General features: G+C 33.3%; 3 protein-coding genes and 1 pseudogene across 3 annotated transcripts; all 4 read right to left on the reverse strand.

Annotated features, from left to right (window-relative positions):
• Positions 1-16,652: 16,652 nt before the first annotated feature.
• On the reverse strand, positions 16,653-18,449 carry LOC132066295 (F-box protein PP2-B10-like; annotated as a pseudogene).
• Positions 18,450-20,027: 1,578 nt separating this feature from the next.
• On the reverse strand, positions 20,028-21,623 carry LOC132066880 (F-box protein PP2-B10-like). The gene is made up of 3 exons (XM_059460077.1): positions 21,485-21,623; positions 21,168-21,253; positions 20,028-20,656 (listed from the first exon to the last, which is right to left on the reverse strand). The coding sequence occupies exons 1-3, from the start codon at positions 21,485-21,487 to the stop codon at positions 20,251-20,253; spliced, it is 495 nt and encodes a 164-aa protein (XP_059316060.1). The 5' UTR covers positions 21,488-21,623; the 3' UTR covers positions 20,028-20,250.
• Positions 21,624-29,758: 8,135 nt separating this feature from the next.
• LOC132068257 (pleiotropic drug resistance protein 1-like) lies at positions 29,759-39,204 on the reverse strand. Its single transcript, XM_059461787.1, has 20 exons — positions 38,885-39,204; positions 38,112-38,232; positions 37,838-38,011; positions 35,270-35,429; positions 35,088-35,164; positions 34,933-34,986; positions 34,367-34,759; positions 33,754-34,035; positions 33,353-33,669; positions 33,108-33,268; positions 32,922-33,025; positions 32,685-32,841; positions 32,383-32,555; positions 31,957-32,289; positions 31,550-31,840; positions 31,374-31,457; positions 30,930-31,291; positions 30,664-30,835; positions 30,317-30,571; positions 29,759-30,200 (listed from the first exon to the last, which is right to left on the reverse strand). The coding sequence occupies exons 1-20, from the start codon at positions 39,187-39,189 to the stop codon at positions 29,943-29,945; spliced, it is 4,233 nt and encodes a 1,410-aa protein (XP_059317770.1). The 5' UTR covers positions 39,190-39,204; the 3' UTR covers positions 29,759-29,942.
• A 481-nt stretch (positions 39,205-39,685) lies between these two features.
• LOC132068256 (pleiotropic drug resistance protein 1-like) lies at positions 39,686-46,107 on the reverse strand. The gene is made up of 19 exons (XM_059461786.1): positions 45,725-46,107; positions 45,335-45,455; positions 45,070-45,243; positions 44,807-44,966; positions 44,626-44,702; positions 44,448-44,501; positions 43,614-44,288; positions 43,196-43,512; positions 42,956-43,116; positions 42,717-42,820; positions 42,472-42,628; positions 42,226-42,398; positions 41,802-42,134; positions 41,395-41,685; positions 41,206-41,289; positions 40,761-41,122; positions 40,496-40,667; positions 40,149-40,403; positions 39,686-40,048 (listed from the first exon to the last, which is right to left on the reverse strand). Exons 1-19 carry the CDS (start codon positions 46,090-46,092, stop codon positions 39,791-39,793), a joined length of 4,296 nt encoding a protein of 1,431 aa, XP_059317769.1. The 5' UTR covers positions 46,093-46,107; the 3' UTR covers positions 39,686-39,790.
• Between the last annotated feature and the right edge of the window lie 25,982 nt (positions 46,108-72,089).

A 72,089-nucleotide genomic window follows, 5' to 3' on the forward strand; every position in this document is an offset into this window, starting at 1 on the left:
CTTGGAATCTTGGGGTCATTCTGAGAAATCGGGAGGCTCTTGCAATCGATTTCCAGTTTTGGATTTCTTGAATCAGCTTGAATCACTCAATGTGATTTACCAAGGCGGGGTGCTTCAGCCTTGTGAGTTTAACTTCCCCTCAAACCTTAAGAAATTGACCTTATCAAAGTTTCGGCTTCCATGGGTTGAAATTTCAGCGATTGCAGCATTACAAAACCTTGAGGTTTTGAAACTGCTTTTGGAAGCTTTTGAAGGAGAAGAGTGGAATGTCAGTGATGAGGAGTTTCCAAAACTCAAGTTCTTGAAAGAAATAAATCTGAACATTACGCGTTGGAATATATCAGAGATGCTTTTCCATGCCTAGAGCAAGTAGTGTTGCAAAAATGCAAGCAGCTCATTGAGATTCCTTCTGGCTTTGGTGACAGTTGTTATTCCCTGCAAAAGATTGAGGTGTTTATGTGTGGGGCCGCTGTTTCTCAATCAGCAAGAGAAATTGAGGAAATTCGACATGAAGATTACGGAGACGCAAATTTCAAGGTCACCATTCAGAACCCAAACATGGACTAACAAACTGTCGTCTTTAATCGCCATTACTCACCTGTAAGTAGATTTGAGTTACTTTTTAAGCCTTTTGCATTTTTATTCTAGGCTAGTTTAAATGTTCTATGTTCAAGAATTCATGAGCTTTTAATACTCTTAAGTCTTGTACAGGCATTGAAACCTGAACGTTTAGTCCTCGGGGTATTTACTAACGGAATCTTCTATTCTAAGATATACAAATCGCATCAAAACTTCATAAAGGACCATTTGGATTTCTTTTTCAATCTTGTTTATTTGAAGAAATTGACTGCTGGGAGACAAATGATGGGGAAAGTAACTGACTAAAATCTTCTAAAGGGATAAGGAATTTGAAAATTTAAAGCTATTTTAAAAGAAGATTTTTCCGATTATGAAATACTACATGTTTTATAGCCGAAAATGGGGGTATCAACTATTTGGTGCCAGTTTCTTAAAATTAAGTTACTTTATGCTATTGATTTTCCAACTTGTCATGCAGTTCCAAATTCTCATGTTTCAGCCTATTTACTGACAGTTTAGGGTTTTTATCCTATTTCGTATATTTCTTTTGTGGGTAATATACTTCAAAATGTTTAGGTGGAGCCCCCTCCTACATGGCATGCCAACTAGGATATTAAATCACCTCATGCTTCAATTTATGTAACCTATTTTAAACATTGATCAGTAACGCCAAAAGATTTACTCTTCTATATTTGGAACAATTACTTTTTCACCGATGATTTATAACCACAAAATATATGTGACTCATTTTACACCACAAGTTTAAAAAGTTTTTACTTTTCTTAAACTCCGTAATAAATCAAATGGGTTCACATAAATTGAAACGGAGGGAGTATAAGTTTGGCCCCAGAAAAGATTTTTGGTTTGCTCCTCTTTTGTTGGCTGATTTTGTTGTCACCTCTCTAGTTTGTTCTACACCTTTAGAAGCAGAACTTCTTGCATGTTTTATGGATTTCAAATGACTAAAGACTGGGACCTATATTCCCATTTCCCTCCAATTTGAGACAGATTCTCAGGTATTCTGTACAATGTTACAAAAGGAACACACCTTTACTCACATTTTATTTTTGACTGCAGGCACTTGATGCGGAGCTGAAGCTTCAGCTGCTACACCATGTTTACCGTGAGGTCAATATGGTTGCAGATTCCTCGGCGAAGCATGGACTGTGCCTAGCTCCTCCTAATGACCAGCTTCCAAGGACTTTTACTTTTAATGTTCCCCCTTGTTTAGTTTACCTGCTTTCAATAAGGATTGCTCAACCGGACTGTGCCTAGCTCCTACTGATGACCGGCTTCCAAGGACTTTTACTTTTAATGTTTCCCCTTGTTTAGTTTACCTGCTTTCAATAAGGATTGCTCAACTGGACTGTGCCTAGCTCCTACTGATGACCACTTCCATGGACTTTTACTTTTAATGTCCCCCCTTGTTTAGTTTACCTGCTTTCAATAAGGATTGCTCAACTGCTGTGACAGCTCGAGCAACCCCTCCTTGTAATGACTCTGTAAACTTGTTTTAATCTATATATTGCATGTTTTAAGCGCATAAAAAAGGACTTTTTGCTTAGGTACTTAAATTAACCAACAAACTTTTTGGGCAATGAGCATGCCTGTAGGTAGCTAGGGTCGACCATATCCTTTCTAATGTAAGCTCCCCCATCATATATTTTCTTTTATATCCTATTTGTTTAGATGTTGATTGGAAAGGAGATATATCAAGGTTCTAATTGTGTCAAAATTTGGAATACTGGTTGGACTGCTCTATGGATTTACATCCTGCATGTTGACATTGTGTCCTCTTCAAGCCTCTCAAATGATAACGCATCGAATTGAAGATTGAGAAAGTGAATTATTCTATTAATGAAGTAGACCGGATTTTAGATTGAGGGGAAAGAAAAAACACGGAAAAAGGGTAAAAAATTGTCCTGAACTTTCAAATATTTTTTACTCGTATCCTTCTTCATGGGCAGAACCACCTTACGCGAAGTGTGGTCTAGTCCATACCCTTCGCCGGAAAATTACGCGGTTGCATACAAGGGCGGATTTAAAGGTAGGCCAGGGTGTTCAACCGAACACCCTCGGCAAAAAATTCTACTGTATATATAGGGTAAATTTTCGGAATTTATGTAGATATATATGTTTTGAACACCCTCAACAACATGGAAAAGACTAGCTCAGCGGTTTCTGAACACTCTGGATGAAAATCCTGGATCCGCCACTGGTTGCATAGGTTAAATGTTGGTTGTTATGAGCATATATCTAATGTTGCATACCCTTAGCACAAGTGAGAAAGAAAATTTGCGCACCCATCACTAAATTCTTGACTCAGCGCCACTGCCCTCCGTTATACTTTTTGTCCAATTGTGTCACTACTGTCATACTATGACTCTGATATGCCCCTAATTTAAATGACCATCCACGTGGCAACCTCAGAATGAAATAAGCCCTAATTTAATTTTACCCGATTTAGTAAACACACCCACCCCCCCACCCCCCACCCCAAAATCAAAAAGTCATTCAGTCCAATATGGAATTTAGGGGTCGTTTGGTTCAAAGACAAGTTATACATGAATTAATAACGCAGGGAGTAGTAATGTAGGGATTAGTAATGCATGGATTAGTAATACAAGGATTATTTTTGTTGGGTGTTTGGTTCATTGCACTAAAATTGGACACAAAAAATACCATTTGAATATTTATTTATTTTTAAAATTTAAGAAATAATTTGTTCCAATAATACCCTTGGATGCTTGGCTTTTATAGTTTCTTGGAACAAAACAAGGCTAATTTTGTCATTTTAATTCTTTATCTTTGGATAAGCTATCCATAGATAAGTTATCCCATGGTGGTGGTGGGATAAGATAATACACCCTTTGGTGTGTTAAATAATCCATGTATTAGTTGTACGTGCCCAAAAATATCAACCAAACATGGTATAAAATAATATCACATCTAATACCAACTAAGACCTCCTACCAAACGAGCTCTTAGTAAAACTCATTCTGATCGATACGAGATAACGGAACTGCCCATGCTAACGCGGCTGAAGAACAGAAAAATTAAATAAAAGTACATAGATTGTTTAGCGAATATCTGTATTGTAATTTATGTATTTGCTAATAAATTCTACTTATAAAGATTGCATGTACTGCCATGGCAATTTTCTATGTATGTGCCGACGTTGATTCTCCGTTTACCGCCGCCAGATTCGTCTCAATCATATATGATCCGACGGTTCATATGCGTCGTAAGTTCTTTTTTGTTTTCTTTTGATAATATTTTCTTCTTTGTTAATAATTATTCGATTTGGATATTTAGGACTTGAAAGAAAATATTTGTTGAAGTTTGAAGGCATTTTTACGCTATGTTACGTAGAATCAATCGATGAAGTGAAGTGGGAGAGAAGAGAGAGAGAGCGGGGGTGGGGTTGGATGTGTTGGGGTGGGGGGGGGAGATTTGGTTGGGTGAAATATTTGGGCGGGTCAATGAAGGGAACCGGGTCGGATTTGAGCATATTTAACTAAATCGGGTTGAATTAAATTGAGGATGAGTTATTTCGTTCTGAGGATAGTACTAGGGGTGTAAATAGATCGGGCTGGTTCAAATTTTTTAAATATCAAACCAAACCAATTGTATCGGATTTTTTAGTCTATAAACCCAACCAAGCCAATAAAAGTTGGGTTTCTCGGTTTTTTTTTTTCTGGAAAACTCTTCATACAAACCTATAGCTTTTACTTTAAATATTTCTTTAGTCCTAGTAAGATACAACTATATAATTAAGGTGAATCTTAAGAAAAATAACACAAAATGTGAGATGAATGATTACATTGTAATAAAATATTCAATAAAAACATAATGAAAATCACATATAATATAAATATTGCCAATTAATAAGGCACGGTGAAAATGATCCATAATCTAGAACTACAAAGTCATGCTAAAATAAGTACTCTAATAAATATTAATCACATGACACAGGGAAAAAAATTAAGTTATGTATTTTAATTGTCTAAACCAACGCAAAACTAAAGAATAGATATTGAACATTATTATCCTTCCTAGTGTTAGAATTGAATTTCTTTTGTTAACATTATATTGATTTGATTTTGGTTTGAACTTTATTTGAGTTAGTAACATCTATTGGCTATAAAAACTTATTGGACCGAGCTTGAAATAATATGTTAAGAGACAAAAATTAGGAAAAAACTTAAGAAATATTTGCAAATTACATTACAAATAAATATTTTTATGTATAACATATATTTAAAAATTGTATAAATGTAATGTCGGGTTGGGTTGATTCTCGCAGTTTGACTTTTTTTTTTTTTTTTTTTACCAAATCAAACCAATTATGATTGGGTTTTTTTCTCAATACCAAACCAAGTCAAACCAAACCACTAGTCGGGTTTTTTTCTTGGTTTGATTCGGATTGTCGATTTGCTGCGGTTTGTCGGTTTTCTTTGTATACTCCTATCTGACACATGGATGGCCGTTTAAATTAGGGGCAAATCAGAGCCATAGTATAACAGTAGTAGTATAATTGAACGAAAAGTATAAGTAGGGTACGAGTAAACAATATTTGAAAGTTCAGGAATATTTTGACCCTTTTCCGAAAAAAAAAATACTAATAAGAAAAGGTTGAGGGGTATTTTACTCAATTTATTCTTAAACTTAAAAAAAATAAATTATTTCCTCACAATTTCCTAAAGTGAGATCAAAATTTGTTAAATCGAGACAAATATATTGGGAGTGTGTATATATATATATATATATATATATATATATATATATATATATATATATATATATATATATATATATATATATATATATATATATATATATATATATATATATATATATATATATATATATATATATATATATATTATATATATATATATATATATATATATATATATATATATATATATATATATATATATATATATATATATATATATATATATATATATATATATATATATATATATATATATATATATATATATATATATATATATATATATATATATATATATAAGATATATATATATATATATATATATATATATATATATATATATATATATATATATATATATATATATATATATATATATATATATATATATATATATATATATATACCATATATATATATATATATATATATATATATATATATATATATATATATATATATATATATATATATATATATATATATATATATATATATAATATATATATATATATATATATATATATATATATATATATATATATATATATATATATATATATATATATATATATATATATATATATATATATATATATATATATATATATATATATATATATATATATATATATATATATATATATATATATATATATATATATATATATATATATATATATATATATATATATATATATATATATATATATATATATATATATATATATATATATATATATATATATATATATATATATATATATATATATATATATATATATATATATATATATATATATATATATATATATATAAGACATATATATATATATATATATATATATATATATATATATATATATATATATATATATATATATATATATATATATATATATATATATATATATATATATATATATATATATATATATATATATATATATATATATATATATATATATATATATATATATATATATATATATATATATATATATATATATATATATATATATATATATATATATATATATATATATATATATATATATATATATATATATATATATATATATATATATATATATATATATATATATATATATATATATATATATATATATATATATATATATATATATATATATATATATATATATATATATATATATATATATATATATATATATATATATATATATATATATATATATATATATATATATATATATATATATATATATATATATATATATATATATATATATATATATATATATATATATATATATATATATATATATATATATATATATATATATATATATATATATATATATATATATATATATATATATATATATATATATATATATATATATATATATATATATATATATATATATATATATATATATATATATATATATATATATATATATATATATATATATATATATATATATATATATATATATATATATATATATATATATACACATATCGTGCAGCCGCCCTTCAATTAATAAAATTTAATTTTCTTTTATTGAGCCAAAACAGAACACCATTTTTACTTTCTTTTTAGCTGGGACAGAGAATTAATTAGCCTATAAAAGATCTCTTAATTTGATTTTGGAATAGGTACAAAAAATTGACCATAAGACACGCACTTATACACTCACTCTTTACATGGTGAGAACCTTGAGAAATACAAATCAAAGAAGCAGAAAAATAGTACTCCCTCGGGATCAAAAAAAGAGTTTACTTAGCTATTTGCACACCGCTTAAGAAAATGCTAACTCTTAGACAAAAATAGGTAATTTGACTAAACTATCCCTAATTAAATTGGCATTGAGATTTGATCATATAACACTTAATAGGGCCAAATATGAAAAAACAAGATTAATTCTTTTTTTATTTGCTAAGTGGACTCTTTTTTTGATTCAAGAAAAAAAGGCTAAGCGAACTCTTTTTTTTTTATCCGGATGGAGTACTATATAAGCTATCTATCACACGACACACAAATTAATTTGGACGAATGTCAATGCCCTTAACAATGAGTCCAGTCTTAACAGTAAACACATCTTTGGTATTCATCAAGCTCATTTCAACTTCACCATCATTTCCTAAGTTGTTGTAATATTCACCAAGCTTTATTTCCATCCATTCTCGTTATTTGAACCCTTTGAGAGACAAAACAGGGTAACCTTCATGACCATTTATCTCGTGTCAATAATCTTACTGTTGCAGTGGCTTTTTCAAGTCCTTTTGAGTCTTCTGTTAACTTGAACACTAAATATGCTGTAAAACTTGTCTTTTCAGTAAGTTGCTTTCTGTCTATCGTTGCAGAAATGTCGAACCAAAAAGTTTCAACAAGCTCGGCCACTTCTATACTCCATGAACAAAAATAGTTAAAAATGAGGCTCGTTATATAGGTAAAATTTCATCTGTATGCATGTCATGTGTTTGTATTTTTATTTCTATCACTTAACCATGATTAATTAATATACATTCTTATAATTATATTTAACCACATAATCATGGTAAGTTAATATGATTTGCAATAAATATTGGTTGACGGTAAGTATCTACTTTCGTGGTTAAAACAAAAAATCTACCTCGTGGTAAAAGTTTATCTGCACCTAATATTTACATCGAACTAAATATATGCATCATATGTATTTGCACATAGACTTTTATATACTTAGGCTAACTAATACTCCCTAATTTTCAGTTCATGTATGTGACTCCTATTGCCATTCTTAGCCTATTTATGAAATTAAGCCTTTTCTAAATTTGGAAAAAATTAACTTAAATTTCGCACTTAACCCTAATTAATGATAAACTTGTATAGTCAAACAGATATTATGTTACATTCAAAATCACAAACATAAAATGTCTCTTTTTCTTTCTTAAAATCCGTACACATTTAAATAAGTTTACATAAATTAAAACCAAAAAAATATATATTTACCTGATTAAATTATTTAATAATATGATTTTGGGTAAACAATGGATACAAATAAATACTTAATTATATGTTGTTGTGTGTGCGCGAGAGGGAGAAAGAGGGAGATATATACCCGGAGTCATCAAGAGAATTCCATGACAAATGCAATAATAAGATCTCTTGCGCCTATCCACATACTCTGTTGAAAGACATTATAGATTAAGAAGCATATTAGCTTAGATAGTTCTCAAAAATAAATTATAAGACCTAAAAACAAAGTAATCACAAGATAGTAAAAGGAGAAAAATAATTAATTAACACTACTAACCATCTTAATCTTTAATTGATCTTATATATCTTTCTGGCTCAATATTAATCTATCAACTCCCTTTGCTTCATCATGATATATATACTTATAGGAGAAAGGTTGTTGGACTCCATGATCAATTCCTTGAAGTTTCATTTGATACATGAGGCGGCTATGCGTAATTTTTACCTTCTAATAAATTCTTTTTTCAAGGGTCCATGACGAGAAACCTTACGCGTTTCCATAATAGCTTATCAATTAATTACAAGATTCTTCTATAGCAAGTAGTAATATAATAACGAGGGTGAGTCAACTGGGTTGTAAATAATAGATGTGTACATATATATATATATATCCACACATGCAGTGACGGAGCTGTATGTAATTAATTATCTAGAAACCAATATTTGTACTAGAAAATTTATTATATATATATACAAATATTTAGTAGTTGAACTCGGTGACTAAGAGAAGTTATGAATTTAATTATAAGTTCAGAACCCATAAGCTTTAAATTCTGAATCCATCTCGACACGCATACATCCGTATATTGTGAAAATAGAAAAAGTCGAAGATGTGTGTTTGAGCGAGATGTACGTCACCAAATCCTTTTTTTAACCCAAAAATAAGCACATAAAGTAGTGAGTCTGAGACTTTGTCAATCCATTTGGTCGAAGACTATGTCATAATTAAGTCTTAACCTCAATTGTCTCTCAGTTGCACACTTGAAGGAAAGAAAACCAAAGAATGACGATAGAAGAAATTAAAGTCGAGCAAACAACAAGTGAAGGCTACCCTTTGCCTCCACAAGCCAGAAAATGACAATAATGGTCCCTTGTGTTCAGAGGTGGATGGAGAATAAAAGTGACGAATCAATAAAATTCAAAACTTTTGAAACATAGTATAACAATATGTGTAAAAATCACTAAAAAAAAATTCAAATATTGAAATTGTAAACCATGATATTGGAAGTATAATGAGTTTATTGATAAGAATCTAAATGTATTGAACTCATTAAAATATGCTAGATGCTAGCACGGGCCCAACAATTTATGTTACAGTGAATTCCTTCAATTTTATTTTATGTGATTGGATTTTTCTTTTATATTGCTTAAGATAGAAAATTTCGTAAATAATTTAATTAAAATTTTATTTTACCTTTAATGATAGGTTTTTATAGTTATACAAATGTTAAGACATGTTTAACACCACAAGTTTTAAAAGATTGATAGTCACACATGTTGTGACATATTTAGTATGAAAAATTTAAAATTTTTTGTGTCAGACTACATAGGTTCACATAAATGTAAATGAATGAAAAATAGCTCTTGATCGGCAAGCATGGATGACAACCTATTCTACTTCTCAAGTGGCTTCTATATAGCACGACTCCTACTTTTCTTTTTATTTCGTCTAAACAAAGAATGTCCCTCTTCAATTATGAAATAATTTTATTTAATTGTTTTTGTTCCATCCATGATGACAAGCTTTAACAGTCATACAAATATTGTGACCTCTTTAAGATCATAAAATTCATTTTTTTTTTCAGCCTTCAATGGAAAGCACCTTAAATTAAGTAATAATCATCACTTCAAAATATGAATACTGGCCTGAACTCTGTTGTATTCGCTCTCACAAATGATTATCCAAACCTTGTTGCATCTAGTAGAGCCAAAAGTTTTTAATTTCTCCACTTGTGGATTAGACTGAGTACGTTGTTGTTGTTGTTGCGAGTTTTTGAATTTCCATATTCTAATTTTATTCTTTACAAAACTCCTATCTAGAAATAACATAACATATTTGTCGCATCAATGTTATTGATTAAGTTTGATTAAGAAGTTGAGTTTATATTATATTTAGGAAACATGACTTTACCAATGTTTTATATTGTGTAATATTTATAAGATTGTGTTAAGTTATAAATAAACAAAAATCAAATTAAAATTTACAATTGTAAACACACGCTACCATTTAGATAAGTAAATTAAGTTTGCTAACGGGTGGGATAGCGTTTGAACTATATATAGAAATTTCATTGAGGTAATTTTCTGGAGGAAAAAAAAAAAAAAAACGAACTGAAAATATAACAAAAAGTCAGGAAAATGAAAATATAACAAAAAGTCAGGAAAATGAAAAGCCTGTGCAACTATGTTTAATCAAAATGAAAAGCCTAGCCAATAATATTTCTTTGTTTTAGTGCATTTACAGAAATATCCTCCTGGCCCACAGTGCAAAAGATAGGGCAGGCCTGGCTTTTCGTCCTCTGTGATCAACAATAAACCGTAATAAAGACAGGAGTACAAACAAATGTTGCTAATAAATTACATGAAATGACCAAATTACCCTCTGGACAGCAAGCAATCATGACGACCTCAAGCTGCTTTAGGCTGCTAGATATATAGAGGAGAGAATATTTTGGACATGTCGCTTATGTTTGGGGACTAGTGCCCGGGCAACATGAACAAAATTGCATTATTGTATTATACATTATAGATATAAATCTATCAAAAGTCAAGACAGCTCAAAAGTATTAATTGGGCTGAGATGTCTCATTCTATCTGCACAAAGTAGAAGATTTGGGGGAACATCACCAAGTAGTAGAATATCATGCCATAGGAGATATAGGCGAGCTGCAACATTCTTCAAGAACACTATCTGCAAGACTCCTTACCTGCAAGGCAATATGATCAACTGCGTCATATGAATAAACAGATTAAGACAACGTAATTGGTCTAAGAACTTCTGTTAAGTTATTTTGGCTGAAACCAATTTACAAAGCTACATTGACTTATTGATTGTCCACAGCCCCCTATAATCCTACTTGCAAAATGAGAAATGAGCACATGGAAGGACCTGTTAGAACTCTGAAATGCAAAACGAAATGATAAAAGTGAAGACCCCCGTCAATCAAAAATTGAGGAAGTAATACACATTTTCTCTCACTTGGTCATTCTTGGGGTATAGAAAGAGGTAGACTTAGAAAACTTGAACAAGTAAAAGTAACTCAAAAAAGGAAAAAGAGGAGATAGTTATTTTTAAAAAAAGCATCCTCAAGGAGAAGATCAATCAAAGCAGACCCCTATTCAAGGCCTAGCATAGAGTACACAAGTGAAAAGTACAGCCACATCTCATGTTCAGCTTTTTGTTCCAAAGCCTAATCCCATTTTTGTACATGATACAACATACTACTAAGAATTATACATTTCAATAACTGAGAACCTATTTTGTAAATAAACGAACTTCACATCATCGATCACCAGCAATTGTTTATCTTACCCAAGGATATTAGAATTTGAGAGTATCCTTAACTTTTGACTCTGTTGCCTTGGAGAGATTGAAGAAAACTATTATTAAGGCATAAAAGAGGTGAACTCATTAATTATAACATCGAATCCCAAAGAGTAATTTGTGTAAATTTCCAATCAACTTAAACAAGTCTTCATTGGCTTAAGAAGCATCGCTCCAATTGTACTCAGATCCTTACTAAATACGTAAAATTTATATGCATTTATTCACCTTAGCTTACAAGAAAAGCAGATTAGTTAAAATAACAATCACATGTGGCCTTCTGTAAACTATTAAATTAAGTGAACTCTTTAAGTGGACTTGGTTTGTAAAATATTAAGTCGCTAGACCACTGTCAATGAGTAGATGGATTTTATTGCAATATTTAACTTTCTTTCTTGCGGCACATCTAGTCCAACACTCAATAATGAGAAAATGGTTTTCCCAAGCACGTAGTTAATGCCCTTTATTTCAGTACCAGGTTGTAGAGAGGGTGGAAATAGTTTGTCACCTTTCTTGTTGTAGTAAGCATGAATATCAGTCAATGTAGTGCAGTACTGCAAGTGCAATTTTTTATCACTACTATGTATGTTTACAATTAATGTCTCTCCTACATCTGCCATCTCTATCTCTTCATCCTACATAAAAAAGATACATAATGTATTTTAATCCACATATCATCGAGACTGAAAGTGTAGATCCACTTAATTACCACAAAGATTGGCACAGCATAGTTAGTTGTGACCTTATAATCTTCTACACCTAATGATGCGCCGTTCTGATTCATTTTTATTAGATGTTGCTTGGACAGGTGGATTTGTTACCTGTTGAAGATAATAGTATAAACATCTCAAATGGAATGTAGCTGAAGACGAATCTTGTCGAAAAATTTACCTTGACTGTTGATTGCTGCTGCTTGTTAGCTGTTTGCACAGCATAGTTCATGAAGGAGGAAGAATGTTCCATACTAATATAAAAGAAGGCAGACCAGATGATATGTATTTGACAATAAGAATTATCTCAACCAAGAATTAGAGTCAGACCGTCTGACTGGTCAGTCGATGAATCGGAATGGGAGCATTGCTAGCCACTTCTGCATTCTTGCTAGAAATAATTGGAAAGATAAAAATTGTTAATGAATTTTAGAGAAACCGGATATCCTGTAACCAAAACAATTCAAGAGTTTGGTCAGCTCTTAGTCATTTCTGTTTTGTACTTTATAAGGGTAAGCTAAAACCGAATGTGTACATACATATCTTTTGACATTTGTCCCATTACCAATTCTTTTGAAATATCTTATCTTACTAACATAAACAAGCCTTACTCTATGAGAGGGAGCAAGAAACACAAAATTTAAATAACAAAAGCAGCAAGTTATGAAAGAGAATAGTGGTACCAATTTCAAGTCTCAGTAAAATAACATTATCTTTTTCTAATTTTCCACTATATAGTATTCTATTCCAGAAAGCATATATTCATGCCTTTACTGCACACCAAAAAATGGATTCCGCAAAAAAGGAAGCAGAACCTTGATAGTACCAATTCACATCACAGTAAAATCTCAATACCTGTATGTCACGCGATGCAGCCAAGCAAGATGTGTGCAGTAAAATGAGCCATTCAGAAGATCAATATATTGAGTGAATAGTATGTTCTGCTGCAGCCAATTTCAAAATGATAAGCATCGCATCCAGCTCGCAAGCGTATAAAAAAGAAGAAATTCGAAAACCTCCCAACAGCAAGGCTAAATAAAATTGGTGGACTTGCTTATTCCAAACAAAATGAGCCAGAATTATTATCGAACACCTTTGTTACCCAAGGTTCAGGTGGTATTTGCATTTTGTTATGTCTTCAGCTTTCCATGTAGAAAAACTAAATTTTCTCTTTTTCTGCTGAGGAAACAAATATTGATTGTTTTAATGTTATTCTTCTTCTTTTTTGTTGGAGGAAGCACTGGGAGAAACAAAAGCCAAAAAGAATTTTTAGAAGTCTGCACTTCTAAGAATTCTAACAGCGATGGCTTATTTCATTCTTTCTCCTTCTCTCTCTCTCTCTCTGTGTCTCATTCTGTCGAAGCAAATAAGCTCTCTCACAATAAGATTTATAGCGAATTAGGGTTGGGAATTAAATTTGATTCCTGCTTTTTCAATTTGCGCTATACATCAACCTCTAGTTCATGTTTCAGTCAACTCGGAAGATGCAAAGGGGTGCAAAATTTTATTCAACCAACTTCAGAAATCCCAAAGAAGCCCAAAATCGACTGAAGCAAACAGCAGCACCCAAACAACAGTGAATACAATGGGGAGCTTAACCAATTCGGTGTAACGCTCGCTCAGCGAGTACTTTTTCAAGCTTGTCGGTAGTAACATCGATTCACAACAGGGAAAAAACAAAAACATGGTCCCGGAAGGGAAGTGTAATGCAAATTACAGTATTTCCAAGTAGTTTCTTCCATCCCTATGTTGATTAAGCAATTTCATAGCGACTCGACAGAACAGAAACAGAAATTAAAAATCAGTCTAATAATATAGCCGTAGCGACATAAAGCTCAAGCCTAGTAAAAGCAAGAGAGAACGCCGAAGAAGAAGAAGAATGTAACCAAGAATTCCGATAAAGCAATAAGAACGATGATTCCCAAAGACCAACCCGAAAGCAACAATCGAATGACCGAACTACAATGTCCAGTTTGGGTTCAAGTAATCCGAAACTCACGTGGCCTCTTAGGTCTCAACCTGAACCATTCCAATAAGTCTCAAATGATAAAACAACTTGTACAAAGTCTCAAAACATAAATTGAGGCATAAATACTCAAAACGCAAAGCTATTTTTGGTCGGACAATCTGAATTTAAGAGCGTTGTAATAGAGCCCAAAAAGATTAGTAGTTTGTTCTTTCGGGCAATACCTCTAACTCAAGTTCGGATGCAGTTAACGAACACAAATCCATTCTTAATGCACTTTGAAAGACTTATAACACTTTTAAGTCAAGGATAAACCATGAAAACAGCGAAGTTGAACACGAAGAACAGAGGTGTAACAATTAATCACCAATTAGCTTAAAATTTTAGGCGAAAGTAAGTTAAATCTTCCATGCAAGATTCAAAACGCAGAAGAAAACATTCTTCAAATTAAAACTCAACGCAATTTTAAATCTAAATAGCAGTGATAATCAGAAAAGATGGAAGAAGAAAGGGGAAACAGAGAAAAAACCTTAACTAATTAGGTGTTTTGGTCTCCTTTACTAAACGTGATCACTTTTAGTTTTCATCAAATATTTAATCTCTTGTTGTTAGAATTAACATGAATTATGAACAAAAAAAGAATTCAACATGAACTCACTTTTGGAAGCGGAATGTTTACATTTTCTGTTATTTTGGTCTATTTTTGGAGTCTGGTATAGTTTTTAAGGTGTAATTTCTGCTCTCTTTTTTTATGTATATCTGGTGCGGTTTAATTGTGTTGCTGTTTTCAAAGATTTAACGAGAAATTTCCTAGTGATATGTTTAAATATATTTTTCATAGTTCTCATAAAATATAGCAGCCAGAATTTGTTAATTTTAACTGAGAGAAAGTGAGCTTACTATGTAGCAAATTTAGAGGACTAGCTAGGACTACTCGGGAGTATATTTGAGGAAACGTTTTGAACCTATCTCTAACATAAGAATTATTTTTTGTCATTTTCTCCCCACGGGAGGTAAATTTCATCAGCTTTACTTGATTCAAGGGTCTATCGAAAATAGCTTCTCTACCTACCAAGGTAGGGGTAAGGTCTGCGTACATTTTACCTCCCACAACTCACTTCGTGAGGTTACACCGGATGTGTTGTTGTTGTAGACGGTAAATTTCATATGTCATACCGAACTAATAGTTTTTGGCGTTGTTTGTCTGGATATATATATTTTATGCCTACTATAGCGAAATACCGTTTTAGAGAAAATATAATAAATGAAAAATCAGATTCGAAAATCTTGCCGATATTATAAAATGTAATTATAGAAGATGGTTATTATAGAGAGGTTAACTATAGCACAAAAGTGTTTAAACTGAATTTTGCAACTAAAATGTATTTAAACTATACAAATATATAACGAAAAATATAACTCACTGGAAATATGAATATTGACTATTGAATTTAAATTCCCAATAAAAAAATATATATACAAATTATTTACAAACTCAGTTCACACAAAATATATCAACCCTTTTTTATTACTACATAATTTTCAAAGAATAAGCCAGTTTGAGGGAAGTAAAAACATGTGGTATATGATGGAAAAGTTCCATGAAAAGTTACTATGAGAAAAACACTTTGTTAAAAGTGGGTGAGTGCTACACCAAAGCCAAGAGAAAGTATTATTGACAAGAATATTATTTTCTTGTTCCCTTACTTTGATTTTAGCACAATGTTCTTAATTAAGTTTGTTCGCGAGTTTCGTTGATCAAGGAGTTGATAGCAACGATTGACCTCGATATGGATAGGCATCCATAGAGTCTTTACACTATTAAAGAAATTTTGAATCACGACTCTTTTTACCTGGTTTATCTTGAAACCCATCTTTGAGATGTAAATAAATTTTAAACACAAATTAATTAGTTCAGAATTTTATATTCTTATCTTCCGATATGTGTTGTAAACACTGTACAAATCTTACATATATAGTAATATGTGTGGTTGCCAAAAGGAATACTTTGTAGGAGAAAATCGCTTACATAGATAATATTCTCATATGATGTATTTTAGAACTAATAGAAATCTTTCACCAAAAATAAATAGAACTAATAGAAATCATAGAATTAAGCTCTCATTTTGCCTTCGATCAACGTACAAAAGATCAACCATAAGACCTGCACCAATTACAAGCTGCTCAAACTCTTAGCGAGCATAGAGCACTTGATAAAACATGAAATCAATAGAAAAAACAAACACAAGAAACATGTGGAATAGAAATAAAGGCCCCACTGGCCATAGATATACATCCATAGGCTCAATTATATCAAATTGAGCACCACTTATATCAATTTGGACGAATATCAATGCCCTTAACAATAAGGCCAGATTTCCATTTATTGTCGTCGGTTTCCCACAACCCCATTTCCACTTCACCATCTTCACCTAAGTTGTTGGAAAACTCACCAAGTTTCATTTCCATCCAATCATCACTTCGAAGATGTGGGAATATCCCACATTCACCTTCTTCCTTTTACTTTGAGAGGAAACAGTATAACCCTCACTACCAGTTCCCTCTGGTTTTTCCTTCACAAATCTAACTGATGCAATTGCTCTTTCAAGTTCTTGTGGTTCATCTGTTAACTTGAACACTAGGTATGCCGCAAAACTAGTCTTTGGAGTAAGTCGTTTCACGTTTATCTTTCCACATATGTCAAGCCAACAAACGCTACAAAGCTCAGCAACTTCCACACTGCAGCACAACACAATATATATTTAAGTGAGTCAAGAGTCAGCTTGAGTGAAAACACCACCAAAGGACGTGGTGCAGCGGATGGGTTGTTACTCTCTTAACCAGAGGTCTCGGATTCGAGCCCTGGGTATCGAAAAATCCTTGATGGGGAGCGCTTCTCCCCGAATGGGGCCTTACGCTGCGCGAATTCGGGCTCCAATGCGGATACCCGACGTCGGGTGGGAAACCAAAAAAAAAAAAAAAATTAACCGGAAACAATCTCGCGATCTACCCCAGTTACGTATATTTTACCTTTCCCAAACCTCATTTGTGAAATTACACTGAAAGACATTGTTGCCGCTGTAGTCAAGAGTCATGCATATAGATGCACTTGCCATAGCAAAAAAAAAATTGAAAGGCCAAAAATACTCTTATAGGCTACTTGTGCCCTCCGGTAAATTTCAGTAGCAATTATACCCATCCGTTTAATTTTGAGACCACATCTATCCTTACTACTACCAGCCCTCCACACAAGTTGTCACACCTATTTTAATGTAATAGTAATTGATGACGTGGCTGTCCAACATAAAAAACAGTCTCAACTTCCTTAATTTTCTCCTCTAAATTACTAACTAGAAATCTATTCATTTCTACCCTTACTACTAAACAACCTTCCACACAAGCTATCACACCTATTGTAATATTATATAATTGATGATGTGGCTGTCCAACATGAAAAAAATGATACTCTCAACTTCATACTTTTCTCCTCTAAGTTATTACTAACTGAAAATCAATTATATTGATTTGGTTTTGTTTTAATAATAATAAAAATTGATTATATTGGTTTGATTTTGATTTTAACCAAAAATCAACATAAACTGAACAATGAATACCCCTATTTTTAAGCAGACCAAATACCTTTTAAGGAGTATAAAGAGAGAGAGAGAGAGAGAGAGACCCAGATTCATGAAGATAATTCCATGTCCAATACGAAGGATTGTCCACCCATGTAATTGAAAGCTCTATTACGCTAATCCACACACTCTGATTAATTAAGATGCATGTTAGGGTGTTTAATTTTTTAGTATACTTAATGAAGCTTTAATCAAAGAAATCTTCACTGACAAGATTGGCAAATCACTATGTCACCTTTCAGTGTAAACGTTAGGGAATTTATTCATGTTCCTTAATTAACACTTTAGTTGTTAAAGACAATTTTCAAAACTCAAATATAAGACAGAAAATGAAAGTTATAATCACAAGATAGTTGGAAGAATGACTATTATTAATGAGAAGAATAACTTACCATCTTTCTTTTAATTGTTGCTATGAAATGATGCTGAATCTATATATCAAACTCCCTTTGCTTCATCATGATATATATACTTATAGTAGAAAGGTTGTTGGAGTAGTCCATTAGTTCCTTGAAGTTTCATTTGATACATGAGGCGGCTATGCATAGTTTTGACCTTATAATAAAATATATTTTTAACATCAATTGGTGTAATTTTAATTGGACTGATTGATTTTAAAAAGTATTCTTTCAAGGTTCAATAAGGAGAAATCACAGGCTGCCACCGCGTTACCAGAATATATGAGTAATCAATTACAAGAGGGTGGGTTCAATTGGGTTGTAAAGGATACCCATATCCACACAGGCAAGCATATATTGCTAGTTGCTAGAATAGAGAAAGTAGGAGATGTGTGTGTTTGATAGAGATAGAAATGTAAATGTCCAAATACTTTATGACCCAAGAAGAAGCCCATCAAGGGTGTGTTTGGTAGGAAGGAACCGATTTTAATTCGTCCAATTAAAAGGTGAGTTAGTGTCACTACGAGAAACAAAGACTTTTCCTGCCAAGAATCAGTGGGAAATTAGTGATGAAAACATGATTTTCCACCTCATTTCCACCGAACACCAATTTTAAAACACATGTTGGAAAATGTTCCTATAAACGTAGCTGGTAAAACTTCTTAATTTTTTTCTAAAACACTACTATTTTTCCGTTTCTTACGGAAGTGGAAATAGGCATTGAACATTTTTCAGTGAAAAAATAGTAATTTTCTAGTAGTATGTGGGTTAAATATGTAGCTCAAATTGGCTCATATAAATCTTTAATTATAATATTTTTATATTGTATATCTATAATAAATAGTAACTCTTGTTATTAATCGTGTTTACCAATTAAACAGACTGTAAGAAAACAAAGAAAGAAACCACAATTTCATAAGAGTTCGGCGGGCCAGACTATAAATCATTGTTTAGCCATCTTGATCTAGTTTTTCTCAGTTCAAGTAACTTTTTGGGCGAATTACTGAGTTTTCTTTTGCGCAGATTGCCCTTCAATTTTTGTCCCTCAAATTGGTGGTCTTTAATTTTTCCTCTTCGCTTTGAAAATACCTTGAGATTTCGGGTTCGAAACTCCGCTTAGTCAAAAATTCATAAGGCAAAGTTTGGCTATAAATTTTCATGCAAACTCTGCCTTGCATTTTTTTTTTTTTTAAAAAAAATTCTGATAGCGCAGGAGTTCAAACCTGAAACGCAGGAGTTTTTAGCGAAGGGCAAAAATTAAAGACCAGCAATTTGAGGGACAAAATTAAAGACCACCGCCAAATAAGGGAATCATGCAAATGGCCCGTTCATTTACTAATTCAACCCATTTAACCTGTCCAAACCGCTCATTCAACACCCCTAATCCCAACTAGCATCAAAGTCAATGGCGCTTGACCTCAGCAAATACAGAACACCATCTAACAAGTAGAAGCCATGAAAACTCTTATTTTGAATTCGAAATTGGGTAGAAAACACACAAAGACATGCACTATTCAAGCTTCATCACTCTTACACGACATAGAGAGACTTGATGAAAAGAAGCCATAAACGACACAAATTAAAAGACCAACAAAACGGAAACAACGAGTAGAGAACCACATCGAAAATGGTAGTACCACTTAAACATAGAGATCAGGACAGGACTCTATTTAATTTGGACGAATATCGATGCCCTTAACAATAATGCCACATTTCCAATTAGGATTTTTGATCTCCATCAATCTCATTTCCACTTCACCATCTTCACCAAAGTTGTTGAAAAATTCACCAAGCTTTATTTCCATCCAACCATCACTTCGTAGGTGTGGGAATATGCCATTTTCTCCTTCTCCTTTTGCCTTAGAGAGGAAAACAGTGTAGCCCTCTTCATCAGTTCCCTCTGCTTTTTCCTTCACAAATCTTACTGATGCAATTGCTTTTTCAAGTTCGCGATGATTATCTGTTAACTTGAACACTAAATACGCCGAATAACTTGTCTTTTGAGTGAGCCGTCGTGTGTCTATCTTTCCTCGAATGTCGAGCCAACAAACATTGAGAAGCTCAGCCACCTCCGTACTGCATGAGAAAAAAGAATCAAGTCCGCATGTGAATAGTCTAAGAAGATTTAATATTGTAAACAGGACTAGGGTTTTGTATAATTATTGGGTCGGTAATATTTTTCTGTATTTGAATCGCAATAAATATTTTGGTGTGCACGAATGGATGCAACTTTTTTATAGGTTCAACTGAATTTAATATTCTTACACGAAACATACAAATCTACAAAAATTTAAGTGGATATTAGATTCTATGTCAAAAATTTAATATATTTTCGTAAGTGGGAGTTTAGGGAGGATGGGGGCGTATGCAGACCTTTCCCTGCCATTGTGTCGAGGCTGTTTCACATAGACCCTCAACTCAAGAAAATCATTTTTCAAAAATGGTTTAAAGAAATGCAAGAGTTAAATTTTAAAAATTGAAACCGTTAAAATTTAATTCTAGATCCGCCCCTAAAGCTATGATTCTTGTTTGAGAAAAACAAAAAGTCATTTTTTATTTTAACTGATTCAAGGATGGGAGCACATACCCAGAGTTGTGATTGTAGTTCCAAGTCCAATGCTCAGGATTGTCCGCCCATTCAATTGATAGCTCTCTTGCACCTAACCATGCACTCTGATCAAAGACAATGTTGTTAAAATACATTAATTTGAACAACAAAGGAAATAAATAAATCTTGATATCTATGAATAAACTTCTTTCCTGGTCATTCTAACTATCCATCTATTTGTTTCTCTAATATTTAATTGCAACAACAAATATAAAGCAGTTCTTCATGTTTCTTAACACTTGAGTTGTGAGAAAAAATTTTAAAAACCAAGTAGACTAAGAATGAGAAGTACGTACCATCTTTCTTTTATAGCTTTGAAACTCTTTTATCTATTTGGCTCAATGTATGAAAAATCCTTTGCTGCATACCGATTTATACGGGGAAAGAAGGTTGCTCAAAAGTTACATTTAGCTAGTAAGTTCTTACTTAGCAATTAAGCTATATACCAGCCAAGTCATGTGACACAAGCTCACGTTGAAAACACACAATACTCGAAATGTTAAATATACAGTTTTTTGGTCGCATTCCAAGATACTCCGAAAAAGACAAAAGAATTAAGTGTGAACATCGCATTAATATATTGGTCAAGACCTCGACATCTCGAAACCACTCCCTCGTTAAACGATAAAAGAATCTGCCAATCCACTTATTATGATCAGGAACTTTTTATGTTTTTTTTTTTTCTTGAGATGTCCCGTATTCATATTGGAACCCGATTATATTTGATTCCGCGATGGGTATAATCTATTTCTAGGGGAAGTGCTCTCTACTAAGGGGTTTTCCAAACTCATAGCTTGAACTCATAACCTCGGGTTAAAGGAAGAGTAGCCCCAAACTCTGCACCAGATCCTTTGGTGGTAGGAACTTTTTATGTTACCATTGATTGAGGGGAACGTTTTCGTGCTCCATTTTATTACTCCACCCGATTCATAATAAGTGTCCACTTAATTTTTTTATTTGGGTTTAAAATAAGTGTTCATTTATATAATCAAGAGGAAATTAATTAATTCTTTCAAATTTATCCCTATTTAGTTAAGTGAGATCAAGAAATTAAATGAATTAGGTAGTTTTTGATTAAGGATAGTTTAATCAAAATACCTTATGTTTTTCTAAGAGTTAGTATATATTTTCTTTAAGGACATGTTAAAGGTGAAGTGGACAATTATTTTGAACCGGAGGGAGATTATATATATACTCCTAGCCTTTTTAATTTTGTCTGGAATAGTTATTTTGAATTTGGTTTTTAGAAGATATCAGTTTTTTTTTTTTTTTTTTTTTTTTTTTTAAAAAAATTATCCTTGTCTAATAAATGATTGAACAAATTTCTAAAAGAATTTTACAATTTCCTATGCATAGATTAAAGATGAGAGATAAAGGGTCTTTCAGTCAAACACTCACTTCGTTCACTTTTGTTTGTTCACTATGATTAAAAAAAAATTGTCACCTATAGCATATTAAGAGAAAAATAATTTTATTTTCCTGTTTTACCCTTAACGTTAACTACAATTCCTCAAATCATTTTCCAAGTTCATTAAGATCATACACCAATTAATACAGATATTATGATTAGATGTGCACTTCATTTATTATTTATTAAGGGAGCACAAAGTATATTGGACAAGTAAAAGTAAACAGAGGGAGTAATATTCATAATTAATGTTTTTAAGTAAATTTTCTTAATGGGGCGTGCAAACTTTTAAAACTTACGCAATATGGTCTCTTTTACTTGTCATGTTTGCATTTTGATTGTCCCTTAAAAAAATATTAATTAAAAGAATGATTTAACTAAATCACACTTTTTTACTCTCTCCGTCTCAAAATATTTGTAGCATTTTTTATTTACACACCCATTAAGAAAGCATTTATGAGGATAACATTTTGACTATTTTACCCTCATAATATATTTCGTTATGTTCTCTCTTCTCAATAAATATTTACTCCATTAATGATGAAATCTCTTAAATTTTGATATGTGAACTCACAAAATCAGCCCATTGATGTAATTAATACATGGGTAAAATGAAGAAAAAAAAACTACTTAGTTTTATCTTGGATAAATAAAACGACAAATGTTTTTAGACGAATATTTTTTGTAAGGACGACAAATATTTTGAGACGGAGGGAGTATTATTTGATCTCAATTTAAAGCTGCACTCTTCCTTTCACCAAATTAGAGTAAATGTAAAGGCGGAAAGATAATAAAATTTGTCTTGATTTTTTAAAATGACAAGTGTTTTAGATCAATTACTTTTATTCCAATTGTTTGTTGTCCAACACATAAAGACCATCTTAACAAATCAAGAGTGAATCAATTAATTTCTTAAATGTTACTCTTATCATTAACTAACAATTTTTCAAACTTATTGAATACTAGCAGCCAAATTTAGTTTTTCAAAGAATGTTAATAAGGATAACTTAATAAATTTAACACATACTCCTTCCGCCTTAAATTATCTGTTGTGGTTACTAAAAATAGTTGTCTCAAATTATTTGTCATTTTATAAGTTCAAGACACAATTAATTATTTTTCCTCATTTTACCCGTAATAGATATTCTGTCATTAATGAAGATGATACATAAATAAAGTAAACATTTAATGGAGTGAGATCATAACTTAGACACAAATAAGAGTAAAGTTATTCTAATACTCCTCCTAATCAATATTTTTGAAGGAGCGTGGAAAATAAAAATAAAAAACAAGATACGACATATAGTTGACACGGAGGGAGTAAAAGATATTTTCTTAACGGGGAAGCAAATTACAAACAAACAAGTTAAAGGAAATAAAATAACTATTACGGAGTATTAAGTATGACAATTAAAAAGGACCGGAGAGATAACTTATATAGGACGGGAGGGAGTATTATATATTTGTTGAATTTTACGCGATTAAATAATGGAGTAGAAATTTAGAATATAGTTCGTCCAATCTTAGTACTCCTTGTTTACTGTAGGTAAGTGGACACACATGTACAACTATTTCTTTTTGTTGATTTATACTAGCATTATTTATTCCTAACAATCTCCCTCTTGAATCTTGATATTAGGTGCAGAATCTATTGCACACACAAGAAAAAGTATAATCCTAATATGGACAAGTTCATTTGGTCCCTTACAAACGGCTTTGCAAGTTAAATAGCACTCTACTTTTTCCGTCTTATTTTATGTGACGTAGCTTGATTGGACGAAAAATTTAAAAAAAAAAAAAAAAAAAAAAAAAAAAAAAAAAAACAGAAAAAAGAAATTTGGATATTGCAATCTTAAACATGCCGTGAGATTTCTATTAACAAAATGAGAAATAGCAAGTAAGGAAGGAAGAAATAAAAGAACATACACAGTAATCATAAGCATAATAATAAACAAAAAGATGTTACATCAAACGATCTTCAAGTGCTCAGTGCTGACCTAGATATAAATTTTGTAACTTCTTTCTTTCTCATAAGTATTTTTTGGAAGGTAGAGTCTCTTATCTTCTCTGGAAGTTGAAAATCATGCTTAAATCCAAAATAACGCCTTAAGAATTGTTCCACATTTTCTTCATCGGTAAGATTGCTATGAAGGACTTAGGTGATCTTCATTATTTTCTTAGTATTCAAGTTGTTCGCTCTTCTCATGGACTTCACTTATCTCAGCAAAAGTATATATCCGATATGCATAGCGGATCCAGGATTTTGAGGTTCCGGGTGCCACACTATTTTAGACTTCGAATTGATCTATTTTGAGCTTCGATTCGGGTTATTCGTTTTTTTTCGATTCTATTATTCATTTTTGGTGTATATAGACAAACTGATTACCAAACTATTTTGTTCTTTGATTTGATTTTTTTAGCTTCCGTTCCGGTTATTCGTATTTTTAATTTATATAGACAAGTCGGCTAAACGGAATAATTTAATAATTATGACAATTTTGAACAAAGCATAAAACTTCAATAGTATTACTATATCAAAAAAATAAAAATATTATTCATCTATAATTCTCCTCGACGAATTTTCATATTCTGGAGCTATCGTCTAACTCAATCAAGAATATATAATGAAAACTAGAGCTAAAATTCATTGTTAATGCATATTTAGATGCTCAAAACATAAACTTAGTGAACACTACGAATACTATAAAAACAGAAGCAAGAATTAATTAAATTTAAAAATTCAATAAATACTCAAAAAAAAAAAAAAAAAAAAAAAGAGAGTCCGTAGCAAATAAAGAAAAAGAAAGAGAGAAATGTGGAAACAAGGAAACGAAAGAAAAGAAGAAGCAAAATAGAAAGAGAAAAAGAAGAAAAAAGGAGAGCAAATATCGTGTAGTTTTTAAATGTAGATAACAGTAGTTTTTACCAAAAAATGTAGTACGCCTGGATTCGATTCCGTGCGTTTTGTGCGGAAAATCTGGGCCTTTACCAATGGCACCAGCCAACCATTTGTCAACACGAGTGCCAAGTGATATATCTCTACTATATCATATATAAACACACAAATATATATATACAAGGTTTCGATTGGGTGTGCGGGTGGCCTGACACTCTCCCTACCCGCCCCCCCCCCCGGCTTAGTAGTTCCGCCCCTGTCGATATCCTTCTTAAGTTTCATATGCATATATGCAAACCCGTTCGTACCCCTATTGCTTCTCGTACTTCTATATCACTTACGGATGGTGAATTACTTTTAGATCCTATTGAATATAGGAGTATTGTTGGTGCTCTTCAATACTTGATTATGACTCGTCCAAATATTGCCTATGCTGTTAATATTGTTTCTCAATTTATGCATGCTCCTCATACAACTCTTCTGCATTGTGTGAAGCCTATTTTCAGATATTTGCAAGGCACCATCACATATATATGGACTGTTCTTACGTGCCTCTTCTTTTACTTCTTGCCTATTCTGATGCTGATTGGGATGGTTGTCCTGATAGTGGTCGCTCTACCACCAGATTTGCTGTGTTCTTGGGCTCCAATCTTATATCTTGGCGTGCAAAGAAGCAACCAACCGTTTCTAAGTCTTCTACAGAGGCCGAATATAGAGTTATTGCTTATACTGTTGCTGAGACCGCTTGGATTCATCATATACTTTGTGAGCTTAGTCTTTTTTTTTTTTTGCGTGAACCAATTCGTGTATTGTGTGACAACGTCAGTTCCACATATATGTCACGTGAAAATGTCAGTTCCACATAGATGTCACGTAACCCAGTGTTTCATGATCGCTCAAAGCACATTGATGTTGATTTCCACTATGTTTGTGACAAAGTTGCTCAGGGTGATCTTGTTGTTCAATATGTCCCTACTTGCTCACAACTTGCTGATATTTTTATATATGAAAGGATTACCTTCATCTCAGTTCTGTCTTTTACGTGACAATTTGAACGTCATCTCTGCCGGTCCAGATTGAGGGGGTGTATTAGGACCCTTATTGTATTTAGACTTTTACTGTACTTATCCCATAGATAACATTCTTATCTCATGTACTTATCTATACATGTATATTATAAATAGAAGTTACTGTGGCTCTTAAATTACCGAGCCATTCACCAAAACTCTCTCAAACTTCACCATCTTCTCTAAAGTTGTTGAATAATTCACCAAGTTTTATTTCCATCCAACCATCACTTCCTGTATGTGGGAATATGCCATTTTCTCCTTCTCCCTTTGCCTTAAGAGAGGAAAACGGTGTAGCCTTCTTCGTCAGTTCCCTCTGCTTTTTCCTTCACAAATCTTACTGATGCAATTGCTTTTTCAAGTTCGCGATGATTATCTGTTAACTTGAACACTAAATATGCCGAGTAACTAGTCTTTCGAGCTATTCGACTTGTGTCTATCTTTCCTCGAATGCCAAGCCAACAAACGTTCAGAAGCTCAGCCACTTTTGTACTGTACGAGAAAAAAAAATCAGGTTCACACGTGAGAAGTCTAACAAGATTTAATATAATAATAAACAGATCTCTTCGTCTTTTGTGTGATTTTTGGGGAATAATATCTTGTGTGTTTGAAATTGCAAATTAAAATATATGCCTGAGTAGGCCGAAGTGATGCAGCCTTTTTCAATAAGTTCATTTAAATATGTGTTAAAGTCAAATTAAGCAAAGTACAGTGTGTTTTCTCTAACTGTTTAAGCTTTAGGTTAGACGATTGCGCATTTCCACATTATTTTGGGCTTGAGTCTAATGTTTTCCATTATCAAAAAGAATTTTTAAGCGTTTGGCATGAGTAAGAATCAGGCTCACAACACATGAGGAGGCTTGATGAGTCGGTCACACACTTTTATAAGCCTACTAAAATTTTGATCCAATAATGTCATGAAATGTTCAGGGTTTTTTAAAAAAAGACAGCCCGGTTTACTAAGCTCTCGTCATGGGCGGGTACGAGAGGAAGAGCCGCGGACCACATGTGTCTATTGTACGCAGCCTTACCCTATATTTCTACAGGAGATTGTTTCCAAGTCTCGAACCTGTGACCTCCTCACCGTCACATGGAGACAACTTCGAAATGTTCAGGTTAAGAATCTCGAAAGTGTACTCATTAAAATTAAAATTTCTGAATCTACCTCTAACGATACAATACTGATTTGTGAAGAAGTGACTTCAATATCTTTAGTTTAACTGATTCGAGGATGAGAGAGATACCTAGAGTTGAGAATGTTCCAATCCAGTGCTCAGGATTGTCCGCCCATTCAATTGAAAGCTCTCTTGCACCTAACCACGCACTCCAATAATTAACCACAATATACATAAACCATTAGTCGAGGACAGAATACAATGCAATACAAAACTCAGATACTACTACACTATAAAAATTAATCATAATACAATTAAAGTAAGGCTCATGAGAAAGAATAACTTAGTTACCATCTTTCTTTTATGATGCTCTCATCTTTTTGGCTCAATGTACGAAATTCCTTTGCTACATAATGATATATATAGGCAGAAGGTGGTTCAAAAGTTACAATTACCTAGTAAGTTCTTACTTAGCAATTAAGGTATACACCAGCCAAGTCATGTGAGGGGAGTTCACGTTGGAAACTCACAATACTCGAAATGTTTAATTTGCAGCTTTTTGGTCGCATTCAAGATATTGTGAAAAAGACAAAAATTTAAGTGTGAACGTCACATTAATATATGGTCATGAGTCTTCCATTAAACGATATTCTTCCCCTCATTTTTACTTGTCATGTATTGACTTGACACTCTTATTAAGGAGTCAAAAATAAAATGATAATTTTATTATATCACTCCTAATTATTGTTAAGTAATAATGATTGAAATCGATTACATTTACCAGAAAAATTGTGTAGCTAACTAATTGAATATTGGGTTCCGAAAACTTCACGTATTCCCCATAAAAAATAATTCTGAAGCCAAATTTTTCATATCTTTTCATCATATACAATTTTTAAAAATTTCAACCTTTTATCCACAATATTGGAGCCTTCAGCTCTAACATTTGCAGAATTTTTAAGTATTTTTTTGAATACTTGTGTATCAATGTCTTTTTTGTTTCTCTCTCCATTTCTTCAAAATGTTCTCAACATAACAGCTGCTAAATTAGAGAATTTGTGTTACTGAGGAAAAAGATATTGAGTTTAAGAATATATAGCAAAAAATGGAGTCATGTAGGGACGTTGATGGAGCAATTTAATTACTAGCCAAGTTGGACTATTATTATTTGAAAGTGTTGGAAAAAGGAATTGGAAAATCTGACTTATTAATAATAAGGGTAAAATAGGAACAAAATGGTAAATTATCTCTCAATTGTCTAATCTAAACTGGATAAGTAAAAATGGACAACTTATTTTAGTTTACATGACAAGTAAAAATGAACGGATGGAGTACGATCAGGAACTTTTTATGTTATTGGACAAAGGAAATATTACTCCATTTTGTTATTAAGTAAGGGTTACTTAACAGTCGGTTCGGTTTTGTATGTAATTGATTTGGTTTATTGAATCTTTAAACATACCAAATCAATAAAATATTCTTTATCGATTATTAGTTAATCAATTAGTGATTCTTAACGATTCGATTATCTATTTACCCGATAAGAAAATATCTTTTAGGGGCCGATGACCAACCTGCTCCTCTAATTATTTTCTTTCTCTTCTTGATCTATATTTGTTAATATGTACTTTCTTAATACCAGACAAGCAAATGCAAAACTGCAACATTTTAGCATCAACCTGAACTAAATTCCTTTCTTGGTTTCAGGTTCAATTTTGTTGAGTTTGTATCAGAAAATCTAGTGCAACTAAATGGATGGTACATAACAGGGTGAATTTCACTTGCCTTTTACAGGAAGGACAATAATCCAACCATTCATTTGGTAGAAAATTTTAAATAATTCTGTTATGAATCATAAATCAGGGATGAAAAGGTAGATATTGGGTTATTGATATAACCGTTTAAGTAAACTCAAAAAATTAATAATTGAACTGATAGGCCAATATGAAAAACACAAATAATTTGAAAATCATTAAACTTGTAACCTGATACCTTAACAATATTGTGCAAACTAGTAGTAGCACTTTTCAACATTGAGAACAGAATTTGTGGAGGGGAAGGTAAGAAGAGAATAAATCCAAACATGGAGTAAATTGCTTGTATATTTTCATTTATCATTTACAATTTTTTTTGTTTCTACAACAAAACTTGGGATTAAGGAAGAAACAAAAGAATATAAACAGCAGAAAAAGGTTACAAGAAGCAATCTTCAAGTAGTGAACTGTACGTAGTAGTTCTGTATTCTCTTCTTTCTCATAAGTTCTTCTCTTATCTTTTTTGGAAGTTGAATGCCTTGATGGCCAATGCAAACATGAAGGCGAAAACAACAGGCCATGCAACGATAATTGCTGCAACTACTCCAAGAAAATCATTCTCAAATCCAAAATAACGCCCCAAGAATTGTTCCACATTTTCATCATCGCTAAGCTTATTTTGGAGGTCTCCGAACTGTGATGCAACAAGACCATACAACGTCCATGCGACAGGGCAAGCCCAGTAGTACCATCTCCACCATATTGGAATACGCTGTTTTTAGCCACCAAAAAAAAAAAAAAGACAACGATAACATATCATTTTTTCGAGATTCAGATTAGCTAACATGGACAAAAGTTAATGGAATTGAAGGATTTTCAAGAACTTACAGGTCGTGGAACGATGAATCCTGAGAAGAGATTCCATACTGCATAGAAAAAAGCCGCAACAATAGAAGCAACGTTTTGATTTGGGGTAACAGCCACAGTCATCATGCCATAGAAGGTGAAGTACAAGAGAGTGAAATACATGATGAAGAAGTACCAAAAGAACTTGGCAGCGGTCCATTCAAATCCTATCATTGCATACACAATGATACCATAGAAAGCCGCTTGTACAAATACATAAGGTATTTCAATAACAACCTGCAGGAAAGTGAAATTCTCATGGATAAATATGAACCCGTTTTTAGGCAGAAATATGTATGCATTACTACAAAATAGAACTATTTGCCCACCTGTCCAAAGGCATAAGGTATAGCAGAATACATTCCAGCAGCTCTTTCTCTGTAAAATACAGTACGCTCAACGGCTACAACAGGCTGGACAGATGATGAATTTTGTACACCAAGGAAGAGAGTTGCAGCATACATAGATCCCATAGCATTAAAAAGATCCTGGCTCCGACTCCTGTGATCAATAAAGGTAGAAAAGTTTAGCTAAGTGTTATAAGAATTACCTATTTTTCAAGTTTATATTTAATTCTCATAGTAATTTTACTTACACTTTGGTACCAAGATCCCAGAACATTGTGCCAAAGACAAGTGCTAGGAATACTGTGAAAATAAATCTAACTGCCGTGTAAGCTGGATTACGCCAGTATGACAAATGTTGCTTCCAGAGACAAGCCATACATTGGGTCCAGAAAGGCTGTGAAAATTGAGTTTCAAAATGAAGATCCTTTGTACCGGGACGAGGCGTACTTAATTCAGCAATCAAGGCTTTGTTCCTCTTGTAGAGGTCTGACTTCTTGTACAAATCAGCAAAGTCAACCCCTAATATCATTTCTTGAGATGCGGCTGTTACTTCTAACATCCAAGTTGCTGGATTATAAGCCTCCTTAATCTTACTAACTCCAGGCATTGACTGAATACAAGACGAAACTAAAATTAGTATTTGATTATCTAAACTAGGAAAAAGAAAACATATATTTTCTTTGTTAACATACCTCAAAGTATTTGATCAAATGGCAAGAATAGCGACCCAGAGGACCAACATATATCTCTTGCCCACCTCGTTTCATTAGAAATAGCTGCAAAGCCATGTTTACTTTTATTATCCGCTGTCAAAGAAAAAGAGGAAACAACTATTAGCTTCATTGTCCTGAAATGTTAATAAACTCACCTCATCAAAGGTTTCAAAAATGTCGATGCTAGGCTGATGAATGGTACAGACGACGGTTCTTCCTGTATCGACAGTGTTCCTAACAGCTCTCATTACAATGGCAGCAGCTCTTGCATCCAACCCTGAAGTTGGTTCATCCATGAAAATGATAGAGGGGTTTGCTACTAGTTCAACTGCAATGGTCAACCTTTTGCGTTGCTCGGTCGATAGACCATTGACTCCAGGCAATCCGACTAAAGCTGATCTTAATGGAGTTAGCTCCACAAGTTCCATAACTTCCTCAACAAACATCTGCAGAGAGGTGATATATCAAATATGTTCTGTCCTGCCATACATGTTTCTTTAATATTTTCAACCAATTTGCAAGATAGATTATCACAATGGAGAAAGAATGTAGAGGAACTGACCTTTCTCTTGTTTTTGTCAACGTCTTGAGGTAAACGCAACCAAGCTGAGTAAACCAAGGACTCATAAACTGTAACATAAGGCGAATGGATGTCATTCTGCTCACAATATCCAGAAATACGTGCAAACGTTTCTTGCTTCTTTGGATATCCAGAAATCTTGATGTCGCCATCAATATATCCTCCTGTTTTTCTTCCGGCCAACACATCCATCAATGTTGTTTTACCAGCACCACTAACACCCATCAAAGCTGTGAGAACACCTGGCCTAAAAGCTCCACTCACACCCTTTAGTAGTACCAACCTATCTTCAGTGGAACCTTGTTCTTTTATTTCCTGCAATTCATTAGAATGTTAAGTTAGGTTTTCATAGCAAATAAAAGCCTACCGAGTCGTGGATATTATTAGTAACAAGTTCTAGAAAGTTACCTGAGGCATGTCAACAGAGTATACAACATCATCAAAAGTGATGGAATGGGGTTCAAATGGAAGCACCATTCCCTTCTTCTTGTTTTGACCCTCAGTTCCACTTCCCTCAATGAGTTGAACATTATCAGCATTCTCATTGTCTTCTGATATCATAGCTTGAGGCTTACCAAATGCTGCAGTTATACATAAGAAATAAGGTATTAACCGCCTTTCTAATAATACTTTTAATATCAATAAAGAGACCTATTAAAATGAGTTTTCTAAGAGATAATCCTTAAAGTCATAGCACCAGAGATACTCACGGTTCAGGTAAGCGAGTCCAATACTATAGCAGAGGTTGAATATTATTATGAATCCAATAAGTGCCCCAACACCTATCCAGTACCAATATGCATCTGGAAAGAATCCTCGAGCTCTTACTACTGCAGCTCCAAGTGGCTCAACTCCATTTGGCGCGATCTATTTTAGTTAATAGTGGATATGAGCATCCATATACGAGAAAATTAGCTATTTACATTTGTTTTGGAATATATACTTACATGTTTCCAATTCTTTCCATTAAATTCATTCACAAGAATTGAATTCACAGAATACATTAAAGGTGAGATCCAGTATCCCCAGATCCACCATTTCTTCACATCATCTGCAACATCAGGCAAAATAGAAAATAAATATAGGTCTGATTGAACAGGAAATAGAATTTTAGAAAACATCATAAAATATACCTCTTGAGAGAATAAATCCACACAATGCAAATTGTAAAACCAGCGCAAGTGCTCCGAATGTGGTAGCGACTCCCATTGTTCTACCCGCTGCTCCAATGAATCTGAACAATCCTGATGCCATCTGGTGTACCAGTACGAGAAGAAAGAATTGTTTGAACAATCTGCAAAGCGATAGTCCCTTAATAGTCATGAAATTATGAAGGCCATCTAATTATCAGTTTTTTATTGTCTTTTTCTTCCCTTACCTTGAAACATTCGGATCAAATCCCATGACATAATATGTAAGAAACGTCCAAAGAGAAACTTCAATAAATGTTATAGGGATTTTGAGAATCCATGTGGGAAGGGCATAAGCCCATGAAGGGAAAAAGAGAAGGTCCCTTTGTTTGAAGAAGACGGGAAGCTTTAAAATTGTCAGGTTGATCTCGGCCATTCCATTAAACATAATCATAACGACCACGAAAAAGAGAGCTCCAGCATACATCCCTCCATCATCCATATTATCTCGGGGCATCTTAGTATGGAAAAAGACGGTCATCGTTATAAGTGCCATTACCGCGAGCTAAGAAAACAGAACAAAAACAAAGAGATCATTACAATTGGCACATGGTTATTTCTATATTTCTAATTGACCAGTAGTCAGTACCTGAAAGAGCTTGAAGATGTAAACAAATGAGTTCCGCTTCATCAGTAGAAATTCTCGTTCAGCGCAAACCTTCAATAATTGTTTCGTCCCAGTACCATACTTCTGGGTAGATAAAGCAGCAGGGTGGCTTTTGCTTTTGTCATATGGAGTTGCAAGCTCATCAACGAGTTTCTTTCCAACATAGAAAGACTGATATGCCTCAGAAATTTCTTTTGATGTGACAAACCTGTAAGGTTCATCCCTTTTAGCCCAATATTGTTGTTGATCCTTTTTGGAAGTTACCTACAAGAAATAATTTAAAACATCTATATTTTAGATCATAAACTTCATTCTTACATGTCTAAGACATAGTTAACTGCATTAAGCTTTGGTATATTGAACAAATTAAGCTTTTTGGTGGTCAACCACTTCAACATAGTATCATGATAGACGGAGGTCGTCGATTATAAGTCACATCACTACCCATGAAAAAGAATCAGAGCTGCATGTGAAGGGACACATTGAATACATAATTAACGATATAAAAGTGCGCTTTCTCTTAGAGTTTAAGCTTTTAGAAAAGATGGTTGCACACTTCAACACAATGTCATAAACTTTGCATTGTTTGACATACCTCTTGCAAGAAATCTGCCACTCCTTTTCTCTCGGGGCATTTGAATCCCATGGATTCGAAGAAGTCAAGAACCGCTTCTCGAGGGCCCTGATAGACAATGTATCCATCCGATAACAGAATTATGTCATCAAACAGGTTGTAAGTCTCGGGTGCTGGCTGCAACAGAGATATCACAGCAGTTCCCTTCAAGAGCTGCACAGATTGTCTTAGAGAGTTGACAATGGAGAAAGTAGTTGAACTGTCCAATCCAGTTGAGATTTCATCCATGAAAAGTGCCTTTGATGGTCCAACAAGCATTTCACCCGTTGTGACACGTTTCTTTTGTCCCCCTGATATGCCCCTTAACATTTCATCGCCCACCATAGTGTCAGCACAGACGTCCAGTCCCAAAATCTGCAAATAGAAGTCAGAGCAAGAAAATTACTATTACTGGAAGATAACTATTGGTAACATCCATAAAAATTAGAATTTGGAACTTGAAAAATAATATAGGTAATCTGCTACAATAAGTTAAGATGCGCTATAACTGTAATATAGGAAGAATGCTTGGATACTGGAAATGTTACCTTAAGAACATAATCTGTTACAACATTAGCTTCCTGTCCTTTTGTTACTGAAGTCTACATTTCCCAAAAACAATAAAAAAAATTATAACTATAAATTTAATTAAATTTACTAAAAGATTTGTTATTCCCTTTCATTCCTTCTGCTGCATTCTTACCTTCATGTAGATATCAATATCATGATCCGGTTTGATATTAGCTGCTTTCTCTCTTCTTGATAGTTCAGCCAACATCTCTATACAAGTTTTCAAGAAAAAAATTAGTAAATGAATATCTATACGTTTTCAGTTACAAAAATTGCATTTAGTTAAAAAATTAAAAACAATAAGAAAATACTAACCATATCTTGGGCCAACTCCCTGGCATCTTGCAGAAAATTCCAAAGTTTCCCTTACAGTCATTTCTCCAATATGCAAGTCATGTTGGCTGATATAAACAGCTGTTTTTTGTGGCACAAATTCATGTAGTTCATGTCCATTATATGTCACATTCCCAGTAACCTGATTTTCCAAAAAAAGGGGAAGATCTTAGGGCCCGTTCTACTTCTATGAACTGACAGTGTAAAAAATTAATGTATCAAGTCACTTTAGAGGTAATTAAAGGTATATCATCCCGTTTGGCCATGAGAATTTTTCACTTTTTCCCTGAACTTTTTCTCTTTTTTATCAGGTATTTGGCGAAAATTTAAAAAGTTGTATTTGGAATTTGAAAAACACCTAAAACCCAGTTTTTAACTTTTTTCACTTTCATAACATTCAAACAACCAAATATTCTTTGCAAAAACTATAACAAACACATCTCTATCTTCAACTCCAAAATTCCAAATAACGTGAAACAAATTTGGTTTTCAAGTAGGCATTTGGCCATGAAAGATTTTTTTTTTTTTTCCGGAATTTTCACTTTATTTGAAAGTCAGCTTTTGGTCCTGAAAATTTCAAATACAACTTGGAATTTGGTAAACACATCAAAATCTGGTTTCACTTTTTTCCATCATTTTTTTTTTCTTTTTTTCAAATCTTGCCCTAAATTTTTGGTTTTTATAAAAATGCCCAATTCAATTGGATCAAATGTGCCATCGGTTTGGGTTTTTGGTCAGTCAGTTGGTCGGATCAAATCTTTTTAATTGAGTTGTTGTTTATTTGATAGGTTAAAAAAAAAAAAGAGTAAAGAACATATTAATCATGACATTTGAATTAGTGAAGCAATTTTTTTTTTTTTTTTTTGTACTTAATAAAAATATATGGGATTGAATTATGATATCATGTGATTATTCATATGTTACTCTTTTAGAGCAGATTTGGTTGTATGTTTTAGGTGAATTAATCAAGTTGAATGGTTTTGCTAGTTTTTAGAAATTAAGGTATAAATCATATTTCCTGTTTTCTATTCAAAAATGATATAACCAAACACAACTCCAACTTCCAAATTTCCAAATAAAGGTTTAAAAAAAACTAGTTCTATGACTAAACGCCTACTTAATTAGTGGAATTAGTGAAAAAAAAAAAAAAAAGACAAAGTAATCTTCTATAGTGGTTAAAATTGTAATGATTGTGTAAAAAAATCAATTATATTGTCAGTGAGTATAACATAACTTTTTTATAAAATGTTTTAACGGAAAAGGGTCATATTTGCCCCCGTACTCTTAAAAAATGATTATATTTGCCCTTCGTTATACTTTTTTTATATATTTGTCCTTACCATCCTACTTTGGGGTCATATTTACTCCTGAACCGTTAAATTCCCTTGTCCCCACCTTATTACTCTATGTGGCGCCTACGTGGATATTATTTTCTCCCTGCTTAAATTTACCAAATTAAATCTGACTCAATCTAAAATAAAACCAACCCACTTGAGCTCACCACCGACGACGTGGACCAACACCTATTGCTCAAATTCAGTTTTTCTTGATTTATATAGAAACACCATATATATCTCCTTATATATATATATATATATATATATATATATTGCATTGCACCCCAAAAGATTATTAATAATGGGAAAAATATCCGCCAGGGAACCGTGTTCGCCGCAGTTGACCATCTCCGGTGACATTTAGTGGTCGGTTTAATTTTGGGCTGGGTCGGATTTAATTTGATAAATTTAAGTTGGGAGACAATAATATCCACGTAGGATAATAAGGTGGGAACAAGGGGATTTAACGGTTCGGGGGGTAAATATGACCCCAAAGTAGCATGGTAAGGAAAAATATATCAAAAAATTATAACGAAAGGCAAATGTGATCTTTTTTGAAGAGGACAGGGGCAAGTATAACCCTTTTCTCATGTTTTAATTTTAAAATTTACCGAAAAGGGGTGATGTTTTTTATATTTAATTTAAAAATTACCTTTTTAAATTACTTTAATTTTTTTACTTAGTTTACGAAAGAAAGTAGATGAAGGAAAAAACTTACATAGCATATTATCTTAGGACAATAACAAATTTTCCCCTATATATTGCATGGGACTTTTGCTCCGTTAGGACGGAGGTGTAAATGTGATCCAAAGATTAATGGCAAGGCAAATTTATTCCAAAAATTAGACGAAAGGTAAATATAAAGAATTTTCATATAAATGATTTTCCAAATTGCGGAGTAAATTTAGTCCTTTTCCCATGATATTTTGGAATTGAAAATGGGAAAATAACACTCTGTCTATTTGGAGATTTTTTTTTTTTACTCGAAATGGCCGATGTTTCTAATATTACCTGAAATGACCCTTTTATACATCATTATATACTTTAATACGAGTTTATACATTGTCTACAGTAAGTGTATAATGTTGTATATCGTGTGTATAAAAGCTACTGCAAAAAAAAAAAAAATGTTGGGTATGCGGATGTAAGTAAAAAATATGACTACGCGGATGTAATATTTTATACTGAATTGTATATTATTGAAATTACTTACCTTTAGAGTAGGGTCAAGTTTTCCCGCCAAAGCTAATAACAAAGTAGTCTTTCCAGAACTTGGAGGTCCCAAAAGCAAAGTCAATCTGGAGGGCTTTATCATACCATTCACATCTTTGAGAATTGTTATTTGCCTCTTTCTACTTGGAAGCATGTGAATAGAATTCAAGAATGTCTTGAAGCAAAAATTTGGAAAGGAAAAAAAAAAAAAGTTAGTTTCAATCAAAAGAAATAGAAGTATTAAAATGGTTTATTTTTTTCATTCATATTTTTACCTCAACAAAGTTGGTCATAAAGTTGATAAAAGTAGGCAAAGCTCTGCTTCCTACAAATGCATCTGCCTTGATATTTAGATGTTCATATCTCACTTCTATTGATGGCAAATCAATCCCAACTCTGTAAATTTTTCATTTTTTTAACAAAAAAAAAAAAATTTTTTTCATTTTTTCCACAAAAAAAAAAAACCACAAAATACCAATTAAATAAAAATATAAAAGGGTAGCTCAACTCATTAAAAAAAAAAAAAAAGCAAAAATTCGATGCACTAAGTTCTCTTTATGCCTAGGTCTGAGCAAGGGCCAAGGGAGGAGCCAAAGTTGTGGTTACTAGTTCGGCAAAGCTTATTAAGTTTCGTTCAAATCTTGTATTTCTGTTAAGAAAATTCGTTTAATATGAAAAAAAATATATTCAGAATCCATTTAATAAAAAAAATTGTGGTCCCGAATCCATAAACTAAATATTCTAGCTCTGCCTCTCGGAAAGGCATCACATCGGGCCCATATTATGCAGCCATGTCCTGCATTTCTGTTAGAGGTTGTGATCACGGCCTTAACCTTCGCCCTCTACAACTCTTACTATCTACGGGGTCCGAAAATGGGTTGATCACATTGAGTCTTTGTACAGTTTTACCTTGCATTTCTACAAGAGACTGTTTTTACGAATTGAACCCCTGACCTTCTAATCATACAAATACAACTCTTATGGTTGCACCAACTTTCTTGAAAAATGAAAACAAACTATATATATAGGAAACAATTATCTCACTTACGTATCAATTCTATTCTTGAGTTTCAATAAGAACTTCTCATTGTCTTCATCAGGAACCTTGACAAGCCTATCAAGCAAATTCTTCCTTTCGTGATGTCCAATATCATTTGTATCAATTTCAGCAGCTTCACCTTCTGGTCCAAACAATAAACCTTTTCTCATTCGATCAAACGTTGGCAATTTTTCTAAAGCAGCCCATTTAAGAGCCTCTTCATCATCCTCATCTCTCCCTGATCGCGAAAATATTGAATTGCTAGAAATTGCCCTCATACTTCCTCTCAAATTGTTAAGATTCGCTGGTTCCATCTTGAACCAATGTCCACTCGATCGGTCAAAAGGCTAATCTTCTTTTTAGTTTCCGTCAACTCTAAGCAGAGCTAGTAAACAATGAAATGATAATTTTTTTTTAACGCCCTGAGTCGGAAGGTTGAGCCAAAAAATGAAAGAGTTGCTAAAAATAACATAAAAGAGTATTGAGGGATACCCAAATTGTAATTTTTTTAATTTTTTTTGTTGCTTTTTTCACTTGTTATAAAGAACGAAAAGACAGTTGATGCCAATTATACTAGAAGGCATAGCGCTTATATAGCAGCAAGTTCAGGAGAGAGGCGACTGTTGACTTGACTAGATTCTGATTCATCCAAGACAAGTGGAGAATAATAAGGAAAATCTAGAAGCTGATAAAGCCAAAAATTAGCAAAATTGCTGGTATACATATTATGATTTATCATTAATAAAATAATTATTCCTGTACAAAAAATTGGAATCCACTAAGGAAAAATTAAAGAACATAGACCATAATAACAAAGAAAAGTTGCAAGAAACGGTCTTCAAGTTGTGACCTATACATAAGTTTTATAAGCTCCTTCTTTCTTTCTCATAAGTACTCTTTAGTAGGTCAAGTCTCTTATCTTCTCTGGAAATTGAATGCCTTAATGGCCAAAGCAAATGTTAAGGCAAACATAATAGGCAACGCGACGATCACAGCTGCAACTACTCCAAGAAAATCATGCTTAAATCCAAAATAACGCCTCAAAAATTGTTCCACATTTTCTTCATCGGTAAGAGTAGTTTGGATATCTCCGAATTGTGATGCAACAAGACCATACAAGGTCCATGCAACAGGGCAAGCCCAGTAGTACCATCTCCACCATATTGGGATACGCTGTTTTTAGCAAAAAGACAACGATAACATGTCATTTTTTCGAGCTTCAGATTAGTTTACATGGATACAAAGATGGAAATGAAGGATTTTAAGAACTTACAGGTCGTGGAATAATGAATCCTGAGAAGAGATTCCATACTGCATAGAAGAAGGCCGCGACAATGGAAGCAACGTTTTGGTTCGGGGTAATAGCCACGGTCATCATGCCATAGAAGGTGAAGTACAAGAGGGTAAAGTACATGAAGAAGAAGTACCAAAAGAATTTGGCAGCAGTCCATTCAAACCCGATCATTGCATACACAATGACACCATAGAAAGCTGATTGTACAAATACATAAGGAATTTCAATGACAACCTGCAAGAAAGTAAGGTTTTTATTATTAATATGAATAATCTATTTGAGGCTGAAATATGTATCTAATGCGACAAATTGAACTGTCTATTTACTTGTCCAAAGGCATAAGGTATGGCTGAATACATTCCAGCAGCTTTTTCTCTGTAAAATACAGTACGCTCGACGGCTACAACAGGCTGGACTGATGATGAATTTTGTACACCAAGGAAGAGAACTGCAGCATACATGGATCCCATAGCATTGATAAGATCTTGGCTCCGACTCCTGTGATCAACAAAGCTCGAATAGTTTAGCTTAAATACTATAGGAAGTTATCTTTTAAGTTTATATATACTTCTCATTGTTGTTTGTACTTACACTTTGGTACCAAGATCCCAAAACATTGTGCCAAAGACAAGTGCTATGAATGTTGTGAAAATGAATCTAACTGCAGTATAAGCTGGATTACGCCAGTACGACCAGTGTTGCTTCCAGAGACAAGCCATACATTGGGTCCAGAAAGGCTGTGAAAATTGAGATTCAAAATGCAGATCCTTTGTACCGGGACGAGGCGTACTTAATTCAGCAATCAAGGCTTTGTTCCTCTTGTAAAGGTCTGATTTCTTATACAAATCAGTAAAATCAACTCCTAACATCATTTCTTGAGACGAGGCGGTGACTTCTAACATCCAAGTTGCCGGATTGTAAGCCTCCTTTATCTTACTAACTCCAGGCATTGACTGAATTTAAGATAAACCTAATATTAGCATTTGATTATAAAAACTGCAAAAAAGAAAACTGAATTTTTGCTTTGATGACATACCTCAAAGTATTTGATCAAATGGCAAGAATGGCGACCCAAAGGACCAACATATATCTCCTGCCCTCCTCGTTTCATGAGAAATAGCTGCAAACCATGTGTACTTTAGTATTCGGAAGCAAAAGAAAAGGGGAACAAAATACGAACAAACAAAATACTAACTTCATTGTCGTGGAAGGTTAATAAACTCACCTCATCAAAAGCTTCAAAAATGTCGATGCTAGGCTGATGAATGGTACAGACAACGGTTCTTCCTGTATCGACAGTGTTCCTAACAGCTCTCATTACAATGGCAGCAGCTCTTGCATCCAACCCTGAAGTTGGTTCATCCATGAAAATGATAGAGGGATTTGCTACTAGTTCAACTGCAATGGTCAGCCTTTTGCGTTGCTCGGTGGATAGACCATTGACTCCAGGCAATCCGACTAAGGCTGATCTTAATGGAGCTAGCTCCACAAGTTCCATAACTTCATCAACAAACATCTGCAGAAAGGCAATTAATCGATAATATTATTTGTTGACATACACATTTGTTTAATAGGTTCGACAAATTTGTAGGATAGATTATAAATATGAAGAAAGAATTTAGAGGAACCGACCTTTCTCTTGTTTTCGTCAACATCTTGAGGTAAACGCAGCCAAGCTGAGTAAACCAAGGACTCATAAACTGTAACATAAGGTGAATGGATGTCATTCTGCTCACAGTATCCAGAAATACGTGCAAAGGTTTCTTGCTTCTTTGGATATCCAGAAATCTTGATGTCACCATCAATATATCCACCTGTTTTTCTTCCGGCCAACACATCCATCAATGTTGTTTTACCAGCTCCACTAACACCCATCAAAGCTGTGAGAACACCTGGCCTGAAAGCTCCACTCACACCCTTCAGAAGTACCAATCTATCTTCAGTGGTACCTTGTTCCTTCATTTCCTGCAAGTCATTGGAATGTTAAGTCAACTATTCATAGAAAAGAAAAGCGTCACTACTCACAAATATTATTCTAAGAGTTCCGGAAAATTACCTGGGGCATGTCAACAGAGTACACAACATCATCAAAAGTGATGGAATGGGGTTCAAATGGAAGAACCATTCCCTTCTTCTTGTTCTGACCCTCAGTTTCACTTCTCTCCGTGAGTTCAACATTATCAGCATTCTCATCGTCTTCTGATATCATAGCTTGCGGCTTACCAAATGCTGCAATTATATTATTGTTAGTACATGGCATTTTTCTTTGCATAGGGAAAGTAGAGACATCAGAGATACTCACGGTCCAAGTAAGCGAGTGCAATACTGTAGAAGAAGTTGAAGATCAGCGTGAATCCAAGAAGTGCACCACAACCTATCCAGTACCAGTATGCATCCGGAAAGAATCCCCTAGCTCTTACGACTGCAGCTCCAAGGGGCTCGGTTCCATTTGGCGCAATCTATTTTAATTAAAGGGGATATGAGCATCCATATATATATATATGAGAAATTAACTTCATGCACGCTGCATTAAGTTTAAACACTTACATGTTTCCAATTCTTTCCATCAAATTCATTCACAAGAATTGAATTCACAGAGTACATCAGTGGTGAGGTCCAGTAACCCCAAATCCACCATTTCTTCACATCCTCTGCAGCATCAGGAAAAATAAAAAATGAATAAATGTCGGAATACAACAACAGCAACAACAATAACTATGCCTTCATCCCAAACAAGTTTGGGGTCGACCATAAGAATCATAATTGTTTTAAACACAAAAATATACCTCGTGCAAGGACAAATCCACCCAGTGCAAATTGTAAAAGTAGAGCAAATGCTCCAAATGTGCTAGCAACTCCCATTGTTCTCCCCACTGCTCCAATGAATCTGAACAATGCTGATGCCATTTGGTGTACTAGTATGAGAAGCAAGAATTGTTTGAACAGTCTGCAAAGCAATAGTCGATCAAAAATCTTGGAACTATGAAGGCCAACTGATTAGTTTGTAGTGTATTTTCTTCGCTTACCTTGAAACATTTGGATCAAATCCCATGACATAATATGTGATGAATGTCCATATACCACATTCAACAAATGTTATAGGGATTTTGAGAACCCACGTGGGAAGGGCATAAGCCCATGAAGGGTAAAAGAGAAGGTCCCTTTGCTTGAAAAAGACCGGAAGTTTCATAATTGTCAGGGCGATCTCAGCCATTCCATTAAACATGATCATAACAACCACAAAAAAGAGAGCACCAGCATATATGCCTCCATCATCCATATCATCTCGGGGCAATTTAGTTCGGAAAAAGACACTCATCGTTATAAGTGCCATTATCGCGAGCTGAGAAAACATAACATAAACAAAGAGATCATTACAATCGGTACATAGTTATAAAACAAGGCACATACTTATATAGTTCGCATAGACTATGTAAAAGGTACCTGAGTGAGCTTGAATATGTAAACAAATGAGTTCCTCTTCATTAGTAGGTATTCTCGTTCAGCACAGACCTTCAACAGTTGTTTCGTCCCTATACCATACTTCTTGGTAGACAAAGCAGCAGGGTGGCTTTTGCTCTTGTCATATGGAGTTTTAAGCTCATCACCAAGTTTCCTTCCAACTTGGAAAGATTGATATGCCTCACAAAATTCTTTTGATGAGACAAACCTATAAGGCTCATTCCTCTTAGCCCAATATTGTTGTTGATCCTTCTTTGATGTTACCTCTTGCAAGAAATCTGCGGCACCTTTTCTCTCAGGGCATTTGAATCCCATGGATTCAAAGAAATCAAGAACCGCTTCTCGAGGGCCCTGATAGACAATGTATCCATCCGACAACAAAATAATGTCATCAAACAGGTTGTAAGTCTCAGGGGCTGGCTGCAATAGAGATATCACAGCAGTTCCCTTCAGGAGCTGCACTGATTGTCTTAGAGAATTGACAATGGAGAAAGTAGTTGAACTGTCCAATCCAGTTGATATTTCATCCATGAAAAGTGCCTTTGATGGTCCAACAAGCATTTCACCCGTTGTTACACGTTTCTTTTGTCCCCCTGAAATACCCCTTATCATTTCATCTCCTACCATAGTATCTGCACAGATGTCCAGTCCCAAAATCTGAAAATGAAAGTCAGATCAAGAATATTACTATTACTGGAAGATTACTATAGGTAACTACTCATAAGTTAGAATAAGTAATCCTAAAAGTAAGGCAGGTTATCTCATACAAGAAAAATACACTGACATGAGAAATAATTGGATAGGTGTAAATGTTACCTTAAGAACATAATCTGTAACAACATTGGCTTCTTGTCCTTCTGTTGCTGCAGCCTTCATTTTCCAGAAAGAAAAAGCTTCTAATTATTTTCCATGAAGACAAAAATAATGTAAAATGAAGTCCCTAATATTCACTATAATAATAACTAAATTAAAGATGATCAAGCTCCAGGCTTACCTTCATGTAGATATCAATATCAGGATCTGGTTTGATATTAGCAGCTTTCTCTCTTCTAGACAGTTCAGCCAACATCTCTGTACAAGTTTTAAGCAAAAAACACTTAATAAATGACTACAAATTCACTTATAAAACTGCACTTTATTTAGGAGAAAAAAAAAAGCAATAACAAAACACCAACCAAATCTTGAGCCAACTCCTTGGCATCTTGCAGAAAATTCCAAAGTTTCCCTTACAGTCATTTCTCCAATATGCAAGTCATGCTGGCTAATATAAACAGCTGTTCTTTGTGGCACAAATTCATGTAATTCATGTCCATTATAAGTCACCTTCCCAGTAACCTGAATTCACAAAAAAACAAAAAATGGAAACTTTAGTATATTTTTTCTTTCTTATTTATAAAAAATTTATTTGAAAAATTTATATTTTGATGGAAAATCTCACCTTTAGAGCAGGATCAAGCTTTCCAGCCAAAGCTAATAACAAAGTAGTCTTTCCAGAACTTGGAGGTCCCAATAGCAGAGTCATTCTACAAGGCTTTATCATACCACTTATATCTTTGAGAATTGTGATTTGTCTCTTTTTACTTGGAAGAATGTGAAGAGAATTCAAGAGTGTCTTTGGAGCAAAACAAGTGGGGAAAAAAAGTTAGTTTCACTCAAATAAAATACAAGTCTTAAAATGTTTATTATTTCATTCATATTTTTACCTCAACAAAGTTGGTCATGAAGTTGATAAAAGTAGGCAAAGCTCTACTTCCAGCATATGCATCTGCCTCAATATTTAGATGCTCATATCTCACTTCTATTGATGGCAAATCAATCCCAACTCTGCAAATTTTCATTTTTTCCAAGAAACACAAGTTAAATACCAATCAAGTAAAAATAGGAAAGAAAAACTCAACTCATAGTTAGAAAAAGCAAAAAGGCAATACTTCAAAGCAATAATTTATCCAGAACCTATTAAATTGTCGTTTCTAGAATCCAGAACCCATAAATTTAAAATTCTAGCTCCTCTAACGGCGACCACTGTTACCATTGTGCCAAGATTTCCCAAAAATGAAAAATAAAACTATACATGAAAAGTTATTTTCACTTACCTATCAACTCTATTCTTGAGTTTCAACAAGAACTTCTCATTATCTTCATCAGCAACTTTGACAAGTCTCTCAAGCAAAGTCTTCCTTTCTTGAAATCCAAGATCATTAATATCAACTTCATTAGCAGCACCTTGTGATCCAAACAATAGACCTTTTCTCAATCGATCGAATGTAGGCAACTTTTCTAAAGCAGCCCATTTAAGAGCCTCTTCATCATCTTCATCTCTCGCTGATCGCGAAAATACTTCCACGCCATTGTTTCTCCATATTGAGTTGCTAGTACTTGCCCTTAAACTTCCCCTCATACTTCCCCTCACACTTCCTCTCATACTACTCCCTCTCATGTTATTCAAATTCGCCGGTTCCATCGTGAACCAACGTACAGTTGATCAATCACAAGGCTAATCTCTTTTTTAGTTCCCGTCAATTCTAAGTAGAACTCGCAAACTATGCAAAAATGCTATTTGTAATGTACCTGAAAATAAAAAATATGTCCCCAATACCTCAAACTTGCTCAAATGAATGTAAAAAGAGTATTTAGAGATACCAAAATTGTGTTCTGGTATTAAATTTCTTGTTTTTTCTCTTTCTCTGAGTATAGTATGGTTTCAAAGAATAAAAGAATGAAAGGGAAAAGTTAGTAATGGTGGCAATGCTAAAAGGCAGAGGGCTTATATAGGAGCAAGTTCAGAAGAGGCGGCCATTTTACAGATGATTTAAAATAATAGTATTACATTTTTTTCGTGAATATGTTGACTTGATTTAATATTGATTATTTCTAAGGCAAATGGAATATACAATGAAGAAAGTCTAGAAACCCAAATGCCACTTTGTTTGACTCTTTAAAAAATAGCTCTAAAGAGAGGGAAGATGTTACAACTTGAACTGCTTGTTGCTTAGAAGTTTCCTCAGCAAATGTGGGCTCCATTTTATTCTATGTTACTTCGTTATTTTCCATTTTCTTTGACCTTCAACCATCAAATGTGGGCTCCATTCTTTTTTTACTTTTTTTCTTCGTCTTCTTTTTCTTCTTTGTTTTCCTTCTTTTTTCTTCTATCATAGCTTCACCACAGTAACACCTGCCTAATATTTTCTAGAATTTCGCATTTATCTTTTTCTTCTCTTATTATTGCTTGCTACTTCATTTGCTCTACTTATCTTGCCTTTTGTTGTCGTTATGTTCTTTTTATCCTGCTTTGATTACACTTTTTTTTGAGCTAAGAGTCTATCGAAAACAACCTATCTATCTCATAAAAATAGGGGTAAGGTCTACGTACATTCTACCTTGCCCAGACCTGATTACATTGGATATGTTGTTGTTATTGTTGTCGTCGTCGTCCCTTCTTTTTACCCCTCAGTTTTTTCACAAACTGCACGGTCACCCATTTTCTTTACAGAAAAACATACCAAAAAACACCAGCATTTTTGTGTGTAATCTAACCACCATAATCCTACGATCTGTTACCCACTTTTATTCTTTTGTATTGTCAGCCATCAGCACAAACTCAATCCAAAAAAAAGTCCAAAGATTCCCTTTTTGTGTTCCACTTGGATTTTAGATTTTCAGCCAATATTTTTACATAGAAAGACGGATAACAATACCAGTTTTCACACAAACAACAAAGGTAATTATGAGTAAAAGCTTCCTCTAGTGGCAAAAAACTAATCAACCAAAAAGGGTATAAACTGTGTTTCACATGTGCAAAATATAATTATTTTAACCTTCGTTAGAAATTGGTCTTCAATCCATTCTTGCGGTTATCAAAATGGCTCAAAATTGAGCGTATGGACTAATGGACTTCATTTTGAATTTGTCTTATATTATCCTCAGACCACCTATTAAATCCTAAAAATCCCCGTCATTATTTTCAAGCTTAAAATTACTCCTATAACTAACCGTTGACTTGGTGGGACTTTATAAAAGTACATGGCACTTTCTATTGGTCCATGTGGACTAAAAGAAACAGACCCAATTCATTTAATCTTTCCAATGAATCATTATTATCGTCAGGATAAATTGGTAAATGAAAAATCTCAAGTTGGTCAAAGTCGAAAAGGATGAGACAAATTTTTCAAAAGAGTTCAATTGTAATATGAGACAAAAAGTTATATGGCAAATGTCAAGCTTGTCTATTGTAGTAGAAATTTGGGACTTTTAGCCGTTTCTTGATTTCTTGATCCAATGATCCAGTCTTGCTGTTAGCCCAACTCTAGACTTCTCATTAGATAACTACATTGTCCTTGATCAATTGGATGATTCTATGTAAGTAGAAATAATGATTATACAGCTAGCTTTTAATTAAACTAATTCCTGCCTATGACGTGTAATTACCTAGAAGTCAAGTTGAGATTTAACTACGTGCTATTGATAACATTGAAAAACGTGTTTGGGTATCAAAAAGCTTAGGTTATATCAAGTCTTCAATATTACTATTTTTTTTTTGAAACAGTTTTTTCATAATGTATTATTCAAGTCAAACGTGAGTACATCGGTAATGAGAGACGGAGGGATAGTATTTCATTCCATCGAACCAGACATAGAAGCAGATGCTCTGGCAAGACAATGAGCAACCTAATTCGCTGATTTCTTAACAGACAACAAAGAGAAAAATGGTAACTCTTTGAGAAGAGTTTTACAATCAAACACTAAAGCATCAAAATAAGAGTAATTCACCAAATTTCCTTCCAGAGCTTGCTTCACGAGTAGATTATCAGTTTCCACAACAAGCCTCGTTGTACCGAATCGTTCCTTTAACCAAGTAAGAGCCTCCCGTACTCCTATGATCTCAGCCAACAAGGGGCTAGCAACACGGCCAATGAATATAGTTTTTCCAGCAATAAATTGTCCCAAGTGATCGCGTAGTACCAATATGCCTACTCCCGCCAAACCTGTATGTACATCGTAAGAGGCATCAGTATTACATTTGATTGTGTCAAGTGGAGGCAGTTCCCACTTAGTATTCTTAGAATTCACTGCACCACCAGTAGGCGTCTCGTCCACCAAATTGGCGTTCCTCTATTCCTCCAGCTCCTTCTTTGCACAGTACAAAATCGCAGAGGGCGTACTTTGCTTGTTATTCCAACATATATTATTTCTGGCTTCCCAAAGGCTCCACAAAATCATGACTGCTTCCTCCATTTTTGTTTTTAAATTCCTTTTTTTCTGTTCTTCAAACCACTACAAAAAATTTCCTATTAAACCATTCCAACCAAAATTTGATTGAATCCAACAAAGCTTTGCACAGTGACATTCGACTAGACAATGTTTCACGGTCTCCGTCACTTGCAAACATTGAGGGCAAACTGAACTAGCTACACATTTTTTCTTCAAAAGGTTCTCACATGTAGGTAAAATATTTCTCAACGCTCTCTAGATAAAGTTAAGCACCTTAGGTGGTAGTGAAAGACTCCAAACGAACTTCCAAAGTTGTTGGTTATGTGAGTTTGGTTCAATGTTTTGATTATAAAGGAGACGATATCCACTCTTCACAGAGTACAATCCTTTGCTATCCCATTTCCACATCCATGTATCTCCTCGGGGCCTAATACTCAAGGGAATTTGTCTAACCGCCTCTATTTCGGAGGCATTAATGTTATACCCCGCGTTTTCAGAGCATAAGTATGACATGTACCTCATCGTAGTAATGGAGTGTCGGAGACGTCCCATGATGTCTTGAAAGGCACAAGCCATGGAAAGTACGTAACAACGAAGAAAAGGGGTGAATTACGATCTCGTAAGTCGTAATCGGAAAGAGTATTTTGAAACACGAGAACATGGCCATTATTAGTATAATGAATGACAAATATCATGTATGGAGAGTTTCGGAATATTTCGAGATCGAGTAAATTGAGGAAAATAAGTTCGACGAAAATTTGGGAAATGCTGGGCGAATTTTTAGTCAACTTTGGAGGCGCATATCTTGTAGTATATGTGGAGTTTTAAAGTGTTTTAAAAGCCTAAAATGAAGTTCGTCGAGTCTAGTTTGTAATGCAATAAACCGTTCATTAAGAGGACATCGGAGTAGAGAATTATAGACGTTACAAAACTGAACTGTCGACGTTGAGAAACAAGCATTTCATAGCATCGCATGTAAGATCGCTACAAGCATCGTAGCTACAAGCACCGACTCAGCACCTATAAAAAGGGTTGAAACCCCATTTTTTTCATCCAAAAATTTCCAGAAAATTCAGCAACAAAAGGGAGCAAATATACCTCACAAAAATGAGAATTTTGAGTGAAATTTCAAGTAACGAAGTATCAATCGAAGTCCGGTAACGCATAGTCACGAATATAATTTCGTTTGGAGTTACGGAGCACGGGAACAAGAAAATGTTGAAGATTTTGCTACTTTCATAAAAGCAAGGTATGAATCTTCAAATCCCTCTTTTTATTAAGTTTGATTAAGGAATAAATGCAAGAATAGAGTTATAGTTTGTTGTGTTGATGTTGTTGGATTGGATTGAGGGTTGAAGAGAAATTTGGATGGAAATAGATATATTTATCTTGTAGGATGTTGAGAATGTTGTTATTGAGGTTGTTAGTATTAATTTCGACTTCTTTACGGAAATAAAGTTATTAATTAGTCGTATTCCAAGTTGGTCGGTTGGAAAATTTAGGAAACAAGCAGGTGTGGCTATTTTATGGCATATGTTGGTGTTGGAAATGATGTTATTACTATTGGTTTTGTTGTTGATGTTGTTGGTTGTTGAATTGGAATTTCGGAGCTAGGCACATAAACGGGAAATGTCGCCCGAATTTCGACAGAATTTAAAAGGACTTTCATTAAGTGTAAGACGAGCATATGACGATGATCCTAACGATATTATGGATGGTTCTATATGTAGATTACGAGGCTACGAATAATTCTTAAGCGAATTGCAAGACAGGAAATAGGTCGAAAGTCGAGAAATTGTCTTCCAGGTATGTAAAGCTTACCCCTTCTTTCTTTTGGCATGTCTTAGATGTAAGTAAGATATGATACGAGCCTTGGGGTAACTCTACTCATAAGATCCGAGTATGTCTACGATTCTTATTCGCTCCTTGATGTTAGCATTCCTAATATAGTCGAGTTATGGTCCTTGTGTCTTTTGTATGATTGAATAGTAAATATTGCATAAAGAGATCCTGTTCCTAAAGAGTTCTATAATGAATAATGTCCCCAAACACATAAATAGGCTCGGATTGCTTTGATATGTCCGTAAAAGATTCTATAGCGAATACGCCCGTAACTTTCATGGCGGAGTTCGGATTGGCTTGATACACGTCTACGATCTCTATGACTTTCTTTAACGTAGTCCTAATGGCATTTAGAACGGATTTGACATGGTCGTCGTTTGATACTCGAGCGTTGATTTGTCTACTTATCTATTGAGTCTTAAAAAGTTAGTTTATATGCATATGGTTTCTCACTACCGCTTCGTGCCGCCTCAATATGTCCTTCACTGAGTCCCGGCCGTGACACGTATTCGTGCAACTCCCCGCATTGTTCACCGAGTCCCTCACTAGAGGGCCGGGACACGCTATATATATGTATATAATGATACGATGATAGGGGATGGCGGCCGGATGGCATATGATGACTTCATTTACCGAGTCCTCACTAGAGGGCGGGACACGCTATATGTACATGTATATGATGATTCTACTTACCGAGTCCCTCACTGTAGGGCGGACACGTTATACATGCATATGTACATGATGATTATTTATTTATGTGTCGGGAGTAAGCCTTATGATTTTCTCGTAATTTTATTCAAGTATGATCCTGTTTACCGTATTTCATGCTTTACATGCTCGGTACGTATTTCGTGCGACCCCTTTTCATGGGGGGTCGCGTTTCGTACCACGCGCAGTGTATACGAGAGAAGATGTTCCAAATTGATCAAGCGAGCTCCATTTCTTCCGGAGTGCTGCACGGAGAGTATCTATGTTATGGTATCTTGTTTTATGTTAGAGACTTTTAAGTGCACAAGAGTCACGTATATAGCATGTCAGCCTTGTGTCGTCTCGTAAGCCGATGTATCATTATGCATTATGTTACAAATTTCATATGTTTACAGATTTTACTTGATTTGAGAAAGACGAAAAGCATGTTGTTCTTTGAAAGCTTTCATTACGCACTCATTTCACGACTTAAGAGTCCTAAGATATGAGCATTACGAGAATCCCGTGTCTGGTTCGCCCAAGTAAGCTTTCTTCCAGGTGCCCATCATGCCCCTATTAAAAGTCAGGGGTGGACAATAATAAGAGTATGCATCAAATCCCAATCCCATTCTCTGTATACCTTGTTTCATCGATACATATAAGCTCGTAAGTCCTTCCAAGGAATCTAGAGTTTTTAACATAATCCCGAATCGTCCGTAAAGTGCCTCACGGGTCAAATAAACCCTGTCTTCCCATCCCCAATGCGCCAAGGCATCCTTGATTAAGAATCTTTTTCCTTCACACAAGCCTCGCTTATACGAAACTAGGATTAATAACCTAGCCTTGCATGCGTAAAATTAGATTTATGATAAAGTGTCGTAGCTTGAAAAAATCTTACTCACGAGAGTATCGTGCCTAGTCAAAAGGTTCCACCCTGTTTTCGCGAGCATGGAAAGGTTAAAATGATAGAGCTCTCGAAAGCCCAAACCTCCATCTTCCTTGCGCACACAAACTTTCTGCCAAGAAATCCACCTAATCCCACGATTTTCCTTTGTTCCCGATTTCCACAGAAATCCATTCATGGCCCGCTCAACAGATTCACATATAGTACTGGGAATCAAGAACATGTTCATCAAATAAGTTGGAATTGATTGAACTACAGTTTCAAGTAAGACTTCTCGTCCCGCTCGGGAGAGACTAGTACACTTCCAACTATTCATTCTTGAGGTTACTCTATCTTGGATATAAGCAAAAACTGCTTTCTTGCTTTTTCCAACCACAACCGGCAAGCCAAGATACTTTCCAGGAGTATCCACCTCCTTAACATGAAGGATATCAGTGATCTCGTTCTTCACACTTTCAATATTGTTATACCCCATTTAAACGGGCTAAATTAGGTACAACATATTGGAGATTCCTATATTGCTTAGTTTAAGGAGTCGCCACCTAATTGATTTTAAGGTGAATTAGGGCACCTAATTATTAACTAAGGTAAAACTAAATAAACCTCCGTTAACGGTCTACTCAATTAATGATTCTTGGTAAGGGTTCTAATTATCCTAAAGGGAAGGGGTTAGGCATCCTCTAGGATCCGTAACTACGGTTATCCAGCCAAATTTAGGTTAATTAATTAAGATTAAATATAGCGCTTAAATTTTAAGAAAATAACTTGTACATATTACTAAGGTTTTAAAGGAAATATAGTAATGCCATCTAAACTAACTTGTAGAAAAATATAGTAATTTGCATAAAGGAAATGCTTTTAAAAATGGGAATTATAAATGCTGTTAAAACTTAAAATGAAAATAGTAATGTTATCTTAAATAAGACTTATAGAAAATATGATATTTTGCATAAAAAAAATACTTTAGATGACATTTTAAAATAAGACTTACAAATATTGTTAAGGCTTTTAAATATAATAACGCCATCTAAAATAAAGACTTATAGGAAATATAATAATTTTTATAAAAAAAAGGTTATAATGTTGCTAAGGTTTTTTTAAAAAAAAATATAATAATGCTATTGAAAACAAGGTTCGTAAAATATAATAACTTGCTTATAATTAACCTTTAGCAAAATATGGATTTTATGTAAATTTATATCAATATGGAGACGTAGAAACTAGGCTTATTTCTTTAAAACGTGTTATAAAGGGCATAAGTTTCTTTTACTTTTATTTAACTATATTCGGCTAAAATATGTATAATCGGATTTATCCTAAATGTCATAAAGTATACTTGGATTAGTATTTGCATATTAGGGATGTTTTGAAATTTTAAGATAGTTGAATGAAACAATAACTCCTTTAATTCAAAATATGCTATTTTAAAAATCAATTATGTTTTAAAGTAAATATTAAGCTACTATAAATAACTCTAATATAGAAGGAAGAAAATGAAACTTATGGAATTAATTATTAATTTCCCCTTTAAATTAACTACCCATTATTTCTAAAACTATCCGTACTATTTCTCCTATAATTCATCCAAGCTAGGTAAAAATAAAAATAAGATGAAGTGTTAGTCAAACAATCAAATACACAAAGATAATAAAATGGTGGAAACATAAAGAAGTTCAAATGGGCTTGGCCCATTTGGGACATTGCTGTCGTTGCTACTGCTATGGGCCTCGGCCCAGAATTCTTTTTTTTGTTTTGTTTTTGCGGGTGAGCTGATTCGAGAGAGGATGGTTCACGTTGGGCTTTTAGCCCAACACCGAATGCCGAAGGGGACGAGTCCCTCGGACCCGCATGCGACGGTCATGCAAAAAAAATGAAAGAAAAAGATTAGTACATAATCAATAAATAAGGCTAAAAATATATAATGTAAATTCAAACAGAACAGTGGCCTATGTATATATTATGTATATTTAAGTATACTTCATGTATGCACATCCATAAGGATGCTTAAAGGGTCAATATTGGAAAGCTTTTGCCCCCGTCTTCTCGATGTTGCACAAGTTCCAAGGGATTTCATGAATCTCAGGCATGGCTAACACCGGGGAGGGTTCAAGCTTAATCCATAATGACCAACTAATCTCCCTATAAATGTGCTAGTCAAAGCATACTCTCGATATACATATGTATATACATACTTCAACTTAGATATGCTCGCAACACATGCAGAAATCTAACAAAATGTATGCTGATACTATGGAATATATATACAAGGCTTAACTAATGCATATTTACTCATTCATCCGGAAAGACTTCAAGATACTTCGAACATACAACAAATATCCCATTGCCTGTGTTCTAAGACATTGGTACAACACGAAGAAAAATACAAACTGAATAGCAATCTCCTTTGTATTTCTCGAATTATATCTTTGGCATGGTTTAACCCAATTCATAACAGTAAAGCAAACATTGTGTTGAACTTTTAAACATCAAGCGGAGATACACGTACGTACAACATGGGCAGAAAGCAAACATCAACCTGAGCTCTTTTAGAGTCAATTGACTCAAGTCATTCACTGCTAAAGGATGTGAACATTTGGAAATTATAACAGGGTGTGCCAAAATTCAAGCTAGCAAATCGACTTTGGTTATGCGGGTTAAACTAATGGGAAAGGGGATGGCGAAGCCTCAAGATGAACCAGCCATACTATGGTAGTTGCCCTAATCTTATGGGCAGTTTTTGGACAACATCATCTCACTTAGAGCACATAGCATATTCCAGAGATCATACAAAGCAAAGAGAGAGGATTTTAACTAACAGACTAACAAATACCAAAGTCTTAGATTTTGAACAAAACAGCTGGGGAAAGTATGTATTTAGCATGTTCATGTGGCACTTTAAGGGTAACAACTATATGCAAGAATGTTGAATAGGTTCAGATTCACAGAAAGAAACATAAGGGCAAACATACCACCACTTAGGTAATCAGCAAAGATGGTCCATAGGCAGTTTCAAACACTCAGATTGAGTTTGCAGATGGCATAGGGTCTCCAATGATGCTTAGTGGGACAGTAGTAATTAAAAATAGATAAAACAGTGTATTTCGAGGCAGTTCCAGGCAAGTAGAGCAGGGAAAACCATTTCTTTCAAAGCTACAGATAGTTATAAAATGCCCAGGGTCACATTATCTTAAAAAATCAATTTTATGACTTAAGATTTCAACAAGAAGTTCAACACTAGTCCATGTTCCAGTCAAGGGAGGGTCAATAGTCCATTTTTATAGCTTTAACATCGTGATAGAAGTATATATGTGAATTTTAACAGGGTACAGAAGAAACATGGATTCCCCTAACACATGCACATCCCTTTTAGAAGATAGTAAGTCGTAGAACAAGCGAGATGAATCGACAGTGGTTTAATATCTCATCTTTTTGTACAAGAAACGGATAAGATCAAACACATACAAGCCCGGAAACTGCAATTTATCCTCTTTGTACTAATTTAAGCCTTTTACGTGTTCACAAAATTAAACATAGCAAACATCACTGGCAAAGCCTACCGCTCTCTTCAATCCCTTAATTTCTATATTGTTAACCTTATAACGTATACAAGAAATTATGTAAGCAGTAGACAACTATGCAAACCTCTTAAACAAGTTTTTAACTTAAACATAAGACACATAGACATCATATCTTACTGCCAAAACAATCAATAATCTTCAGGCTATTCTCAAATTAACCAACTGCCAACCCAATACAACTAGTCATATTCGACCTAATAGACTATGACATACAAGATATACCCCACTAAACTATCCTATCATACTGAAACATGTTTAACCACCAAGCAAAATCGAGGCATAGACATTTCATCTAATCATACCAAAGATATAACATGCTTCACAAACTCCACACTGAACCAACATAGTAATATGCTGAATCATGTAGACAACAAACTGACGTTAACACATAACAATTAAGAAGATAAAAATGCAAAGGATGAAAAATAAACAGAAGGGAATTAACGCACCTTCTTCGGGTGCAGCGAACTGGATTTTAAGTCTTCGATCTACACTCGAAAATCACCAAATCCGAATTCGCGTGTGCTCGGATTCGAACAAATACGAAGGACAAAAACGGAAAGGGATTTAGTGTTTTAAGACGATATCCAGAAAATGAACAACCAATATTTTAAAAGGGGAATTTGAGCAGCTAGAGAATTCTTATTTTAGGGGGTTTCAAACTTTGATTTATGGGGGATTCCTACGGCTAAAAAAAAACCTCCCTTTTTCACTTTCGAAAATGATTATTTATAGGCAAAAAGATTAGGGTTGAGGTTTGAAATTTTGAGCGGGGTTTTCTTGGTCAACAACGTTCGGATCTTTTCTGTGTATTCCAACCTATTCGATCAGAAAAAGAAGGGAAATGGACAAAACCCATTAAAACCTTGTACTCGAAAATAAAAGAGCTGATAGAAAAGATTTCAAATTTCACAAATGGACGAAATCCATTAAGACCCTGTCCGATCGTGAACAGAAAAGAAAGAAGAAGAGAACAAAAATTTAACCTCTTTTCGTGGTTGAACCCGGACAGGGCATTAAATTCATTCCTGAATTTGGCCATGCATGGCCTGGGGAAGATGAAAGAGCTCTGGGATTTTGCCGTTCTCGGCGTTGAAAAAGACGAGAGAGAGAGAGAGAGGGGTGAGAAGAGAGGAGAGCAGGGTGAGGTGCAGCGGATCTGAAGAAAGAGAAGGGGAAATCCTACTCGTTTCATTAAGAAACGAGATGGGCCGGGGCGAGTCGCGGTTTGTGGGCTGGGTCGGGTAGATCGTGTAGTGGGCTGGGTATTGGATTAAATGATGGGCTGGATGAATTAAAAATATGGGCTGGTTTAAATGTGGGCTAATCCGAAAATATGATGATTAATTGGATTGATGAATTAAAAGATGGGCTAATATAGAGAAATAGTTTGGCTTCTAAATTTAAATAAAAGACCCATTTTAATTAATTATATGCTAACGTGTGTTAAAATATTACTTCCTATAAAACAGATGTAATTATCAATCCCCAGATAAAATAAGATTATAAAACGCTGTAAAAACCGTGTGATAATATTTTAAAGGTTCAACAAGAATAAAATGCTATTATTTGAGTGCGCGAAAATAAATGCGATGCGTGTGCATAAGCTGGTAAAAATGCTAAAATGCGAATTATAATAATACCGGTCACAATAATAACAAATAATAATAATAATAATAATAATAATAATAGTAGTAGTAGTAGTAGTAACGGTAATAAAATAACAATTGTGACTGCAATAGAATAATGAAATGCCGGTATTAATAAAAAATAATAATTATAGTAAAAATGTAAATAATTATTTTTTGAAGTTGCCGACAATACTAGAAGCGTAAATAAATATTTCGGAGGAAAGGTGGGACAAAATTGGGTGTCAACAAATATTACTATTATATATAAGAGAGAACCTTAAGTTTTTGTAGTCCTCATGCGAGCATTTTAGGTATTTTATGTTTTTGTACTTTGAAGTTTGTCTTATTTGATGTTATTGCGGTAAATAATTTTTTCCCGTTGACTGTTGGACAAATCATCACGGAACACTTAGTAAAGACTTTTCAAACTTCCTTCTTTGTGCAAATGAATTGATTTTTCTCTTTTAACAGAGAATTGGTTCATGATTAACTTAAATATTCTAATGAATTTTATGTAAACTAACCAATTTTTCTCTACTATTAATAAGACAATAACTTACTTTCATATGAGAAGAATTATAACTTATAGTATTTTTTATATAGTTTTCAAGTATCTAAATTTTCATTTATAAATTGATCTAATCAAATTTAATTTGGTTCCAAATATTAATTAAATTTACTCTCGAACCACCTGACGTGACAAGTATTTTGAAACGAAGAGAGTACAATTAGAACTTGTATTTTCTAATTATAATTTTAGGTCATACTTTAAAAATTGATTGAATTTTGTGTGTAGTAATAATGTCGGAATATGCATATGCTGGGAAACACGGGTAATCAACAAAGATTTCACTTGGGTAAGTTCTCAATTAAAATAAAACACAAATAACTTATAACATTGTTAAATATTTTTAAAATGTAAATCTTAGTCCTTCCGTCTCAATTTAAAAAGGGGTTTCAATGTATGAAAGTTGATTAATCTAATTTTATGCGCACACTCTTTTAACATAAATTTTAACTAACAAATGATTACGTTGAAAGGCGAACTACAACGTGTTATGTTCACGTATCAAATGATTATGTTGAAAGGCGAACTATAACGTGTTATGTTCATGTATATATTTGAAAATGTTTTAAAAACTTATATTTATTAATAAGAAAATATACTTAACTGTCCAAATGGCAATAATACTTAAAAGTTGCAAAAGAAAGCAATTCACATTTTTTTAGTGTTTAAATATTTTTGCAATATGGGATAATCAATGTTTTACCTAATTTAGGAAAAACAGTTAACTTCCTTTTGGAAGATTAAAGAAAATTTATAGAGTAAGAAAAAAAGAATTTTCATATACTTTTCAAAAAATAATTGTGTTGTTTAATTTGAAGGAACGCTGAAAAGTATTTTGCAGTACCAGAACTTGTAATCATCTAGCTTAAAATTGTACATTTATTTATAAGTTAACTTCATTGATTTCATCATATTTCAAAAATATCTGTAGCATTAAATATTTTTGACGTTACTTGAATATCGTAATATTCTTTTTTGCAAAACAAAAGTGTTATAGCTAATATGAGTTTAATTAAAAAAAAAAAAACATATGACATTAGTTCAACATATGATAAAGCTTAATTTGGATAATTAGAGATTATAGTCTCAAAAACTTTCAGTAAAATAGAAAATGAAAGAGCTGTTGTGTATGCATTAATTTGAAAAGAAATTAAAATCTAAAATATAAACTAAAAAATGTCCTCCTGTAACTTTCAAATATTTTCTATGCTTTAATATTTTAGAAATAAAAAAATAAGTAGAAAATGAAAAAGATAACTGGAAATATATAATTTTTAATGTTGGTTTGGGCCCGGGGTTTGCACGGACCAAATGCCACTAGTTAAACTAATAAGTCTATTTGGGTGTTCTAAATGATGGGAGTTACAGAACATATTCTACTCATATCTAACTCACACAAGAGGGTTTCTCATTAATCCAAAAAAATAATTGTTTATAACAAAAGTTAAGCGCAATATGTGTTTTACTTTTTTTACTACATAATAGAGGAAAAGAAAAGGGAGAAGGGATAACGGAAATCGAACACGTATTTATTGTATGACAAATTAACTTTCTGGCAATATCACCAGACTATAACTCTTGATGGTACGTAACTGTGGAGCCACCCTTATTCAAAAGGTGTCAACTGAACCTCTTTGCCAAAAACTTGTACTACTTAGATAGGTAAAAAAATTTCAAATATATATATATATCATGTGTTGAATTTCTTGTATTCAATTCGTATGTTTATTTCTATATATTTTTACTCTTCTTAGTCAAAAATCTGGTTCCGTTATTAGTGGTAAGTGACAATGCAAATTCAAATATTTAATTCTTTTAAGGTGCTCCCTGAAAGCAAAATTTAATCCAGGCCGAGTTTTATTGTTTCTAAATATAACATAACATAATAAAAAAAAGAAGAAAAGGGCAATATCCAATTCTTCGTATTAAGGAAAAACAATTTGTAATCTTATCACTGTATTTTTATTAGACCTCGCCCTCCCAGGAGCTAAGGATGTTCGGTACTCATGGCGTATTTTCGGAGAAGGAGTTTATGGTAGGTTAACATCGTGACCATACGTGGGATATAAGTCATGACAAACAGGTGTTACACCTTGGAAGAATTTCGCATAGTTAGTATCGATACTAAACGAACGTGAGCCTGGAGAGGCCATGGAACTCTTATAAGGCTATGAAAGACTTCTAACAAGTAATAAGAGAATAGTTAAAGGTTCCGGGATCAAGCGGGTTGAAGAAAGTAAGTTGTCAAAGCTTTGGGGAAAAACTGGGCAAATTTTGGACAGGATTTTTGGTCCACTTTGAGCGAGTTATATCTCCTAGCATATGAGGATTTATGGAGTGAATAAGCTATCCTAATTGAAGTTCATCAAGTCTAGTTTCCAACACAACAAACCGTTCGTCGATACGGCATCCGAGTAAGGAGTTATGGGCATTTTAAAACAGACTTCCAGAAGCTCGCGAAAGGCCCACTAAGTGACCCGAAAATCCTATAAATAGCCCCAAACCTCGGTTTTTTTTTTTTTTTTTTTAAAATCCGACCAACAGCCAAACCCTAAAATAACCCCCAAGTCCATATAACAACCATAAGGTTTTTTTTTTTCAAAAATCATTTTTCATCTCTTTCCCTCACCCAAAAGAGAGTGTGTTTCACTCTCTTTGAGAGAACACTCTTAACCTTAAACCCAAGTCCATATAACAACCATAAGTGAAATTTTTCAAAGATAAAATTCCCACATCAAGTTTGGCTTTTCGGAAATGGTAAATGAAATCATGAAAATCAAGATTTTTTAAGACATTTTAAAAAATAATCAAGTTTTCCATAATGAGGTTTGCCTTGTAAAAACGGGTTTCGATTTTCATTTTTTTATCGTAAAAAGAAAATTAATCCATGGATAGGACACGTAGGAGAAAAAATTAAAAAAAGAAGAAGAAAAACAAATAAATACACGTGGCAAGGAGAAGGTGTGTCGCGATGCAAGGCTAAATTAAGTCCTTGAATCGTTTATTGAGGGTAATAGAACGGGAAAGGTAAGGTGTGTCGTAAAGAATTTTTGCAACTTCAAGTTTGACTAAATCGAAATTAGCACCCAAGTGTGGGCATGCAAGAAAAATAAGGACTAACCCGGGATTCGTATGCCCTGCAAGGCTAAATTAAGTCCTCGAGTGAAAGGGCGAGCATCGGAATATGGAACTCGTTCGGATAACAAATTGGTAGTGCAGGTATGTAAGGTTTTTGTCCCCGTTATTCTTGGCACGAATCTTAGAGCCCACTAGCTTGCATAATATATTTACTCAAGTTTATATATAATTTCCTATACTTTATGAGAAATATATTTATTTTTATGAAAATATCTATTTTATGAAACTCCCATTTTTCTACGAATTTCTCCAACATGCTATGTATTTAAATGTACGTCTGTGGTTACGACATTTATTGACTCCTAGTTATAAAGTCCGTATACTACACGAAAGATTCCTATAATGTTATTATGATTATTGTCACTTGCATCATTTCTTGGCCTCGATATGAATCCTAATAAATTCGGAGGTATAATGCCCTTACGTCACTCCGAAAGGCCCGATGTCATTTCTTTGACTCCTTATGCATTCATATATATATGTATGCACTATTTTACTACATTGAGTCGCGCTATAGTCGATCGGGTACGACACGTAGATGTGCAATCGCTGATCAGTTGGGTATTCACACCGAGTCCCGTAAGGGCCGAGTGCGTTTCACCCCGAGTCCCATTAGGGCCCGGTACGTTATGATATAATGATGTTTTCCCGGATGATGATGATATGATGATGATGATATACACACCGAGTCTTGAAAAGGACAGGTATATTTCACACCAAGTCCCGATAGGGCGGGTACGCTTCACACCGAGTCCTACTACTAAAAAACTGCCAAAAACCGACGGACCGTGTTGGTTTTTTCAATGAAACCGACGAGAAACCGACCCTTTACGGTCTGTCGGTTTACATAGCGTTGCTTTTTGAAAACCGACGGACTGCGTCGGTTTTTTTAATTTCTGATTTTTTTAATCTTAAATAAAAACAATATAAATTCTATGAAAAACCGACGCATTTTTTATTTAATTTTTTTATTTTAAATAAAAATCGACACAGTGCGTTGGTTTTCTTGAAAATTTATGAATTAATTTCCAGAAAACCGACGGACTGAGTCGGTTTCCCATCGTTTTTCTGAAAAATTTCTTGCATGCATTTGCTGCAGCCACACCTGCATACAAACCAGTACCAAAAGCTGCTCAAAACTAGCATTAAAATGCTCCAAATCAATTCTAAAAGAGCAACAACCCATAAAATCACCCTAAGTAATAATAAAACACATCAAACACTATCTAAACACATCAAATACGATCTAAATAGACCTTCAAAGTTCAAAAATACTTAAATGTCCAACCAAAAGTACATTAACTAGTTTTAACATAAGTCCATTATTAAATCCAAACTACTACAACTGATCATCCGGTGTCCGGGCTACGTAATCACATCATCATCTTCTAGGTCGGGGGGGGGGGGGGGGGACACCATATTGTCCATATGCAATATGGCTTTTAACTTGCTCCTTGAGCAATTCAAGGTTCGCTTTCATGAAGTTACTTTCCTCAACTCTTGTTGCCTCAGTCTCAGCTAGTTTCCTCTTAAGTTCAAGAAGGCAAGTGATAAACCCTACCCCAAATTTCTTCTCCTGACAATGTTCGAGGTGGGAGATAATTTTCAGTTTTATTCTTTCTAAATGCTAGTTTTATTTTCCTGAATTCGTGATCCATAGGCAAAAACTGACGATGACAATCAAATCATGAATTTTTGTGTCCATGTTTTAAAGTGAAAACTTTACTATTTTCCATGCAATGAGGACAAGTAAGCTTTCCGGCCATCATCCGTACAACATCCCATATGCAGGAAAATTGTTAATAGTCCACATCAAAGAAGCACGCATATTGAAATTGCTCTTAGTTGATACATCATATGTCACTACATCTTCACACCACAATTGTTTTGACTCATCAATCAAAGGTTGTAGATAAACATCAATCAAAACTTTTGGATTACGGGGACCAGGGATAACACAATTTAAGAATATGTAGGGACTTGTCATATACATCTCGGGTGGTAGATTATAGGGAGTAAGAAATGCAGGCCAACAAGAATAGGGTGCAGCCGAAACAAAGTATGGTGTGAAACCATCCGCACACAAACCCAAATGAATGTTTCTTCGTTCACTAGCACAATCAGGATAAGTTCTGTCAAAATGTTTCCACGCTTCTCCATCCGATGGATGACACATAACACCAGGTGTCACTATTAAAAAATTGGTAATTTATGGAGGTTGAAAGTTGCAATTTGCGGAGGATTTAATTTCCGCTAGCAAATTGTGGAGGCTAATACCTCCGCGAATTGCAACTTTCAACCTCCACAAATTACCCGCTTTTTTGTAGCGTGTCCTTCTATTTTCGCTGTGCCATCTCATATGAGTAGCAGAACTCCGCGATGCAAACAACCTCTTTAACCTAGGTATAATAGGTAAATAATGCATCGCCTTAGTTGGAACCATCTTTCCACTAGGTGTCCGCTTATAATGTGTATGTTCACATAATTTACATTCATTTAAATCAGCATCTTGCTTATAGAACAGCATACAACCGTTTGGACAACAATGAATTCTATCATACGATAATCCTAATTTGGAAACCAATCTCTTTGCTTCATAGTAACTCTTAGGTATGTCGAATTCCGGACTAACTAGTTCCCCATCAAGCTTAATCATTGAGTCCATAGCAGCTTCAGCAACAGTCCAATCTGATTTGATATTAATCATTCTAACTACAACAAACAACTTAGAATGCTGACTCCCTACCCAAAGTGGACGACTAGCCTCTTCTAATTCTTGATAGAAGTGCATTGCTTTTTCATTAGGAGGTTCCTCAAAATTTTTCTCAGATTCAAACCCAGACTGTACGCCAAAAGCATCATTAACCATATCATTAACTCTATCATATTAGACATGACTATATTCCTGCGACACACTACTTTCTCCAACAACCATATTATAAAATATACCATTGACCCCGTCGGTCTCTCCATGATCGGTCAAACATAATATTTTACTTAAACCCGTGATATAAATGAACCCTAACCGCTTCGATTTCAAATACTTCATACATAGACAATGAGAACAAGGACACCTAATTACCCCTTCATTTTGAAAAGAGTGAAGTGACATTGCATGTGATAAACCCATCAACACCTTCAACAAATTCATCATGTACACCCGCACGATTACTATTATTCATATTATACATCCACGTACGATCCATCTACAAAAATATACTCACAAATTATTGAGGTTATAGAAATATATTATAACTTAAGAATTCTAAATTAAAATATAACTTAAGAAAACACAATCCCAGCCAATTCTAACTTTGAATTCTCAATAACAATTATAACTTTAATAACTTATGGATTCTAACTTTAATATAACTTTTAAAAGCATAATCCCAAGCAATTCTAACTTTAATAACTTATGGATTCTAACTTTAATTCTAAGAATTGAAAAGTAAATCTAATCAAATAAAGTCTACATTTTAGTTTAGAGGTTATACAAATATTATAACTTAACAATTCTAACCTTGAAAAGCACAATCCCAACCACTTCTAACTTTGAATTCTCAATAACAATTCTAATTTGATAACTTATGGATTCTAACTTTAATATAACTTGGAAAAGCACAATCCCAACCAATTCTAACTAAGATAACACAAATACATTGACAAAGTTTATATTTTTTCACAAATTGAACATCAATAATTTAAGAAAGCACAATACTTACCAATTCTAACTTTGAATTCTCAATAACAATTCTAACTTTAATAACTTATGGATTTTAACTTTAATACAACTTTGAAAAGCACAATCCCAATCAATTCTAACTTTGGATTCTCAATAACAATTCTAAATTTAATAACTCATGGATTCTAACTTTAATTCTAAAAATTGAAAAGTAAACCTAGTCAAATAAAGTCTACATTTTAGTTTTGAGGTTATAGAAATATTATAACTTAATAATTCTAACATGACTTAATAATTCCAACCTTGAAAAGCACAATCCCAACCAATTCTAAAAATTGAAAATTAAATCTAGTGAAATAAAGTCTACATTTTAGTTTTGAGGTTATAGAAGTACTATAACTTAACAATTCTAACTTTGAAAAGCACAATCTCAACCAATTCTAATTTTGAATGATCAATAACAATTCTAATAACTTATGGATTCTAACAAAAAGCACAAGCCAAAGAAAAAAAAAAAAACTAGTCAAATAATTAAAGTATACATTTTTGCACATATTCAACATCAATATTATTACAAACAATGATAACTAAGCTAACACAAATACATTGACAATGAACATAAAATACAACACAATCTCAAGCAAAAAAAAAAAAAAAAAAGGTAAACTAGTCAAATAAAGTTTACTTTTTTTCACAAATTCAACATTAATAACATTGCAAATGATGTTTAACAAAGTTAAATAGACTAACATTAGGCCTAAAATCTACAAATAAAACTAAAATTGAAAGAATTTTAAAGCCCTACTTTAAAAGAAGCTAACCTCAATTTATTAAGTTAAAAACGGGTCTGGGGTAGGTGGGGGTGGGCTGCGCAGGCGGCGAGGCTGGGGGTGGGGGGGTAGGGTTTTAGGGAATGGGGATTTTTGTTTGGGAAGAGAAGGAGAAATGAGAAAAGAACCCGTCTGGTGATTTTGTTTTAAAAAAAAAAAAAAAAAAAAAACGACGGACAAAACCAACCCTATCCGTCGGTTTTTTTTAAAAAGTTGACCAATATTTGACCAAAAAATTTAAAAAATAAGAACCGACCCGGTCCGTCGGTTTCCTAAAAAAAAATTGTTTATTAATTTCTTTAAAAACAAAATGGATTGCAAATTATTTAAAATATTTTTTTAAAATAAAACCGATGTTGTCCGTCGGTTTTATATTAATTATTATTATTTTTTTAATAAAACCAACGTGGGACGTCAATTTTTTTTGGCTGAAATATATTTTCAAAATTCTGCCAAAAAAACCGACGTCGTCCGTCGGTTTTCTAATTAAAAAATTTTAAAAAAAAAATAGAAATGCAAAAAACCGACGCATTCCGTCGGTTTTTTGTCCGTCGATTTTTGGCAGTTTTTTAGTAGTGTCCCACTAGGGCCGGGTATATATATATATATATATATATATATATATATATATATATATATAAATATATGTATATGTTCCATATGAAAAATGGTTTTCTCATGCATGGCATATTGTATGGTTTCAGATATCACAGGTTACTAGTTATCACTATTCTCGCATGTTTACATTTATATTTCTTGATGTCGTACTTCCACGCCTTACACACGGTACTTTATCGGTACTGACCGTCCCATTTACTGGGGCACTGAATTTCGTGCTGCAGATCCTGACAAGCAGAGCAGAAGAACCCTCTCAGTTGGATCACTAGTTTTAGCGAGGCGTTAGCTACCATTATACCGGGCTTGCTAGGCGGGTATTTATTGAGTCTGCAGGTTATGTAAATGACAGATGTACATACTCCAAGAGGCTCATAGATAGTGTAGTGGCAGAGTCATGCATGATTTCAAAATACTTATGATGCACATGTTGTAGCCTGGTCAGCTATATGACATTTTCCCGATGTTCATGTTGTGGCTTCGTCGGCTAACTTATGTACACAGTTTTGCACAAAGATGTATATGTAATGTCTATGTTGGGCCATTTCTATATGCAGGTGCTCTTGTATGTATATGAAATAATTACATTAGTAACAGTTGTACTAAGACTATATTATGTCACGTCAGGTGGTATCCGGCGTAAAGGTCGGGTGCCCGTCATGTCCCTCGTCGGGGTGTGACAATTTTGAACATTAGTTAGCTAGTGATTAGGAGATTTAATCTTGTAAATCTTATCTCATGTAATTCAAACCTGATGTAAATACTATATATATGTGAATGACAAATACTCTCAACTCAACGAGAACCTTATCAAAGTCTCCTTCTTTAATTCTTCGTATGATTACTTTCTGCCTTGCTAGGTATGAAAACGGTAGATAAAGATGATTAGACTCAATTACGCCTATTATTATTATTATTATTATTATTTTTTTTTTTTTTTTTGCAGCAACCAACGACATTTTGTAATCCGAAAACAGACCACTCTCGATGTTGAAATGTAAAAATGATAACATTTCTTAGTTCATGCATAGTACGTGGCTTGTGAGGAAATATTAATAAAACAATTTAGTTTCCCAACTATCAAAAAGATTATAAAAGATATTCACCCATAGAGATTGACATGAAAAGGAAATTAGGGCTTGTGATGAAATATGAGTGCCCTATTTCAGAAGGAATAGAGGGATCGGTTAAAAAGGAGTAATAGTAAGATTACATGAATAAAAAATAAATAAAAGAATAAACAAGTGGGTCAATATGTCACCCAAGTGGATGTTTTCTAAGACGTTAAAATCTGAAATAATTGATCATCATTTAGTAACTAACTACACTAGGATGGTAACTTAAGTGTCGTTTATCTTGATTGCGACAGGTTGAGTCACCTCACACAAATATGTTTTCTAAAAGATTTTTACACTGTAAATCAGTTCAATAAATAATTCTACTAATATTTACTCTTATCATTTAACCAATATAATCATGGTATAATTTGTGCTTAATTAGTTTGTATATAATAAACAACGATTATACAATTATTATGTGCTTATTATACATTTGGTATAAGTTAAGTATACACTTGTGCCTACTACATATGGATACGGCTAGGGGGCGTAAATAATTTTAGCTATCGGGTTATTTGTGCATAGTTTCCTTTTACGAAATAATCTAGTTTCTAACCATGTAGAACTCATTAAAGAAGAAAACGCTCTTGGTCAGTAATTTCTATATTCAAAATTTGAATTTGAGATTTTTAACTAAGGTAGAGGAATCTCATCCGTTTTATTACATCTTTAAGTGGTATGTTTTTTATTATTACGCAGATATTTCAAAAACGCTTTATAGAAAGCTGCGATTTCTCCTCACGTGCCGTTGTAAGAAGAATAGAAAACTTTTTTTTCATATCAATTATTCAAAAGCTACACAATGATTGTTGGAAAAATGATTTTTTTTCTTTCTAATAGGTTAAAATTACGCATAGCCGCCTGTCACTACGCTGCTCCATATTGTGCTTTTATTTAATATTAATATACAAGTACCCCCATTTTCATGACATCGTCGAATATATCCATTGGTGTATAAGGTCCCTGTAATATTCTTTTTTGTTAGAGATGTTAGGCATGTTGGGAGCCTCACCCTCCACAATGATGTAATCATAGCTGTCCTCTGATAAAAAGTTCGTCAAATCTTGCCCTTGATTCATAACATGCATTGATCATTTCTTCTATGTGTTGTAATTTAGTATTCGTGCTATTACTGTAATTTAGGATCATCAAGAATGGATTCGAATTTTTATTTTATTTTTATTCTGAAAAGAAATTTGTATACAAGCAAAGGAAATGCCAAAATAACGTTAGCTATAATTTGAAACAAAAGCATTAGCCGAGGCCGCTAAAGAAACAACACCATAAGATTATTCTAAACAGCGATTAAGATTCTATACGATTTTATAATATGTCAAAATGTGTATAACATGGAAGAATTTCCATCCTTTATTTAATTAGGTCAAATTGTTCATTTTTTCCACCCAAACTCTTTTTCTTACTCCCTTTTTGAAGTCTATTACCAATAATTACTTTAGTGGTGGTAATTTGAAACATAGTTTACAAGAAAGTAACCTTCCATTTTCTTGGAGCAAACGTGTTGAAAACTTTACCCCTATATATATTCTTCACTTAATAATTCTAAGCATGTGCTTTCAGATCATATTGACCAAAAGAAGGTTCCATAGCAAAGAATCATTAAAGATATGAGAAGGCAATAGAAGTTTTCCCACAACCATATTGACCGATGAAGAGGTCAAGTCTCCAGAAAAAATGGGGCAATGTTTTCTTTTCCTTTTTTTCAGGCTGAAATCATTTCTTATTGGCCGATGCACATATCTACATAATAAATAAATCAAATTAATTAGACAACATTAATAAGGATTTTTCGTTTGAATTTTTCATCCGGAGTCAGATACTTACTAAGTTGCTCAAAGTTTCTAATTAATCAGAATTCGTGTCGAAAAATCTCATTTTGGGTTAAAGTTCTCCCTATCAAAGATGATTTAATATGCAGAGCTCAAACCCGAGATCTATAATTAAGAATGAAGGAGTACTTACACCACATCACAATCTTTGGTGAATTTTGAACTCGTAAAAAGTGTTATGGGTTGATAAAAACCTAAAATTCAATCTATCAAATTTAAATTTAGATCTGCCTCCTTATATTAGTAGTGTTACACCATTGACTACTTTGATTATATCATATTGTATTGTAGCATACCTGGCTTGAACTCACTCTCCATGCAAAATTAGCTTAATTAAAAGCTAACATTTAGGATGTGGTTGGTACGATGGAAACATTTTGCAGAAAGAAATTTTCTATTTTTTCATATTTGAGGAGTCACAAATATTTTATGTAGGAAAATAAGTTTCTTAAAAATCAGTATAAACCCACTTATAAGCAGTAAAACAAGTTCCATAAGCGACATTCTATGCTGATTATCTCCTCCCCTATTCTACTTAATTACTTACCACACACCAAAAAAATAAAAAATAAAATAAATAAGAAAACTGCTTATTTTTTCCTAATACCAAAGACACACTTATTATATTACATTCCAATTGTATCACCCTTCAAAAAGGTTTTCTTACCACTAAATATCCTATTGCTGATCGATGACCTCCTCTACTTTCTAAGAAATAATACTTTTTCTACTTTATAAAAATGAGTTTTTGTAAATCATATTTAGCTTTGACAAAATAATCAACGAATCATCAACAAGCCATCTAGATTGGGGCACAGAGAAGAATATTATGTTTCAACTATTTTCGGGTCAGCGCACATTTATAACGCGTGACGCGTCAATGGTACCGTTGTCGATATTGAATGTTGAACGTGACATAAATAAATAATAATAATAATAATTTACTCCCATGATTCCTAGTTCAGTCAAACCTTTTTATAACACGTCTTCTGTTTTGATATTTGTTTGCTGCTACAGTGAAATGTTCTTATAACATAGGAGTAGTTATATAACATAACATGAAAACCGGTTCTTAAGAAAAGCTGGTTGTTATAGTGAAATGTTATTATAGAGAGGCCTGACTCTATCAGCTATTTTGATAAACTGAAAATACTTTACGTTTTAGATTAAAAAAAAAAAGTTCTTTTCTAATTTTCTTTATCTTTACCGTTTCAATTAGTGTATCGTTAATTAAGCAAGATCTTTAAAGAAAAAGAAAGAGTAAATTTTGTGAAGAAACATTAGAAACAAATACTAATGTGGAAGGGAGTATATTGCAGAAAAAGAAAATGAACAATGCTAGGACCAATTCCTTTCATTTTCTTTTATATTAAAAAAAGAATTTGTGGTGTTAAGAATACAACTCGCTATATATGTCCTACTGAATGTTACATTTATTGCTTTTAAGGTTTCTATATTCATCTATAAGTTTTTTTTAAAATTTTTTTTATCATCATTTCTAAAAGTTTAAAAGTAGCAAAAAAATAATAAAAGGAACTACTTTAGAATTTGATCATCTTTTGGATCACTTTTTCTAGTACTGATTAGATTTTACGGAGTTGGTGGATAATCCAGCTTAACAATTGCAAGGAGGATAAATCATTTAAGTGGGTTCATCTTTTAATCTTTTATTACATATACTACATTTATATTTTTTAATATAGTTTACAAAGGAAAGTTTTATTTTCCTGGTAAACCCCCTTTTTTCACGTCCCTCCCCCACTGAGTGGGAGAAAAAGTAAGCAAAAAATCTTGACTATATATTTTGATAATTTGATATGATATTTACAGTTAGGCCATATTTGGTGTTTGACACTGACTTTTGGCTACTTATGTTTTATCAGAAGTTATTACAACTTTCAAGTAATAAGAATGGTTCATGAAATTGTCCAGTCTCAAGGATACAAGGGAAATTATCTTAAATTTTTTAAAGTTTAAGAAAACTTCTACGTACATTTTTGTGTGTGTATTAAATGTATTTGTTTTCATATAGAGTTAAGCCATTAATTGAAATGACAGCGAACATCATTTGTACATATACTAGGGTGGACCGAAGTCTAAAAATGAAAAAGAAAACAATAATATATGTTGGACAAAAGTTTGTTCTCAAAGGGTATTTCCAAGCTGTTATACATTTTAACCAAAAAAAGAGAAAAGAAAAGATGTTATACATACTCCACCTGTCCCAATTTATTTGACATTTTTCGCTTTTCGATAGTCAGACGAGTTGTTCTTTGACTGTAATGTTTTCATATGTTTTTCAAAAAGTTTAAATTATTAATTATGGTGACTTATAGTACTTTTTACGTAGTTTCCAAATGTATAAATTTTATTTTGAAAAATTTAAAGATTCTATGTGCAAACATACGGTCAAAGTTAAGGAGTTTGAGTCTCGAAAAACGAAAAGTGTCAAACAAATTGGGATAGAGGAAGTAATTTTTGATCTAATTTAAAATTACAAGGGTTCAAAAATTAAAAAATTATAAGGTTAAAAGGACAAAGAAATGAAGAGAAAATGAAAAAACAAAGAGCAAAATATAAATAAAATATATAAAACAGTTAGAAATTAGCCGCCATGTGGGGTCATATATCTACATCAAATGAATCTTCCCTCCAAAGTTCTAATAATTTGCCTCTATTGTTTATTCATTCAATAATAAGTACTGTACATTAGGCAACTTCCAAATTCAAAGCACGAAGAGTCAAACAAAGTGGCAGTTTGCTTTTTCTAATAAAAATTCCCACATTTTTTTCTCCACCTTCGCTAAGAA

Source organism: Lycium ferocissimum, chromosome 8 (assembly GCF_029784015.1).
Source record: "Lycium ferocissimum isolate CSIRO_LF1 chromosome 8, AGI_CSIRO_Lferr_CH_V1, whole genome shotgun sequence".
In the NCBI taxonomy this organism is placed as follows: Eukaryota; Viridiplantae; Streptophyta; class Magnoliopsida; order Solanales; family Solanaceae; genus Lycium; species Lycium ferocissimum.

Bases quoted from the DNA above. Each gene is read 5' to 3' on its own strand.
- LOC132068257 (XM_059461787.1), bottom strand. From the start codon at position 39,189: ATGGAACCAGCGAATCTTAACAATTTGAGAGGAAGTATGAGGGCAATT. The intron at 32,290-32,382 runs GTAACTTTCTAG...AATGAATTGCAG, and splicing joins ACTCTGTTGACATGCCTCAG to GAAATAAAAGAACAAGGTTC. The intron at 30,836-30,929 runs GTAAGTAAAATT...TATTGATCACAG, and splicing joins TGGGATCTTGGTACCAAAGT to GAGTCGGAGCCAGGATCTTT.
- LOC132068256 (XM_059461786.1), bottom strand. From the start codon at position 46,092: ATGGAACCGGCGAATTTGAATAACATGAGAGGGAGTAGTATGAGAGGA. The intron at 44,967-45,069 runs GTGAGATTTTCC...TTGTGAATTCAG, and splicing joins AGCTTGATCCTGCTCTAAAG to GTTACTGGGAAGGTGACTTA. The intron at 42,399-42,471 runs GTGAGTATCTCT...ATATAATTGCAG, and splicing joins TGCACTCGCTTACTTGGACC to CATTTGGTAAGCCGCAAGCT.
- LOC132066880 (XM_059460077.1), bottom strand. The intron at 20,657-21,167 runs GTATGTGCTCCC...TTTCTCATGCAG, and splicing joins AACTACAATCACAACTCTGG to TACGGAGGTGGCTGAGCTTC.